General features: G+C 36.1%; 2 protein-coding genes and 1 non-coding gene across 3 annotated transcripts; all 3 read left to right on the top strand.

Annotated features, from left to right (window-relative positions):
• The first annotated feature begins 30,316 nt into the window (after positions 1-30,316).
• LOC127135980 (uncharacterized) lies at positions 30,317-31,888 on the top strand. Its single transcript, XM_051062594.1, has one exon. The coding sequence runs from the start codon at positions 30,317-30,319 to the stop codon at positions 31,886-31,888; it is 1,572 nt and encodes a 523-aa protein (XP_050918551.1).
• Positions 31,889-34,701: 2,813 nt separating this feature from the next.
• LOC127073247 (ABA-responsive protein ABR18-like) lies at positions 34,702-71,046 on the top strand. Its single transcript, XM_051014389.1, has 2 exons — positions 34,702-34,877; positions 70,484-71,046. Exons 1-2 carry the CDS (start codon positions 34,710-34,712, stop codon positions 70,859-70,861), a joined length of 546 nt encoding a protein of 181 aa, XP_050870346.1. The 5' UTR covers positions 34,702-34,709; the 3' UTR covers positions 70,862-71,046.
• Positions 49,719-49,825, top strand: LOC127077779 (small nucleolar RNA R71). The gene has a single exon (XR_007787552.1). It is a non-coding gene; the product is annotated as a small nucleolar RNA R71 (small nucleolar RNA).
• Positions 71,047-72,089: the final 1,043 nt, after the last annotated feature.

The raw sequence follows: 72,089 nt of genomic DNA, 5'->3' as shown, positions 1-72,089 counted from the left end.
AGACACATTGACCTTTGTTTCCATGTAGAGTTTATACATTTCTCATTTGTGGTTTGCTAGTTGTGATTTTTTGAAGTAGGGTGTGACAATTTGTGTCACACCAATGATATGCAAATGTATGATTTTTGTTCACCTGTCTCCTTACATCCAAACGACCCCAAATTTTGCATGAATCATCTATTACATGTCTAGTTTGTGTATGAATTTTCTTGGAATTAATCATGCTGTTTTCCATTTGATTGTGAATTTTCTTCCATGCTTAGTCATTTGTGGACTTTATGTGCTACACATTGCCATTTCATTTGTGAAATTCTCAAATCTTATTGTATGACCATGAAATTTCATATGTGATAACTAGACATCTTGACCTTTGCATTGGTGTTAATCTCATTCATTTCTCTTCTGTTTTCAATTTGATATGATTTTTTTGAAGTTGACCCATGCTTGTTGACCTTCATTGTGCTTACTTGAAATTATGTTGACTTCATGATTTTAATTGACTGCCTTCCTCTCATCCAAATGCCATGAAATTTGACATGCTTGCCATGCTAGGTGTTAGGATTGAATGTGATTTATTTGATAATTTTTGAGATTGTTTGGGTTGACTTTTGAATGAAGTCTTGCTGTTGACCTTTTTGTATGCTTCTCTTGCCATGCTTTGCATTCCTTGGTGTATGAAATGACATTGGTGCATGATTTGATTATGAATCCAATTGAGATTGCTTCTTAAATGTTTGAACATGAATTGGGTTGACTTTCCTTTGCTGTTTGACTTTTTTTCTTTCATCTTTGACCCTAGGCTAGCCCTAGTGGTCTTTTGAGCTTACAATTGAGCTATTGTTTCAGGTTAAGCACCAATGCCTCAAAGATCATTCAAATTTGATTGAGTTGGATTGTATATATCATGTGCTAACCCTTGTTTTGTAGGTGTGACTCATATACTTGAGTCTTGTGCTATGCACATTGGTCCCTCTGTGGTTGACTGTTGTTTCATTTTCCTTTGATTTGAAATTTTAACTTGTCTACTAATAAGTTTGACTTTTTCAGGTACTTTAGTTGCTTAAGTTCCTTGAACTTGCTTTGCTTTGCTATTTAGCAATTGCTTTTGAGGTATAAACCTTTCTTCTTCATGTAGTCTGGAGACCCGGTCTGTTATTTGACCGGGCAAACTGTCTGAAGTCCTCCTTAAGAGGCAATGCCTGTGTGTGTTTAAATTTGTCCTAAGCAGGAAAAGTCCTCATTTGAGGCAATTGGTGGAAGGTAGGGATAAGCAATCTATCCCCCACTATTCAGTGTGTCCTCTCTTTGCTCCCATTATATGGTTGAAGCATTGAGATAAAAACCCAAGATCTAATCGAGTCAATAAAGGGGAAAGAGTTCCATCTTTCTGAACTCCCCCACTTTCTATTATTTGATGCTCTCTCTGATCTGAGATAGAAGCAATGAGGCACACCCCTCATCTCCTATTCATCTGCTTCACCTTAGCCTCTCAATGGCAAGGTTAAGAGCGACCTTCACCTATTACAGTGGACTTTCAAAGTCAAACCCTCTTGTGTGAGCCCCCCATTGTTTGGCTATAGAGTGTGCTGTTTGTTATTCATTGATTGATTGATTGCTTCATATGCACTTGTTTGCCTGTATGCTATGCATTTATCATCATCAATTGCCATTAATGCATGATCATCTCATTTGCTTTTGTGATGCTATCATTGTTGTTTGCCCATTGAGGACAATTGTAAGTCCATCTCTTTTGGCCATTTGCTCCTATGATATGGAAGGATAGAGTGTAAGACCTCACTGGTCACTCATAGCTTCTGTTTTGTTTGTTTGATTGTGAGGAAGCAATTGTAAGTCCCTGCAAGTTGGCATTTGCTCTCCTGTGATCATGTTGCATTGTTTGATTGTATGTGAGGATACAACTGTAAGTCCCTGCAAGTTGGCATTTGTTTCCTAGGATCATACTGTGTATGTGAGAGTAAGCCCAGACAGATTGGCATCTAACATCCATGTTTTGCTTTCGTTTGTTTATGTGAGGATGCAATTGTAAGTCCCTGCAAGTTGGCATTTGCTTTACTATGATCATATGTTGGATATTGGTATAAGTCCAGACAGATTGGCATCCGGTATCCAAGTTTCATTTTGTTTTAGGAGATTAGTATAAGTCCATTGAGTGGCCTCTGATATCCAGTTTTGTTTTAGGAGATTGGTGTAAATCCATCTAGTGGTATCCGGTATCCGCTTTTGTTTGTGAGATTGGAGTAAGACCATTGAGTGGCATCCGGTATCACCTGTTTGCTTACATTATTATTACCTATTGCTTATTCCAAAGGACACACTTGAATCATCTCCCATATGATTTCAAGAAGTGAACCTTCTAAGAAGTTTTACAATCCATATCCATCCATTCATCCTCATTATGTCCTAAACCTTTTCACACTTCAATTTTCAAACTTGACATAGATATTGTGCAAACTTCTTCATGTTTTCCAAACTAAAAACCTGGACCCAAGTCCTTGACTTTTTCAAACTCCATTTTCATAATACTTCTTTCAAATCAATCTTAATCATACTTTGACTTCACTTTCATAATCACAATCAATTAACTTCACTCATTCACTTGTTTTGGCTTTGTCCATTGTTAATCTTTTCATGCATTAGCCATAGGTTTCAATTATCATTGCGGTTGATGTAAATCTTGCCTATCCTTAGTGAGTCGACAGTAAGACTTCCGTACTAAAAACAGGGTTAACCCCTCCAGTACGTCGAAGCTATCCTCGCATGGTGGATGTTGGTCTTGGTCGAGTTTTCTCCCATTGATAATGAAAAGCCTCAGTGCTATTGTTTAAAATTGAATCCACCAACCTTTTGGAAATCTTTTAGCCGAACTACGGCGTTTTGATCCTTACCTTTGATGGAAGGTACGTAGGCAGCGGGTTCATCCGTTCAAACCCAATAATAAAATTGTATATTCTTTTCTCATCATCCCAATCATGTTTGCACAATACTTATGTCATAACAAATAACAATTTAGTACAACAAGTGTGAAAAGGGCTCCCTAGGAGTACCTAGGACGTAGTGGGTGCCTAACACCTTCCCATTGCGTAATTTACCCCTTACCCAGACTCTCTGATCTTTTTATTAGTTTTCTACGTGTAAAACTTCTTAGGCTTTTGTTCGCTTTTTAGCCAGTCCTTTGGATAAATAAAAGTGCGGTGGCGACTCGAAAATCATTGTATGCTTTGCTTATGGTTTAATCGATAAATCATATAGCGACGAATACACCGCTACAGGATGTGCATCCCATATGCCAATATTACACAACATCCCATTCTAAACTTACTTTTTTTTCAAGCTCGGGTATAGAGCTTCTCTCAAGCAATAGTCTCAAACCAACAAATGAACCATATACAGAGATATATAAAACGTCAACATAAACCAAGAGAATAAGAGAACATCAGAATACAAAAAAGAGTGCAAAAAGAACTAAACCGTCAACCTACAACTAACTAGAATAGGCTTGACTCGCTAGATTTATCCCCAACAGAGTCGCGACGTAAAAAATACTCGAGCGTACGAATGCTCAAAATCAACAGAGGCGCCACCGAAGTTTTATTTTAAAAAGGGAAACATCGATAAAACCCTTAAATAACAAAATATGGTCATCACAATCAAATTTGAGTTTTAGAGTCAGTTATGCGAGGGGAATGTATTAGCACCCCTACACATCTGTTGTACTCAACATGAATCTTCCAGTTAGTTTTGTGGAAGTGTTTAGTGTTAAAGATATTTGAAGTTCTTTTGTTTATTAAAAGACATATTACAAAAATAAATAAAAATAGAAAATTAGTTTTTTATTAGGGTGCTTGACAAGATGTTGAATATTGCTCCTATGTATTCCCAAGTGCGATGAAAATCTCAAAAGCTACATAGTTTTTTGCAGAAAATGTTTGTTTGTTGGTTGATTTTATAGAATAGTGTTTAGGTCGCATTCAAGCGGTTAAATACTGCTTGTTGCTTGCGCATTTCAGAGACCGAATATTTTTTGTATTTCACATCAAAATGAATAAAACATTATCCGTTTTATGAAAAAGTTCATTTCACAAAGGCAAAAATGAGTTTGATTGGTTGAGATTGATTTTACGTGGAAGACGAGTAACAGGTTCCAGCAAAATCTACACTAAGCCTCCGATACTCGAGAAAAAAACGAATATACATTTACCCACTCCCTTTTTATTCCAAAATTACTTATAAAAATGTTTTTGTGGAAGACGAATAATCGATTAGAGCAAAGTATACACTAAGACTCCGATACTCGAGAAACAAATGAATATATATTCGTCCACTCCCGTTATAATCCAAATTTACTTATAAAAATGTATTTTTTTTGCAGAATACGAAAAATCGGTTCGAGCAAAGTATACACCAAGCCTCTGATACTCGAGAAACAAACGAATATATGATCACCCACTCCCTTTTTAAATCCAAATTTACTTATAAAATGATTTATACACCGAGCCTTTTTAAATCCAAATATGGCGTATGCGAATCACTCATTTATTCGAGGAGCAGATAGATGTGCATCCCCCATTCCCTTTTCAACCTGTTTTTATATAGAAAATATTTGATTCAATTAATTTGAAAGTGATTTTATTTTATATTGAAAATATTTTTTTTTGTTTTTATATTAAAATATAATGGATTTTATTAGGAATTATTGATTTTAAAATTACTTATTTAATAACAAAATAGTAAAATTCAAAATGCAATTAAAAGGGGTGTCGTGCATCAAAGTGGGGGTGAATAAATGAGAATGCATCTAAAGTTCCATAAGAGATAAACCCTAGCTCCCAAAATAGTAAATGTGATACATTAAAAAAATAGCATATTGGAGATGTATGCAAGAAAGAGAGGCGGACTGACAAAACAAATGGCCCTAACCTCCATTAAAAATCCCAAGTGTTACTCTTTTAAAACCTAAACATATTATTCCAAATATCAATAAAATAATAAAGATTTAAATGCACTTTTGTTTTCCCTAGTTTGGGCATTTTAAATAATTGGTCCCCTATTACAAAACCTGTTATTTTGGTCCCTTAAATTTGATTATGTTTGGATCTGCATGGTCCCCAATCCAATTTTGATTATGTGTCAATTCATTAATTACGTGGCTGGTACTATTTGGATTCATGTCAGCATTTCCTAATATTTTAATTTCCACCTGGATATTTTAATGTAGAAAATATTAAAAAAAACCTTTTGGAAATTAAAAAACAATTTATAAATTGCTGAAATTGAAATTCTTCCATGCACTTTGTTCGTTCTTCAGAAATTGAAACCCTAATCCCCTTTTGGAAACCCCTAATCTCCCAATCACCTTTATCGTTTCAAGTGTATATTTTTTACTTGCCGAAATTCGTGAACTTGTGTGCGTTTTAGAGATGAGTTTTTATGAAGATGAAGAAATTTAGAAGTCAAAAGGAAAGGGTCAAATAATGTGTAAGGTATGTATTGTTGTCCTTGTGGTTCAGTTAGTTTAATATTGCTAAATTATTGTTATGGTCCTTGTGGTCCCTGGTGTTAGTTTATGTGTGTTTGATTCAACTTTTGTCAATTTTTTTCAGGTCTGCTATGACTAATAAGATTAGGCTGAGAATACATCATAGGGGTAAATTAGTTGAGACACCTGTAAAGTGGTATGTAAATGGGGAAATTACTGAGATGAACTGGAGTTGGGATGTTGATTATATGTCTTACATGGAGTTAGAGGATATGATTAAGAGTGAGGGTTATGTAAATATAAAGTATTTGTGGCATTGGAACCCTGCATATAGCTTTTCTCGTGGTCTTAGACCCTTGAACAATGATCAGGATGTACTGTAATTTTCAAAAGATGTTGTAGGTTATGATGTAATAGATGTGTATGTGGAGCATAGTATGGGGACTCCTGAGATTATTGATGATAGTGAACTAGATGTTGAACTAGATGTTGAAGATGATGTACAATGCATTGGGTTTAAAAGTGCATATGTTACTGAGGAAGTCACTATTGATCCTGATGTTGTTGTTGAAGAAGTCACTATTGATCCTAATGGTGTTGCTGAAGAAGTTACTACTGATCCTAATGTTGTTGCTGAATAATTTACTACTGATCCTAATGGTGTTGCTGAAGAAGCCACTATTGATCCTTGCTGAAGAAGGAACTACTAATCCTAATGGTGTTGCTGAAGATGATGTCACTACTCATCCTAATGTTGTTGCTGAAGAATTTACTACTGGTATTGATGAGGATTATGTTGCAAGTGAGGGTAGTTTTGGGGATAGTGAATTTCAATTTAGTGAAGAATGAGAGGAGAGTGGGATGGATTGGACTAAGGTACTTCCCCAAGAGACTTTAGGTGAGGGTTCTAGCTTCCAAAACAAGAAAGACCAGGCTGAGATGGTTCATGATGAGAGTGAGGATTCAGACCATTTATATACACCTCTAAGGAGTGATGATGAGAATGATAGAATGAGGTACCCTACCTGCAAGTCTGGTCAGGGAATGGAGTTTCAGATAGGGATGATGTTTACTAACAAAGAAATGATACGAGATGTTGTCAAGGACCATGCCATGGAAAATTAGAAGAATGTATTCATTAAGAAGAATGATTCCAAAAGGATTATGGTTAAATGAGCTGATGGTTGTAAGTTCTACATGAGATTTAGCAAGAGGATTGGAAACCAGTTTTGGAAAGTTGTGACTTTAATTGAAGATCATACATGCCATAGGACTGTTGACAACAGGAGTGCAAAGACAAAGTGGCTTGCCAACAAGTTTGCAAGCATACTTAAACATAGTCCTTACATGAAACCAGCAGGCCTCAAAGTTGAAGCTGTTGAGAGATGAGGAATGAAACTATCACATGATCTGGCATACAGGGAAAAGAGGAAAGCAGTGGAGTTAGTTAAAGGGGATTGTATTGACCAATTCACTCATTTGAGAAGTTATGGACAAGAGTTATTGGAGAATATCACACTTCAAAACATATTCAAAGTGTGACTTACAAGTGAACAACATGTGTGAAGCATTTGATAGGGAAATATTGGAGCATATGGAGAATCCTATCATCACTCTATTAGAAGGAATCAAGCATTACATCACTAAGAGGATGACAAGTCAGAAGAAGTTTCTACGTGGCTACACTGGATCCATATGTTCTATAATTCAGTTGGTTATTGAGAAGAATAAGAAGCAAGCACAAGGGTGGAGTCTCACATGGCATGGTGATGATGACCTATCAATATTTGGTGTCACCAATGGCATTGAAAGTTATTGTGTTGACCTAAAAAAGGAAGTTTGCTCATGCAGAAAGTAGGACTTGTCTGGTATACCTTGCTGCCATGTAATTGCCTGCATATGGAACATCAAGAAACTTCCTGAGGATTATGTTGATGCATGCTATAGGTCTGTTTTGTTTATGTATACTTGTTCTATTTTGTTTTTGTATACTTGGTCTATTTTATTTATGGGCATTTGCTCTGTTTTGATTAGGAAGTCTACATTTATGGACACTTACTCAAACATTGTGTATCCAACCAATGGACCACAATTGTAGTCTATAGATGATCTGAATACAATGGCATCACCAATGATGAGGAGAGTCATAGGCAGACCAAAAAACAGAGGAACAAGATGAATGATGAACCTAGAAATCTCTACACACTACCAAGGAGATTTTCAACTGTCACATGTGTAAAATGTGGTGCTATGGGACATTATAAGAGGAGTTATAAAGCCAAAAGGGAAGTTGACAGAGAAATTCCAAAGGGTGGTAATAAGTCAAAGAAGACTAAGAAAGTGAAAGGTCGAAAAGGAACAAAAAAGTCCAAAGAAATGCAAATGGAAATTGCTCAAAGTTCACAAGCTCCTCAACCTACTCAAGAATAGTTTCATTATGACTTAAGTAGTTTATAACTTATTTTGGTTGTATTGTATGACTTAAGTAGTTTATGACTTAAGTAGTTTATGACTTAAGTAGTTTCATTTTTACTCAAGTACTGTCTTGGGTTTTATTTTGGATGTTCATATATTAATGTTCAAACAAGGTCAATGTTAAGTATATTGGCTGTATTTTGAGTTCAAATTATATCAGCTAATATATCAGAGTGACAATATTTTCAATATATCATACAACATATCCTTATAACATAAACATTATCCTCATAACATTATAACATTATCAGTACTTTCATGACAACATATCCTCATAACATTATAACATTATCATGACAATATAAGAACATAACCAGTACTTTCATACAAATTGTATTACAACATATCCTCATAACAACATAACCATTGTATCATACAACATTAAAATATAACCAGTACTTTCATTCAAATTGTATTACAATATATCCTCATAGCCACATAACAACATAACCATTGTATCAGACAACATTAAAACATAACCAGTACTTTCATTCAAATTGTATTACAATACTATATCAAACAACATAAGAACATAACCTAAAACCTAATTAACCTACAACATATTTCATTAATGTTATCCCAACAAATACAAACAACATAACAAACAATAACATCCAATTAATCTTCAACTTTTTCTTCAACATCTTCACTTTCATCTTCAATTCTTCCTATTTTTATTTGTAAGATTTAATCGTCGTCTTCTCTTCATTTATGTTCTTTAATAATGCAGAGATTAACTCTTTTACTCTAGGATTCATCTCCTCATCCAACCAAACAAAGTGATTGCATTTCTCGAAACCTTGAATCTGTAAGCATCATTGGAGATGAAGTTGTAAACATCAACATGCCAGACGATTAACATTGAATCTGTAAACATAAATGGAGATCCTTATTCATATCTTATACATCCCACATCCATAGAAACAGCAACCTGGGTTAGCATCTGTCCATGCTGTCATCAATGGAGCATTCAAACCACACTTGCATACGTGCCTAGAACAATTTAAAGATCTACTTCCATGGTTGAAACTGGATTGTTGCGACATTATTAACAAAAACGAAGAACTAGGCTTTTAACAATTTGGTTTTAGATCTGGAATGAAGAGAAACGTTTTTGCAGGCACACAATGAAGGAAATCTGAGGTTGCAGAAAAACAATGAAGGAAATCTGAGGTTGCAGAAAAACAATGAAGGAGACAAACAAAAGAATTAAAATATTTGGAAATGTTGACATGGATCCAAATAGTATCTTCCACGTCATTAATGAATTGACACATAATCAAAATTGGATAGGGGACCATGCAAATCCAAACGCAGTCAAATTTAAGGGACCAAAATCATAAATAGGGGACAAATTATTTAAAACGCCCAAATAAGGGGACCAAAATTGCATTTAAACAATAATAAAATTAAATAAATAATAAAATAGAATACAAATAAAATAAACATTAAAAAAAACTAAAAAAACAAGATCACAAAACGCAAAAGCCTTATTTCATCTTCTTCCTCAACTCTTGTTCTCTCTCCAAGACAAACATAAAAAATTATCAAAATCACAAACACCAAAATTGCTTTTCCATTCCAAATTAAAAATAAACAATGAAAGTCACATGGAAGCATAACAATCAGTGTCACGAAGGAGATGAAGTCAAAGGTTCACGGTGAGAAGGAATGACACGTGTAGAGGCAGATCGTGAGTTCGTGGCGTCCGTGTGGTGCAGGCAAACTGATGGCGAGGAGTGGCGGTGTAACCGTAGGTGACCGAACTCGTGACTTCGAGTGAAGGGGATGGTGGTCGAAGTCACGCATGGAAGCAATAACGTTTTCCGGAAACAAACACAGGTTACGTGGATTTGCGATCGGATTCAGTTTTGGATATGTGATTTTCCGGCCAAAATACAATTTCCAGCGGGAATGAGGTGTTGTCGAATTCGATTATGTTGTTTTCATTTCGTGTGGTGTGTTGGACTTGCTATTTCATATGTTTGTTATTGATTATTTGTTGAATGTTATTCTTTGATGTTGATGTTTGATTTTTTAATGATGGAAGTTTTTTATTATTGTTAAACGAAAATAGAGATGATGAAGTTATGGTGATGGTGATTATGTTGTGAGTGTTAAGTGGTGGTGTTGAAGATGAATTTGGTTATGGAAGTTTGAAGGAGAGTGATAATGAAGGAAGCTATTTGTTATGGTGGTTTAGTTGAATATGATGACGAGAAGTTGAAGGTTAGTGGTGAGTATGAGGAGGAAGAAGATTATGTGGAGGGTAATGAGGAATGAATTTTCGTGTGGCCTTTGTGTTGTTTTGTGGCTGAATTTTTTCTATGATTTTTTCTAAATTATTTTTATCCGTTTGTGTGGAAATTTTGGGCTCTATTTATAGATGAAATTAGGTCAAAATAAAAGTGGAAACAAAATCGAATATTCACAATTATAATTAGAATGAAATCAAACATTATTTGTATAAAAAATCATACAAAATAATTCCTGATTTTTTCTTAATCACTAAGATTACCAATAAAAATAAAATATATTAATTTAAACATTCCTCCTTTTTTGTATTTTGCTTATAAAAAAAATAAAATATGCAAGAATTGAAATAAAAACTAATGCCAATATTTTTTATTTTTTGTATTTTAAGGAAATTAAATAAATTAAACAAAATACTGCTAAAACAATTATTTATTTTAGAAGAAAAAAAGATTTCAAATAAAAAATAAATAAAAAGTCACAAATATCTACCTAAAAATTTAAAAATAAATCAGACAATATTGTGTCACTACGCCAAATATGGGAAAAGAGGGCGCTTATTTTGGCCTATAACAGCGCTTTTAAGTGCCCTCTAAAGTGGCGCTGGCATAGGTAAAGACAGCGCTTTGTTTTCCTGGAGAAAGCGCTCTCTAAAGTGGCCATTTAAGGGCCACATTATAGTGCGCTTTCAGAAAAAAGCGCCATCTGGAGTGGTCCATAAAGGGCCACCTTAGAGGGCGCTTTCTGGACAAAGTGCCCTCTAAAGTTGTCAATGTAAAGTGTTTAGAGGGCGCTTCCTACAGAAAGCGCCCTCTAAAGTGTTAGTTATTTTAAAAAAGTTTGTTTGAAAAACAGTGGGTATTTAATTGGGAACCTGTTCGCATTCTGCAAAAGTATAAAATTCATATTGATTTCATCCTTTAATCCAATGTTATACACCATTAATCCATTGATATATACAACATGAATCCATTTATATACAACATTAATCCTCCATATATATAACATTAATATATTGATATTCATGCATGTACAACAACATTCCATACATATATGTACAACAACTACAACCTATATGATTCTTTGATCAATAATGAATTGACACAATTCATCCTTCATTTCATCTAAATGAGCTCTTGAGTAAGATTTGTATTCGTCAAAGTACTACAATTAAGAGAATAAAACATATTCATGATTTAGTAACAAATTAGATGAAATATCCGATAATATTAAAATAAACCCGAATTGTTATTATTCCATACCATTTTTGGGATGTCTATACGATTCAACGCAATGATATCTCTCATAAATCTCAATACAAAAAATCCGCAATCGATCGAATTGTTTTGCTGAGGACACTACACAGAAAAATAAACAAACAATATATATATATATATATATATATATATATATATATATATATATATATATATATATATATATATATATATATATATATATATATATATATATATATATATATATATATATATATATATATATATATATATATATATATATATATATATATATATATATATATATATATATATATATATATATATATAGTTAATTTCTTACAAACACTATTATAAGCAAAAATAAGAAACTTAATATATACCTGAACTCTGACCCAGGTAATGTCCTTCCTATTACGATAATTCTTTTTCGATCTAAATTTTAGTATTGCCCTAACAAAATAAAAACGTATATTGAGATCAATCTGACAGACATAATTAAATATACAAATACACACGAATATTTAGGGGAATTTCACTTACGCGTCAACCGTCTTCTTCATACTCGGATATTTACTCCAATCACCCGATAACGAATCGAGATAATACACCATTAGTCTCGAAAGATCCATAGCAACCAACACCCAGTGACCACTGTAAAATAAAACAAAAATTTAGATGCATGAAAATTTTCTACGTAAAAGATATACATAGATTAGAATGAAATTATTAGAAAGAAAATCTAACCCGTTGCCAGAATTAAATGGTAAAAAGTACAAACTGGGTGTAGTATTATCGCCGGCCACCATGAATCTATCGACTAGTTCATTCTTTACGGATGTTGGATTTTTCGTTATAAACATTGTGTTGATACGGGAAGCAACAATAAAATTGAATCGGTTACACAATTCAGTTCCCCGCATCAATGTGTCATACATATACCTTAAATAGAAACATAATAAACATTATACTACTAATTGAAATGTGTAAATAAATTGTTCAACTAAGTAAATAATAGATTGATCGGAGTACCATATGTATGTATGAATGACAGCGATGCCCAATTCTTCGTGTTCAAAAAGTTGTTGCATGTCCTCCTTTGCAATTATTTCGAAATAAGCAATTCCGAAAACACCTTCATCAATATCTACACTACGGATGGCGCCGTGCATAATATCGGACTCTTCCACCATTTTCTCAAGACGCATCATAATTTGAGATTTTGTCCCGGACGTCGTTGGAATTTCCTTACTAGCTTTGTCCAACATTTGACCGGGAACCTAAAAATATAAATTAAATCATGACTTTTTGTGATGCAACGGAATCGTTGTGTATATAATTCAATGGGTATATATATTTGTACCTCTTTTTGAGATTTAGGATTTGTTTTTGTCCCGGACTTCGTTGGAATATCCTTACCAGCTTTTTTCAACTTTCGACCGGGAACCTAAAAATTCATATAAATTAAATCATGACTTTTTGTGATGCAACAGAATCGTTGCGTATATAATTCAATGGGTATATATATTTGTACCTCTTTTTGAGATGCAACCGACTCGATGCGTCTTGAAATCCCTTTACCAGCTTTATGTGTGGGTCTTGTAGGAGTCTAACATTACCATGTAATAAGGATTGATTAAATATCATAATTGTAGCTGAATTGAAATGTGAATACTAAATATTCATAATCATTTAGAACATATATACCTCGGCATCTGGGAAAATTAGATCTGACGGCCATCCAACAAAGGATCCGACTGCATCTCGCATCAACGTTGTCTCTGAAACAACGTCAGGTAATGGTAGAAGCGCGTCCGTATGTAATACAAGGTCAACCAAAACTTTCATATATCCCACCGGGAGGGGATTATGGTGAAGTAATTCACCCGAAGTGTTGTGCACTTTTCCCTTGCCAACTATGCGATAAGTTGGTGACGATAGATACAGCTAACAAGTTGTAATGCCCTAAACCAATAATAAATGTTATTGTTAACGTGTATATGTGTCAAGTAAAAAAGTGCTATTTTAATTTCATAATAACATATATAATTACCTCGGGAAATTTCGGTTGACAATTGATACTAGCTCGGTCACTAGTATCTTTTGCCTCGGAACCACACCTTTCCTCTCTATACCTTGCATTCTCCTTTTGCAGGTCGAGTACTTGTGCCCTTAACTCCGCCAAGGTCTCCATCACCTCTTTGTTGGTAGGATTTTTTGTTTTTGGTTTTTTATAAAATGACGACGGAGTCACACCAAAACCCTTACCCCTCACACGACCGGAATACTCAGGAACATTTAGTACTCGACTAAGTACGCTCCTGCAATCCTGGACCTCGGTTGAAGGTAAGGTTTGGGATAAAGTCTCCTGAAATATTATTAGAGGAGATTAAAAATGAATTATATGTCTAACAAAATTTTCGGTATAATTAAAGAAATAATGTTATATATACTTACACATTCGTCATAAACATTTTGAACCGCTTCAACGACAGCCTCATCCTTCCCAACCCGAGCAGCCTTCCACAATACGTGCTCCGGAAGAGATGTTGCGTCACTTTTCTCCTCGGCTAGCTACACATTGAATCAGATTATAAGATCATCAATTATAACATATTGTGACAATGTATAAGCTCATAGCATTTGAATATACTCACAATTCTTTGTTGTAACCGTGCATATCCCGTACGCCCTTTTTTGTACGGATACGCGGGTTTTGATGCCCTTTTCCGATTTTTGTCGCTTACTTCCTGGATAAAAAAGTTTAAGGCATATCAGAACCAAGTAACTTAACAATTGTATAATACCATAATTAATAGACATTACATGGAATTCTTCGTTTCTTCGTTTGGCGACAAAGTTATCCCATTCTTCGGCTGAAATAATCTCCGCATACTTCATTGGCCGTTCTGCTTCAACAAATTTTCCTTCCTCATCCTTGAGAAATTTGTTGGATAAAAAGGATTGAAATCCTCGGAGTCTTTTTCCAGCCAATTGAATACAATATTTTTGCCGGCTTTCATCGATGTGAAAGGATCTCTAAAAAACATACACATGGAGTGTGTTATTATAAGTAATATTATAACAATATATGGTCAACAAATAGTCAACAAAAAAAAACATATAACAATATATGGTAAGTACCTGTATCTCGGACCATATTTTTTCTTTGCCAACCTTCAATTCCGGACTTCTCCAATTATCACATGTAATCGGAATATGTTGTCGAACAAGGAAACCAATGTAACTTGCCAACATTGAACCGTTAGGCTCAATTAGTTGGTCTTCAGCACTCCAATGTACTTCGAATTTTTCACCCTTGTCTCTTGCACGAATGATTGACTTCATAACAGTCAATCCTCGTTTGATTTCATTTTCAACATTGTTACGTGATCCACTCGCGTCATGGGTATCGTCTTGGTTACTAGCCATTTTATCTGTAATATAGAAATGATTCAATAAGACCCAAGTAAGACAATGACCATATTCGTGAAGCTACACAAAAAACACATTCATATACCTTCCATTTCTCTCATGTTACAACAATCTAAACTCTCTTTTTTTTTCATCATTATTGAATACAAACTCACACACACCTACTGCATACAAAAGACCAATGCAAACTTATGGTGTTTGGAACATGAACAAACTTGCATCCATAATCATCAAACTTCCAAGCACAAGCTCAAACACACTCCAAATGACATCAGTTTTCAATCAGAAATAAAAAACCTTACATAACCATACAACATACAACATTCAGTGATCAAAACCATACACAAAAAAATAACAAAAAATGATTTTCAACAAGGTGCTCATGAACACCATATAGTGCTCGTTTGCCCTAAACAACATTAATCAACATAATGCACAAAATGTAAAACTCAGTTTAGAAAATGCCCTAATCAAACACCTGAAAATATAAACTATTGAGAGAAATACCTTCAAGGTGACGGTAACGATGGAGAAGAAAGTGAACAGCGACGGTGGACGCGGATAACTCAGTGAACGTGAACGCAGCAGCAGAAAAAGGCGACGGCGACGACGACGGTGAGGGAGGGAGAACGAACGGAGGACGAGAGTAATCGCAGTAGAGAGAAAACCCAGTTACTTAAACGAAATAGCATATAGAGAGGGAAAATAAAGAGACATGCAGTATATGTTATAATTTTAATGTTTACTAAAGGGGACCTTAGAGGGCGCTTATGTAAAAAAAGCGCCCTCTAAAGGGGGCCTAAGAGGGCGCTTCTAAAAGCGCTCTCTAAGGCTTTCCAAAAAGGCTTTCCAAAAGCGCCTTATAAACTGGAAATGTACATGGACTTAGAGAGCGCTTTTTTAAAAGTGCCCTCTAAGGGTACCCTTAGAGGGCGCTTTCATAAACGCGCCCTCTATTGGTGTCCCTCCATTTCCTCATTATTTTTTCGCTTCACTTTAGAGGGCGCTTTGTTACAAAAGCGCCCTCTAAAGTGCGTTGTCTATTCCAGTTGTTCGCTCCTTATTTTTTCTCTTCACTTTAGAGTGCGCTTTTGTAATAAAGCGCCCTCTAAGGTGCGCTGTCTATTCCAGTTTTTGGCGTAGTGTGTTATGACAGTTGGATGCGGAAAAAAATTAAATGAGCATACCAAACTGGCCTACGCGTAATATCGTTCAGTAAAACAGACAGTTGCAAATCGTTAATCGCGGTTAGAAATACCAGGATGAAAAGATTCAAATCGAATAAAATACAAATGCATGCGAATGCGAAAAAATTGAACGAGCGTACCAAACTAACATACGCATAATGTAGTCCAGTAAAACATACATTCACATGCCTAAACCTGACAACATTGCTCTATAATTTTACGCGCGGTCAAAAAATGATTCAATCGACTTGTTTGAAAAATTGCACTGCTATTATGAGCAAAAAAACCAAAATTGACTGTCTAAGATGCAATGCGATGCAAATGTCTTAATGAAATGGATAAAAACTTGGGGCAAATTTTAGGGTATGACATGTCCTCGTCTCCCATTTGTTTTTTTCATTAATCAATAATTCCTCAAGTTTTTATAACCCCCCACGAGACAATCTATGAGGCTATTTGTATTTTTCCTTGTTTAGCTTTGGTGATTCACTTTTAGCATTTATAAACATAGTGAAAACTTTAATTTCATTGGTTGTTTCTGATTAGTGTATTTTAATACACCATATTTTACTTTGGTAAGGGATTTTTATGACTTGTTGTTTTTATTTTATTGCTTTTAGTTTGTTTCCTAAGTTTAACTTATTTCTTCTTTTATTTTAATTTGATTATTTATTTTCTGAATAAGCAGTAATTTGACACCTTCTTATTATGCAGGTCATAACTTGAGTTACGAGAATCATATTGACGCATTTTAATATGTGCTGGAAATCTGAGAGAATAAGTTACAAGTTTTGTGTTGAAGTCAGAAGTTAAATCGGAAGGATGAAGAGACGAATAATTTGTTTTATCTCCATACTTAATAAAACAATTAATTTTGGCCAAGTTTTTATGTTTTTCAAGTCAGATGCTATTAGGGTCTGATTTCTCTTGTAATATTTAAACTAAAATGCAGTGTTACTACTAGGTCATTTAGTTTTCACAAAATAAAAGTATACGGCTACAATTCCTATAGAGAGCTAATTTTGAAAGGTTGATATGCTGTATTCAGATTCAACAACTTTGAGGTTATTATAATTTCCAATGCAATTTCACTTCCTTTTCAATTTCTATCTATGAATCTCGTTTGCTTAATTCGATTTCTTTTAAAATAGAAGTAATCTATTTCGATTGGTGTATGTTCCTTACCAGAATTTCAATAACGTAGCTTTTTTCGATTGGTGTATGTTCCTTACTGTAATTTCGAATGGTGTATGTTCCTTATCGTAATTTCGATCAGAAAATAGGAATGTGAATCATATAGTTTCAATTGCACTTGTTATTGATATTGTAATTGAAAATGAAATAGAATTTGCTTAGGGCGTTGGAATTATATTAATCAATGATAAGCCAGAAATTGAATCAGTAGATCAACTCGTTAATTTTATCCGTAACCAAATTTTATTAATCATAATCCTAATCGAAAACCTAAACCCCCCCCCCCATTATTTCAATCGGTTTTTTAAAATAATCAAGAGCCCTTGTGATACGACTCAAATTTCGCTTCCTTATAAGCTCATTTTTTACTCCAGTGCGGCAACAAATTAAATTGACGTAGTGGCTGGGGACTCTTTGATAATGTTAACTAACTTTAGAATCCTATATAGAGTCTTATTAGCTTTTTTTGTTTGTTGATTTTCAGGGTTGCAGTATAGTAATAAGTATTCCAATGTATTAGGCGACTCTATAAGCTATTGTTTTGAATTGCTCTTTTTTCCAGAAAATCGAAAACAAAATCAACATACACTGCTAAAAAAATTTCTCATAAGAGATTTTGATGCTAAAAATCACAAAATTCTCATTTTTCTATTCTATTTGATTTATTTTCTATTTTCATGATCTCAAAACGACCCCCCAAAAATTGTAGGTTTGTTATTTTATTTTATTTTATTTTTAGTCATATTTTCATAATTTTTAGATTTCATTTTAATCGTTTTTCTATTTTTCCATTCTCTTTTTCAATAGGGACATTGCTGGCATTTTCGTAATTGTTGTATTGCCGTGCTTTCTAATTTTATTTGATTTTGTGTTGATTCTATTTTGATTTTATTAGTGATTTTATCAGTCATATTTGATAGTGATTTTATTGGATTTTGTGGTAATTTGATAATTTTATCATGGATGATCAAATTAGAACATTAAGAGATTTTGCTTCACATGATTCACTTTTTGCTGATTTACCTTCTTTGTCTGATTTTGATGGCACTTATACTTGTGATATTTGTACTGCTACTCACTTATGTTCAGTTTGTCTGAAATTGAAGTTGCTTTATAAGTTGATATTTCTTATGAGATTTTTATTGACAGAGTTGATGTTACATATGTAAATGTAGTTCCTGTTGCTAAAATTTTACCATCCATTTGGCAACCATCTTTTTTAGAGCTTAAGCCACTCCCAACAAATTTAAAATATGAATTTTTAGAATTGGAAGAAAAGTTGATTGTAATAATTTCATCTAGATTTGAATCTGAACAAAAACAAAAGTTGCTACAGATATTAAAGAAACATAAGAATGCAATTGGATGGACTTTGGCTGACATTCCTGATATTAGCTCGTCTATGTTTATGCATAGAATCTTACTTGAAGATAGAGCAAAAGCAGTGAGGCATCCTCTTAACCCGTTGATCCTTGATGTTGAGAAAAATGAGAACACATTCACGTGCCCATTCGACATTTTTACTTATAGAAAATCATTATTTGACCTTGGAATAAAAATCAAAGACACTGATAACAATTTCAAAGTCAATGGATACTGCCTTAAGTTACTCAATGAGGTTCCCACATTGGAAAAAGAATATGTAGAAGAGCTATTATTGGGAACAGGGTTGGTCCTGACTTTTTAGAGGCACAAGACAAATAATAAAAATGGATACCTAATAAAAAATACAAACTTTTTACAAAAATCAGCATATATTTAAATTGTATATATCATCAACAACGTCAAAAGTAGTCATTTATCCATGTAAATAACATAAAAAAAGACATATTCTATTCAATATTATCAAAATATCTTCTAACTACTTAAAAAAAGTCTACCTTCTAGAATTTTTTGAAGCAAATTCTTCAATCAAGTCTTCATACTATAAATTCTCCAACAAATCATTCTCAATTGCTATTTAACCCATTAAGTCTTTCTTGCAACATGGAAGACCGCAAGTAGGACTTCAACAGCTTCAATTTTGAAAAACTTCTTTTTGCTGAGACAACTTTCATAAGAATATTCAATAAAATTCTATATGCATTGAGTGTATTAGGAAAAAAATCCATGTCTTTCAAAAATCATAATATATCAATAGGTCCAATATTTACTTTATCCGAGGGGCTTAATCAATTTTATTGCTACATAAATTTGTTTTGATTCTCATTTTATTGCCAGACCTTTATCATTTTATACACATGTAAAAACTATAAAATTGTTACATAATACCAAATTAACACAAAATACAAAATCAGAAATAGATAACTAAATTGGTATTCATTTTTTATACAAAACTAGTAAAGGACCAGTGCGTTCGCACGGGTCGCGCAAGTGCAATAATTTATTTTTAAAAAATTAAAATATAATATATTTTTTTGTTATTATATATATATATATATATATATATATATATATATATATATATATATATATATATATATATATATATATATATATATATGGTTGGATCAACGTACACAAATTTATTGCATAAGAGTTTTTTTTTAATGTAATGGATGTTAAATGATCAATAAATGAGTTCAAAAAATTTTCACAAATAACTTTTTCCAGTTTGGGACATAATAAAGTAAAACATTATTAATTTATAGTAATATAATTTGCTTAATTTTTTTATATACTATATTAAGGAAATAATCAAAAAATATAATACAAAAATATTTTTACAATTTATTGATATATTGATATATAATAAATATTCCATTGTTAATGTTATGAATAAACATTCCATTTATCATTGAGATTTTGGACATAAGAAATAAAAATATATTTATTTAGTAATTGATGAAATTTTCCAATCTGTTACTAATTTGAGGTATAAAAGCGCAAATATTAACCTTCATAATAAATGATTATTTAACCAAAATACATAAACCATGTAAAAGAAATACCAGAACCTCATTTGTTTTAAAATATAGTAATGAATACTACCAAATGTTGAAATTAATTGCAATTGATACAGTAAGGTTTAATGCAACAAAAGATATTGAAACAAAAAGTTCACAATTTTAGTTAAAATTGTGAGAAATAAGTCCAGCAACAAAAATGATTTAACTTCGTACAATTCGTTGGTCCTTAAAAAACTGGGTTTATACAAAACCTGCCCGCAACCTTTTAGGAAGTGATGATTCAAAATCTGCCCGCAACCTTAAAAAACTACAATAATAACTAATTTGATTTCAGGATATTGATTTCATTTTGGAATGATAAGATTGCAACAACAATAAAATAACGGTAATATTTTTTAGTAGTATAAATAGGTAATTTATTTTATCACATTTTTCACTCACATCTAGTCTAAATTTGACCAATTTATTTTATTTAATTTTAATTTTTGTGTGTACACATTTCATTTGAAAATGAACCTCAATCAACATAACACATGCTCCAATTTTATGTAAAATGATGGAAGTCCTCTTTGTATCCCAAATCAACAAAACACCCCATATTTTGGAAATCCACCTCTTATTCCAAATCTACACCATAATTCAAGATTTCAAAATTCTCTTTTTATCCCAAATCCATAAAATAATTCACCAATTGGAAATTACTCATATCATACATCACCTTACCCAATGAAAAACTCTCTTTTAATGTATTTTAATATATTTGAATCAATTTTTTAATTATATTTTATATAATATATAGTGGGCTTTAGTGGGGCCCATTTTCTTAGCCCACTTTAATTATTTATAATCATTTTCTTGTACAACTAAATGTATAAAGAATTGATATTCTTATTGATTTATTACAAATCATGCATAACATTAATTATCTTACGGCTGAATTATTTTAATACTCCACTGACCTAGCCAATAGAAAGGAGGCAGTGAACATAATTATTCATTTCAACCCCCAACTATATTTTGGAAAATAAATAATTTAAATATGTTGAGTTATAATACTATATATGATGACGTGAGATTGGTAAAAAGTATAGTTGCATGCTTAACTTAATCATTTCAAACAAACAATGTAGATTTTCCATTACCAAACAAAAGACAATTCACTGTATATGATAATTATACCTTGTTTTTTTTATAAATCCTTAATTCAGTTGAATGCAAGATTCAAACATTGCTCCAACATTTCTGAACTACCTGCAATTTTAACATATGTATTAGACTTTGAAAAAAATTGTAAAAAAATGTGTTTCTATGTGTTTTCTATAATTAGTTTTGAAGGATTTCATAATAAATTTTTATGTAATTGTTTTTTTAATTTCTAACACCATTAGGCATGCTGAAACCAAACATGACATGCAATAATCTATTTGTAATTTAGTCGTATACACATATTTCATAAGATGACAACGTATTTTGTTATCAATCTAAAATACTTATTAACATTTGAAGATATGATACTCATATAAATTTTGTAGTTGAAAGAACACACAAAACACAACGTTCAACATAACAACATAGGATTTTGAATAATTTCACACACATGAATTAAATACTCATTATCATCCTTTAAACCATACATGAAATATAAATGTCAATTGTAATCCCACAAAATAAACACTTCAAAAAAGTAAGAACCCATCCTACAACCAAAACATATCATGTTTTTAACAACTTCATACTTAAACTCATTCTGGTGCTAAACAGTTCATAAAATATATTTCAATATCAAATTTCCGAAAATTCTAATTAAGAAGATGATTCTATCTTTAATTTCTTAGACATAAAATCTTGAATTTCAGGGATGTCTTCATTTATCAACAATTTGGAACCACTCCATGCATTTGACACTGTAAATTGTATAATTAATATAAAAATTATTGAACGTATAATGAAAAATACAAATCAGCTATGTATTTATAAAGTCTGATAGTGTAATACCTTGACCATCTTTTACCATTGCATGAGTGAGCAGAATTACAATAGCTCCATTGTTTTTAGGATCATTGTAGTAAGCCAAAAATTTTGATCCATAGATTTCCCATAAATTGCAATTTATGCAATTACCCCTATTTTGCAATATAAATAAACAATATTATATGATGGGATTCAGTGATGCAAAATATATAAATTTATCAAACACATAAGTTATGAAAATAATGCGCATTACTTCAAATCTTTCAGCACAACAGAAACAACAACTTTCTTCCCCGGAATGTTGGATTGGATATGGTTTATCTCACTAACAGCACCAATAATATCTACATTAAAGTAAGGTTCATTATTGAATGTGTTTGCAAATATATAAGTTATATAAGTTATAATAGAATTTAAATTACCTTCCAGTCTATCGGTTTTGCATTTGCCTTGAAGTATCTCACCAAAATCTTTAAAGAAATATCCTTTAGGTGGAATATTTTGAAGTTCGATTGCCTTCATTGTGGTACCACCAAGAAACACAATTTTTTTTGAATGATCACATACCTTCCATTGAAAATCATTGTTATAGACACTGCCATTGTTTATAATGCATGTCATATTCTCCTTAATGACCTCTTTCCATTTCAGTAAATGTCATGACGAATAAGGACCTGAATCCGATCACCCTAACAAAATGAAAATAATCTTCTTTTTATATGTTATACAAAAAAGCATTTTGTTGTAATTACTAACTATCATACAAAAATCTATACTTAAAAAAAGAAAAGCAATTTACCAAGGAATCCATAACAATCATCTCCAAATGTTCAATACCCTTATTATTCACAACACTCCAAACATCCATTATTCGAACAGTAAGACGCCAAGTTTCTTTTGAGTCATTGATGTCTTTCACAGAATCAACCTTTCTACTCATTTTCACTGAAAAAAATTCAAAAATTAATGTAACTGCAAATTTAGATGACTATAAAATTACAAACCTAATAACCTGGAAAAAAAAAGAGTATATAAATTTGATAGAGGTGTGTGGCAAAATGCTGAAAAGGATCCAACCTTTGATGTTACACATATATAACATCGTTTTGATTGTATAATTATATGTTATTAAATTATAACTTTAAATTAAAAATAACTATTTAATATAGTTGATTAATATTAATTGAGTAATTTAATATTATTGTTAATTTATCTACCAATTAATTATTATTATTGTTATTATTATTATTGATATTTACCCGCCATATATGATAAGAATATTTTTAAAATTTAAATAGTATATTTATTATTTGATTTGATTTGATTTAATTGAGATCCAAACTCTATAAATTAAAATCGGTTACTTATTATGAACAATAATATAGGGTCATTCCAATGTCAATCTATTATTAATTGAATTTTACATAGATGTAATTTTGCAATAACATGCTGGCATATTGAATCTTATACCGCTGTTATCTTTGCACTAACATATTTTATCCTTTCAACAGAATAATTATAGTAAATACGTACATTCTGTATACCTATTATGTATGCCAAGGTTGCTCCTAGGTTCCAACCGCTTCAACCAAGATGTCATGACGATCTTCTGGAATGAAAAGGTCAGCTTTAGACTATTCAACCAATACACCATCAACATAATTAAAATTTCATCTTTACCAAGACGATTTAACCAAAATAAATTGTTAAAAAAAGAATGTACTTACAATCTTTTCAGCCACTTCGGGTGTAGCTTTTGATGTGAACTCATTGCCTTTTCTTTGACGTGCCCACTTCCAGTTCTCATGGCATGATGATGGAGATGGAGTGCTATAAAGGCTTATAGAATCACCCAACTCTTGTTCCCTTTGTGTTTTTTTCTTCAATCATCGTCTTTTCAAGTTTGTCATATCCTCCAGGAGACAATCTATATGGATAGACATTTCTAGATCTATTAAGCTCTCCTTTTTTGCTCTTAGCCAAGAAGCTAGGAGTGGTGCGAGACTTTACAAATTTCTTCACACAATCCTGATCAATAAATGAATACATCACATATGGATTCTTTTCTTTACGTTTAGGTGTTGGCTAAGTAATATAATCGTGGGTGAGTTGTGTCTTAAAGCCCATCCAACGCTCACCAGCATATGTAAGCACCTTCTTTTTCACCTTACTATCAATCAGACTAACATTAAACCATTCCCATGTTTACAGAATAAAGTTGTTATGAGTATTAAACAAAAAATTAAATGATCAAACATACTTGTAAAACAAAACATAAAATTCTTTATAAATATTGTAATATCGGTCCATAAGTTGTCTTTCAAAGCATCATCAACGTCGTGCCAACTATCCAACAAAATACTCATTTTACTTCTACCTTGTAACGCAACGTAACCCATAAAATCCTCAGTATGTTCACCATAAGCCTTTTTGTTTGCAACACCAACTCTAACCGGCTAGTGAATGCTGCTTTTGTGGCCTTCTCTCACCTTGGTATATATCGTAGCACCTCTAGTTTTTTTTTACATTTTGTATTTGTAAAGTTAGTTATATGAGTCGTGGAGGTTGAATTCATCGAGACACCAACATCTTTCTGGTGAGTCGTTGATGTTGTATGGGAGTTGTTTGTCGTATCGACCATGACAATCTAAATAAAGAATAATACCATAGATACTATTTCAGTGATACTAACACTAATGCAAGTGAAAAACTAATGCAAGGGTAACAAATAAAGAGACACCATTTCCGTGAAAAACAAATGCAGTTAGGCCATGACTGATGAAATATAAACAAAATGAAAAAATAATGATCAAGAGAAACCATTTCAGTGGTGTTGTATGGGAATATAGATGATTTTCATGTTGATATAAACTAAAACTATTTCAGTGATATGAACTAAAACCATTTCAGTAATATAAACAAAAACGTGATAAGAAGTACCTCAAACGTGATGACGAAGATTCAGTTAAGGTTGGAAATAAAGGTGATGGTCGTGTTTTGATGAGAGTGACGATAAAAATCTCTAATAGTTGGAAGTGTTTTGATGAGAAAGTGACGATGAAAATCTCTAATAGTTGGAAGTGTTTTGATGAGAAAGTGACGATGAAAATCTCTAATAGTTGGAAGTGTTTTGATGAGAAAGTGACGATGAAAATCACCTAGGGTTTCTGCATAGAAAATGACGATGAAGTTAGAGCATTGATAGGAAAATAAAAAGTTAGAGACTAGTTCTTTGAAGTATTTCATGCAAAACAATCTCATGTCGGATTTTCTCTAAAAACCAAAGTGTATTTACTAATTAAAAATAAAATAAAAAGTAAAAGCATTATAGCGCCATATTCTGGGAACTTAATTAAAAGACCTTTCACGTCGGTTTTCAAGTAAAATCGAGGTATATGAGTTCATAAAAAAAGTAATTAATAAATATTTACACAATATATTATCTCTCAGTTGGTACATGTAACCAAGGTTAATAGAAATTAAAAAAAAAGATTAATAAAAAAAAGGTAGTTGAAAATGCGCAAAGTGAGAAATACTAAATAAATAGTAGAATATAAAAATAACATAAAATGCAGTACCTGAGATTCGAAACGAGGTCTTTATAAATAATAGAACATAAAAATAATTATGCATTCTAAGTATGGAAGAGTCAACCTTGGAAAGAAAGACGCCATAAATAACTGAGACCTCGAAGACATAACATCCTTCAATAGTGTACCATCTTTGAAGCAAGGGAAATCAAAATCCTGAAACATCAGGAAACAATTATTTAGAGCATGTATGACAGTATTTCCTTATTGAATTCAAATAAAGTGATGAGCAATCACAACAAGCATCTAAATTCCCGAGTGTAAGTGTCATTCGGAAAGCTTCTATAATCAGATCAATCAACTGAACATGACTAAAATTTCAAATTATTCTTAATAAATGTAACTTTGTTCATACTTATAATAGAGATGATAGTAATTGTCAAAAGTCTGTAAAAATCTTGAATCAGTCAATACTAGTCCTCAACAAGCATAAAAGTCAATTCAATCATTTAAATTGCATAAGTCCTATAAAAATGATTAAATAGCAGCTATCTCGCTATATGCTATCCTACTATCTCATTTTTCACATACTCTAGAAAATATTCTAAGTCCTCAGCTTCAGTTTCCACATGGATATTTCGACGTCCCTAGTCAAATATCCTATATGTCAAAACGTTATCAACCATCACAATTTTCCCAAATATTTTCTAAATCCTTTCTCCTCACGTAAAGTCCATCATATCGAAATTCCATGCCATTTGTAGGCTGGATCATAGGTTACATTTTGGTAAACCCTAATTACGACCTATAAATGTATTTTTGTCCATCGTTTTCGGCAAGAACTTGAACTTAGTAAAAAATAAAAACATATATTAAATCTTGATTATTTTCCTGCCTTGCCCCCATTTTCATTTTTTTTTCCCACTATACCCCATTTTGAAAAAATATTCCCAGAGTACCCCCTTTTTTAGTTTGGCCTCGTCACTCCAAGTGACGAGGGGGTGCTAAAAGCTTTTCTGCAGTTTGGGCTCGTCAAATGGAATGACGAGTGGGTTAACGAATTTTTTTTGGTTTCATTGGCTCGTCACTTCAAGTGACGAGCATGTGCAGAATTCATTTTTTTTTTAATTCTGTAATTATTTAGTTTATTTCTTTAATGTAATAGTTTATTTTAATTCTTTAATTTTTTAATTCTTTAATTGAAAAATAATAATTAATATTTTTTTTTGATTCTTTAATTCTTTAATATTTTAAATAGTTTATTAAATACTAACAATAATTAATAAAATTTTTTATAATTCTTTAATTCTTTAATATTGAATAGTTTTTAATTGAATATATTTTTTTAATTCTTTAAATCTTTAATTGAATAATAATAATTAATATAATTTTTTTAATTTTTTAATTCTTTAATATTGAATAGTTTATTAAATAGTTTATTAAATAGTTTATTAAATAGTTTATTATTTAATTCTTTAATATTGATTTAATTGAGTTAATTTTTAATTGATTTAAATAAATTGAAATTAATTATATTTTTTATTGATAATTTAAAAATTGTGATATTATTAATTTTGAAATATTATTAATAAAAATGATTAATTGTTATAATGAAAGCAAATACATTTTATTGATATAATGGAAGAAATACATTTTATTGATACAATGGAAGCAATACATTTTATCTATAATGACCGCCTGTTCCACATCTTGTGCCAACTTTTGTTCGTTTTCCCTTGCCCAAGTCTTCTTGTCTTTGTCTTGCAGGAGACGGAGATGAGTCGGAAGACAGTTCATCAAGGGCGTTTTCTTGTTGTTGTTGACTTTGACGTTGTTGTGATGTGTTAGGAGGCATATCCATAACGTCGAGTTCTTGAACGCCAAAAGAAGGCATACTCATTAAATGGTCATCGGTGAGCTCAAAGTTGGGTAGTGAATGTGTGGTTTGTGTGTAGGTTTGGGGTGGGTTGTTTTGGATAGGAGGATAATACACATCATCAGGGTTGTATGTGGGAGTGGGACGTGCGTATGTGGTGTTAGAAGGTTGGGGTTGAGAATGAGGGTTTGAGTATTCGAAGTTGGGTTGAGGAATTGGAGTGTATTGTATGGGTGGGCGTAGGTTGGGTTGTTGTTGATATTGTTGGTTGTAAAAGTAGTGTGTTGGAGGGATTGGAGTTTGGGGATTATGGTGTTGGGTTGAGGTGGAATAAAAGGTGTGTTGTTGGGTGGTCTGGATGTGTTGGTATGTTGGTTGAGCTGAGGAGGATGGTTGGTTATGTTGTTGGTATGTTGGTTGAGCTGAGGAGGATGGTTGGTTATGTTGTTGTGGGGGTGATGTTGTGTGTTGGGTTGTGTGTTGGGTTGCGGAAGCTACACGTTGACGGGGATCATCCAAAAATTGTGTCGGAGCAACGTGCATAAAAGGAATTGATAAAAACCAATTCATGTATTGTCTATCCGGCTTAGACTCACCATTGACCGAGTTTCCTTGTAACACCAAATGCCTTCTTCTTTTCCATTCTTTCAGCTCTTCTTTATTTAAATCTTGCCAATGCGTGTCCCAAGCTTTGACCATAGTCATGTTATGGTGTTCACTTAGACATCTTGGCGGAGACGGTATTTGTTGTTCAAATCCAAATTGGAGTTTGACTCGATCCGTCTGATGCATCTCAACGGTATAGAAACATACGATGTATGTTGTTGCACTCCAGACTCGGCTGTCATTATAATCAGGCATTGGATATTGTATGTACGGCCTCCAAATAAACTGTTAAAAGAAATATAACTATTAGAATGTAAAAAATAAATAACTTTAATATTATAATTAATATTAGAATGTATACAATAAATTTAAATAAGTTTAATATTATAATAAATATTAGAATGTATATAATAAATTTAAATAAGTTAAATATTATAAATAATCATTCTTACATCTTTTTCTTCCATGTGTTCTATTGCAACACGGTACCCTTGTAAATGATGTCGAGGATTAGTTCGATAATTCATACCTCGTTTGCACCATCTTGCATATTAAAAAAAAATACAAAAATACGTTAAAGTGATGTATAAATAATTTGAATAAATTTAAATTGGATTTAAAAGTAAATCGTTACCTTATTGCATAAGGAAATGATGGAACCTCGTTACTAACTGGGGCTATCAAGGGTATGCGTGTGAATGCCCATACAGATAGTAATACCACACATCCTCCTATGCTCTTTACTCCTCTATGGGCCGCCTTGCACATATGTCTATATAATGTAGCCAAACAAGCAGAACCCCAACTGTATGAATTACATTTTTCAAGGTCCCCTACTAAAGGTATCCAAGAAGAATGCAACAAATTATGACTTTTATCTGGCATTAAAAAAGTAGCAATTAAAAGTAAAATATAAATTTTTGCATGTAAAATATTTTCTGCCTCGGACGGGTTAGGGTTATTTTTTAGTTGCGTTAATACTGCTTCTAGCCAAACAATTTTGATAGAAGCCCCATTTTTATCCGAGGCGGTTGGTTGGATTCCCAAATATTCCATGTAAACGTCATTTGTTACGTTTGTTGGCCCATTGACAGCTTTTCCATGGATTCGGAGACCGAATAACATGCTCACATCCTCTAATGTGATGGTACATTCACCGGTTGGTAAATGAAATGTATGTGTCTCCGGTCTCCATCTCTCTAACAACGCCACAATGAGTTTAGAGTCTACTTTTAGACTTGTAATTTTTGCCACATTCGCAAAACCAGCTAGCTCCAAGTACGGTATAATAACCGCACTTGGTTGAATATGTGAATGCGAATGAACCCGAAAATTTCCATCTTGCTGAAATTAAAATAAATAACAGTAATGAATATTTGGTCTATTAAAGAACGAAAATAAAAAACGATAGTAAAAATGAATATTTCAATGAGACTTACGTATTCGGCAATGTTTGCCGCCGTTCCACGGTGTGATTCGCCCATCCATAGGAAAGACATCTTGAAAGGAAGTGTAGTAATTGAAGAGAGTAATAGAAATTGGTGAAAATGTGTGTAATAGAAAATGTAGTATTGGATATTGGTGAGTAAGAAATGTAGAAGTATTGGATATTTATATGGGTTAAATAATAATAAAAAAATGTAGTAATAAATATAGTAAATGTATGATTAGACTATTGAATGGAGAAAATGTAGTAAAAGTAGGGATTAGACCCTTGCATGTAAATATATGGCATGCATGCAAAAAATGGAATCGGATTCCCCTATGAGATTCCCATGCAGAAGGAAAAAATTTTGAAAAATTTGTGTACCTAGTCCTCGTCACTTTGATTGACGAGTTCTGACTACTTCTTCATCAACTCGCCAAATGGAATGGCGAGTGCATGCGTGGTCTTCATCAACTCGCCAAATGGAATGGTGAGTGCATGCAGTGGTCTTCATTGACTCGGTAAATGGAATGGCGAGGTATCACATGCAATTCAAAGCCACGCCTATACCCTCTCTCAGCATGTGAGTTGGTTTTTGTTTTATTATGTATACCAAATCAAATTGAGGTTTCCTATAAATACTACTACTAACTCATTTACATTCATCAACTCAAATCCTCAACTTACAATTACACAAAATCAAAGAAATTTACACATCCATGGCTCAAAGAAACTTAGTTGTTTCTATCCATTCCGAAGGATCACTTTTCACATGTTCAAATGAGGGATTCTCATTTTGCAATACGAATGTAACTAGGTTCAAGATCCACATCAACTCCGACTATTTCCATTTAAAAGACCGTATTGAAAAGAAGTTGCAACGTCATGTTGAAGACATCATTTATCGTCAACCATTATTTAATGGAGATGGTAATACCGTCTTTCACATAATGACACCGATTAAGACCGACGAAGATGTCAGGTCGATGTTTCAATGTCATGTAACATTATCTCAATTACCCAGCATTGACATATATGTTCGTCTAGTTGATATTCCCGAAGAACAACCGATTGGCAATGTTGAGGAACAACCGTCTCACTTCTATCCAACGCAATCTGTACAGTCACACGACTATGGAATGAGTCAAGCCATTGACGAAGAGCCGACTCAAAATAATGAACCTTTCATACCAAATGAAGAGGTGGGCGAGAATAGTGAGGATGATCTTGAGGAGGTTCGATTTGAAGATCTTTTCGGTGTTAGCGATGACGATGGCAATGAGGAAATATTAGACACACCGGCTGTTGCACTAAGAGTGCAACCAATTAGTTTGTACAATCCACCTGCGCACATGCAAAATATAAGTTTGGATGATGCCGAACCAAGCTCCGTTTTCGGCAGTTCCATACCAACTCACAACTCTGACGAAATTGAGGAGGGCATAGAGTATGAAGATAAGGAAGAGTGTCTTCTGGCGTTGCGACAATGGCATATAAAACGTAGTCTAGATTTCTCTGTGGTTAAATCTGACAGTGTACGTTTTGTCATCAAATGTAGAAATGCAACATGCAATTTCAAATGCAGGGTCTCTTTGCGCAAGGGCAACTCAAGGTGGAGAGTTGGTAAGTCTAATGGGCCTCATACGTGCACAACAACTTCCATGTCACAAGACCATACAAAACTCAGTTCAGAGATGATTAGCAAGAGCATAATAGAGCTTGTAAATCGGGACGCTTCTCTTAAGGTGAAGGTTATCATTGCTCATGTTGTTGAGAAATACCGGTATATCATATCATACAAAAAGGCATGGATTGCAAAGTGTAAGGCGATTGAGTCGCTCTATGGAAATTGGGAGACATCTTACAACGATCTTCCGCAGTGGATACTGGTAATGAAAACATATCTTCCAGGTACCATTATAGAATTACAAACCCTACCTGTGATTTCAAATGATGGTTCATACTTGGGTGACCAAAGGATATTTCATCGTCTGTTTTGGGCGTTTAGACCATGTATACGTGGCTTCGCGTATTGTAAACCAATTGTGCAGGTTGATGGAACTTGGTTGTATGGCAAGTACAGAGGGACTCTGCTGATGGCTGTGGCACAGGATGGGAACGGAAACATATTTCCGATAGCGTTCGCATTGGTTGAAAGTGAAACAAAGGAAGCCTGGAGTTTCTTTCTTAAGAATTTGAGAATGCATGTTACCCCCCAAGCAAACCTATGCCTAATATCAGACAGGCATGAATCAATAAAGAGTGCATACAACAACCCGGAAAATGGATGACAGTTTCCTCCTTCATCACACGTCTATTGCATCAGACATATCGCGCAAAACTTCATGCGGGAGATTAAAGACAAGGATCTGCGGAAAATGGTTGTTAACATGGGTTATGCATTAACAGAGGCAACGTTTAACTACTACCGGGGGGAAATCCGAAGAACAAACAACAACGCTTTATCATGGATAGACAACATCCCTCGCGAGAAGTGGGCAAGGGCATTTGACGGAGGGCAACGCTGGGGTCACATGACAACTAACCTAGCAGAAGCAATGAACGCCGTGTTGAAAGAAACCCGGAACCTTCCAATCACTGCGTTGGTCAAATCTACGTACTATCGTTTAGGATCACTATTTGGTAGAAGAGGCCATCAGTGGACAAAAATGTTAGCCTCTGGGCAGGTTTTCACTGATAACTGCAACAAGGGGATGGCTGAGGAAGTCATCAAAGCTAACACGCATAACGTCATGCAGTTCGACCGAGAGAGATTTTATTTCATGGTCCAAGAGAAGATTAATCATAACGACGGTCGACCAACCGGAACGTTCAGCGTTGATCTAAGGAAACAACACTGTGACTGTGGGAAATTTCAGGCATTTCACTTACCTTGCTCTCATGTAATCGCGGCATGTTCGAGCATACGCCAGGACTATTCCATTCACATTCCAGACGTCTTCAAAATTCGTAACGTCTTCAAGGTCTATCAGGAGAGTTTCCTAGGACTTCCCCATGAGGAGAATTGGCCACAATATGAAGGATATACTCTTTGCCACAACGACTCTATGAGAAGGAGGAAGAAAGGGCGCCCAAACAGCACCAGGATTAGAACCGAGATGGACGACGTTGAGAAGGAGAAGAGAAGGTGTGGAATTTGTCGCGAAATAGGACACATGCGTAGGAAATGTCCTAATGTTGCAGGATCATCCCAACGACCTTCCAGATGATTATCTTGTTGTTTTAAATATTCGTTCAGATGACTATGTTTATTTATTTATTTATTAACTACTATGCACATAATATATATAAACCATTTTGTATTTCTAATGTCTTTTGGGAACAAACATTTATGAAATACATTTGATAATCAAAGCCTTCTGGTTACAAAGTACGACCACATTAACTAAACAACAACAACAATCAACACAAGTGGTAATTAAAAAACTAATCAACAACAACAACCAACACAAGTGGACCTTCAACTCCTCTATTAACTTCACCACTATGTGCCGAAAACATACATTGGACATCTTCATCATTTTCTATACGATCCAGGTAATACATGTACGTACCATCGGGGCTTGCATCAGTCAACGTTATGTATGGACAACGATACTCTACTTTCCTCACCTTCATACGACGCCCGCCCAACTGTCGGAAGCCAGTGTGGATGGCAGAAATCAGTGTTCTGAAATTCCATTGCGGATCAAGGCAAACACTCATTTTTTCACCGTGTCCATAAAATACAAGACCACAAACAGACATTATGAACTAAAGAAAGGATTTGGTGGTGTGAGTTTCATTTCTACCAGTTCTGCTACTTATACAAAAATTAATAAGTGAATACTCGGCAAATCATTGGCCGAGACAGTAAAAACACAAAAACTTTTTGGCGGGAAAAATATCATTCCCAAAAAAAGATTTACAATATGGAGGGAAAAATAACAATTTTATTATTAATATATAAAACACCTACTATTTCTATTATTAATATTCTAAAAATTATTCATTTTTATTAATAATATTTCAAAAATAACAATATCACAAATTATTATTATAATTTTAATAATTATTATTTACTATTTAATATTTATTAAAAATTATTTATTATTTATTTTAAATATTTTTTTATAAATAAATTATTATTATTTTTAATTAAAACAATTATATTAATTAAATATAGAATTAATATTTAAAAAACAATTATATTAATTATAATTACAATTTAATATACTATTTAAAATAAAAACAAAAAAAAAAAGAATTTCCTTTAGCAGCTCGTCACTTCAAGTGACGAGCCCATGTGGCAAAAATATTTTATGCACCCCCTCGTCAAACCAAATGACGAGCACATGACGCAAAATAACTTTCAGCACCCCCTCGTCACTTGAAGTGACGAGGCCCAAGAGAAAAAGGGGGCAATCTGGGAATTTTTTTTCAAAACAGGGCATATCAGGAATTTTTTTTCACATAAGGGGTATTTGGAGCAAAAACTCTTAAATCTTACTCTCTCCGTTTCTTTTAAAATGTTATTTTTTGATTTTTTACACATACCAAGACAACTAATAATTATTGTTACTTTTTAAATAATGATTACGTTTTTTTTTCTATAATACCTTTAACATTTTAGTAATTTATTTAATCTTTTTCTATTTATATAATAAATGATTAGGAACGGAGGGAGTAAAATTTAAAAAAAAAATAAAAAAAAATGATACTTATAAAAAAATGTAGAGAGTAAAATTAAAAACAAAATAAAAAAAGAAAAAGTCTTTTTCTAGAAAGGAATCGTTAGTCTTAGTCTACAAAATCGTTTTTCTAGAAGGGCATCATTAGTTTTAGTCCACAATAAACAGCATGAATTTATAAGTTTGTTTCATCATTTAATTCGCAACATTCGATGTAAACAAACAGTACACAATTTTTGAAAATGATCCATAATAAAATTGATTATAATCTACTAGTACGAATGCAGTATATAATGGTTGTTTGTGAATAGTATTATAAAAACAACGGGCCGGTGAGTCAACAAAGTCACACCAGCAGCAGCAGGGGAATAAATTGAGGTCAGCAAAGAAGGCAGTGTGGCTATAAATAGAAACCTTTCATATGCCAACATACATATTTTCTTCTCAAACTCCTCTTTACAACTTCATCATCACCATATTATCAATAATCATGGGTGTTTTCACATACGAGAATGATACCACCTCTACCGTCCCTCCTGCCAAGCTCTTCAAAGCTGTCGTGCATGACGCTGATCTCATCGTTCCAAAGGTTCTTGATTCAATCAAAACTGTTGAGATCGTTGAAGGAAATGGTGGCCCTGGCACTGTCAAGAAGCTCACTTTCGTTGAAGGAGGACAGACCTTGTACGTGTTGCACAAAGTTGAAGCCATTGATGATGCAAAGTTGGAATATAATTACAGTATAGTTGGAGGAGTCGGTATATCAGACATTGTTGAGAAGATATCATTTGAGGCTAAATTGTTTGAAGGTCCAAATGGAGGATCTGTTGGGAAGATGACAGTTAAATATCACACCAAAGGAGATGCTAAGCCCATTGAAAAGGAGGTTGAAGAAGGCAAAGCTAAGGGTGATGCTCTTTTCAAAGCCATTGAGGGTTACGTTCTGGCCAATCCTAATTACAACTGATGATCATGATACTATATCATCTCATCACTGTCCTTGCTAGCTTTCTTGATGTCTTCTTAATACTACATGTTAGCTTCCAATGCAATAAAGTGTTTGTTCCTTTTCACTATGTACTTTGAGGTTTGGTATCTTTTTGTATCTCACTATCAATAATCAGCAATTTAATATGAAGCATATCCATATAATATTTTTGTTGTTATTAAGTTTAGTAACTGTTATAATTTTATGATCATTAGTATGAGTTTAAAATTTATAAAAAGAGTTATTTTGTGGGTTATAAGGCGAAAATACACCGACACTTTTATTTTGGTTTGATGGATATAAATCGACTATTTTATTGGTGTCTATTAGTATGTGTGAGAATAATCTAAACCGATCAAGAGATACATATAATTTAGCATACTTCAAAAATTGACCTTAGAAATTTGATTTCTATTTTATATTCGTAAATATATACAGTCAAACTAATAGCGAATAGCGAATGATATAAAAAGTATTCATTTCATAAAAATTGTATTAAGCACTTTAAAAATTTCATACATAAATTTATAAAATAAATATGATCAATTATGAAATAAATTTATTCTTAGTGACACTTTTAGTCTTAGCGAGTCAATTGACTATTTTATTGGTGTTTATAATTATGGATGAGCCTCTTATCTAGCATATAAGTTACAATGCAAACACCATGCCTAAAACAATCGAATGGTATGGTGTCCTAAAAATCACAAGGAAAATGATGATTAATAGGAAAGTAATTTGGACCCAACTTGAGGTCACAATGATCATGTAAACACCCAGGCAAGTGGGGTTAGTATGAATTAAAACAAATAAGAACAATGCATTAAAATAAGCACATTCAATTATTATCCATGCATAAAAGAATTATTTAAGAAAAAAACAAACCATTCATGCAACAATAATTCATGCATGTCATCAAGAGTGAGAGAATAAATTTCTAATGGTCTTTTAATTTAAAATTTAAAGTCTCAAGTAAAAATCTATCCTAATCATTTTTCATCTGTATTTGTCATGAGTTAACATGAAAATGAATGAAGTTAATGGTGAATTAATTCAATTAAATGTCAAAAGAGAAAATATGTTAATTAACCACAAAACATGAATTTATTATGAATTTACATGAATTAAATAATTGACAAAGAAATGATAAAAAAAAAATCAACAATAGAGTAAAAACAATTGAATTTGTAGGGGTGCATAACTCAGGGGGTGTGCAGCCTGGAAAAAGAGGCTTTGCGTCTAATAGAAAAGGTCCAAATACAAAGAGTTACTATTGGATTCAGCATGGATATCATCCAGCAAAACACAGGTGTGGAAAGCAAAATTGTGGGCTTAATGGCCTAAGCCCAACAAATTTGGCAAGGGAATGAGGCAAAAATTCAACAACACTAACTTCATCAACATCTTGTTTACTGTGAAAATTGGTAAACAACCGCTGGTCCTCCCTGGTCTTAAAACGAAAGGTTACTTGCAAGATCGACCAGTTGATCCTAGGACATGTGCTAGTGCAAGTGAGACTTGTTCAAACTTTCGACGAAATGACTTTGTGAGGAACGACTCCCAACAAAGTGTCAAACAAGTGTAGGGTTTTTCCACACGAACGGTTTTAGACAATGTTATCGCCTGTAGGTGACTCGTGACCGACAGCGCTATAACATTCAAAAGATGTATACTACGAACACGCTTTTGATAAACTCTATGATCGTGATAGAGTCAGTGTCGACAGCGTAAACGACAACGTAAAATGATAACTCAAAAGCAAAAGAAATTAAGATAAAATGTTCAACGGGAACAATTGAAAAGTAGGGAAGTTGCATTGAAATAAATGTGGTGATTCACGTACATAACACTCTCAGAGAAACTCTTGCTTCCTCGCGCTGGAAATGGGAAGTTTTCTTACAAGTGATTTCGTAGTACAAAGTGAACACCTCTAGCCCCTTGTGGGATACTCCTATTTATACTAAACTAGAGGAACTACTCCTAAACTAACTTCCTAGAAGCTAGCAGATGTTATGACCCACGATTTGCATAACCGCTGCGCCCATGTCTTGCTAACTGCTCCACGTTATGGCGCTCTTATTTCTTTTGGAACTGCTATTTTATTTTAAATTTCAAATTTCTCCCGCCCAGACGTTAGGGCGAAGCTGTCTTCTGCACTTTTGATTAGAATTCTTTTAAGTCCCAAATCTCTCGTTGGTCGACATAATGGCCTGTCGACGGAGCCGGCTTTCCCTGTCGGCCTCGTCCTTTGGTTTGCTTTTCTCTCTTGCTTGCGTTCAACATCTTTTTACCTTTTGGTAGGGTATGATCCCCACATTCATAGGGCTCTTTCATCACTTGTGCTTTCAACTTTCCTTAGGAATATTTCGTGGTAACAAAATGCCCCCCAAAGATGCCATTTTTGACTGTTGATGAGATGATGGCATCTCTGAAACTGTCGACTTACCCTTTACTGTTCCCGCTTCTACTTAGTGGGACCTCTGTGTATCCCACGTGGGTGACGTCAGGAAATCATGGCGAGTGTTTCTACTTCTCCTCGAGACGCACAAAATCACGTCCACGTCACTTCACGTCTCCAAAACTGGACGTGTTTGCCTTTTCGTTTACCTTTTCTCCTCCACGTGTCTGTAGGCGTGGGAACGTGAGCATACGTGTCGGCCATGGAAGTGTAACCGCTCCATCTTCTTTGCTCAGGGTTTAAGGGCTATAAAACCCTCATTCCTCTTTCTTCTTCTCTTTTTTGGCATTCTTGATTCAACATTCACTTGTCTTCTGCTTTTTCTGTGAAAAAAACTCTTCCACTCCACACGAAGAAACCCTCTGTTCTTTCCATGACCACCTCTAACAAACCTTCAGCTGCTGAACTCACGCGCCCCATCAACATTGACGGCAGGGAGTATGTCCCTGAGCCTCCAATGGTAGAAGAAAAGGAGAAAATCTGGCGTTCTCAGGTATTGATTCCTTTCTCTCTGGCTAATGAACCCTTAGCGTTTCTAGGTCCTCGCCCAAAAAACCGACACCCAGAGATCACCAAAAATGACGCTTCCCTTTTTCCCGCCAGTCACATTTCTGAACCTGTGATATCTGCTCAACAACCCTTCTCCCTTCGATACGTCGATAGGAACTTCAGAACCGCTCCCCCCAGGAATTGTCCTAAGTTTTGTGCTTGGATGGACCGGTTGGAAACGGAGAAAACCGACCACTGGAAAAGGACAGGCATTTATACCCTCTTACAAATTGCCCGCTGTGGCCCTCCCCAGTCTTATGGCATGTTATTATCCGCTCTTCAATTCTGGGAGAGTTCGACCAATGATCGCGACTTTATGAGTCTATCGGGGCACTAACTGCAAGTGCACAGTCTAATCGCGTAGTTTTAAAAGATATCGATCCCACAGGGACTTAATGAATTGATATACCGTTTTTCTAGGGTTACTGCGTAAAGCTAAGGCGAATGATACTTTGATGATTAGGGGGAAAAGTAAAACTAAAATTGGATCTAGATTAAATATCAAATAACACGGATATCGGTATGTAGTTCGTCATAATTAGGGAATTAAATCTTCGTTGGTCTTTTTCTTAGTTTTAAAATAAGTCTTTTCAGTAGACACTATTAATTAAAAGTCTTTTCCTCAAACTCTCGCTCTGTTGAATCAGACTATGATTTTATATTAACGTACGCTCTCACTATTTCGTTAAATCTAAAATCACTTTTTGAAAACAATAGAATCTATAGAAACTCCTTTTGAGAAAATGCTAACCGTTTAAATACCCTCGTCTCAAACTCTCGCTTTGTTGACTTAGATTATATGATTAAACTTAAATGCTTAACTCTCGTCCTCACATTTAACTTTTAAAAATAATTTTTGAAAATGATTAGAATTCAATTAACCTTAAAAATTGCTTTCGCCCTGATTTAAAGTCAATGTTCAATTTACACTGTCCAGTTAAAAGCTCAAACCGTCGTTCTATTGATTTTAACTTCTTTATGTTTTTTACTCTCGTACAAAAACCTTGATATTAACTCTGTAAATTGAGACCAGAAAAAGAGTGACTATATCTTGAAATAAATTTAAACCAACTCAGTTTTGAATCCTTTATTCCGCTTACTTTACATACCGATATCTAAATTAATTAACCGGACATGCTAAACACGCATAAACAATAATCATGCATAAATACAGCCATATCAAACAAACAATAAATATAAACAGCAGCACAGAGCATATGTAAATTAAAACAATAACTCAATTAATTAATGAACTTGGAAAATTACTAGAAATCTTGGTTTTATCTCCTAGCTTCGATGCTCGAACACCCCACCACAAGTCGGTTGGATTTGTTCTTCGTAATTCTCGATCAGACAGGAAAGTAAAAACAAGGAAATAAAATACTATGATCTGACGTAAGGTTAGATCCAGTAAAAATTACACAATAGTTTCCGGTGTAGAAACTATCGTGAGAAAATAAATTGAATGCTTCGGAAATTCAACTAGAAAAGAAAAGAAAATAAAATGCTTGGAAATTAGAATGCTGGAAAATTTGAAAGCTGGAAAAATATTGCACGGAGTAGAGATCGTTCAATTGGATCTTTTGAGGTCTATTTATATTTATCCATAAAATAACCGTTTTCTCCAAAGTATCTTCAGTAGGGTTCCAAAGTGTCAACGAGTCAAGAGGAAAAATAGGGGAGAACGTCCTTCTGTTACGCACGTCAATGCCAAAATATAGGAGTGGGGTGTGTGACGTCCGTCACACCATGTGTTATGGTCGTAACACTAGGTAAAGGGGCGTGACGCTTGGCACGTGAGTGTGGCGGTCGTCACAGCCATTTTCCTTGTTCCAAATGTGGGCTGGGCTTTGGTGAGATGCTTTTCCTAGAAAATCCTCTTTTTGCACCCCTTTTCTTTCTTTTTCACCCATGCTTTAAATAGTGATACCTGAAATAAATAATAAGAAAATACCAAGTAATATCGAATAATATAAAATAAATTGAATCAAATAACGATATAATTTAATTAAATCAAGTCCAAAAATGTGATATAGTTTCATGTTATCAAACTCCCCCACACTTAGACTTTTGCTTGTCCTCAAGCAAGATACAATGTAGAAATCGATTTAAAATATTAGACGGATGAAATTTCCAAACACACATCAATTCGTAATAGGTTGCACGTAAATCTCGTTTAGAAATAACTTGAGCTTAATCTTGACATTAAAAATTACTGTAACAACACTAGATAACCTCACATTATGCAAACCAGTTCGAGTCATACTATTATAGCTCAGCCTAGTTCTTTTACTCTTATTTCACCCGTTTTCATTCTAGCGAAATCACATTAAGCCCTTTATCTTTTTGCGCACGTAGTGGAGTAACCGGTTAGCGATTCTGATCCCCTTTTAGCTAGAAGTTCTGGTACATAAGTTGGATAACTTCTTTATTTAGTCTATTGCAAATTGCGGGGGATCGGACCGTAGTCCGCCCTACCAAGTTCAGCACCAGAGACCGCTGAACCAACTCACAATGGATCGTTCATACCATGTTTTTGTAGGGTCCGCAACCTTTGGATTAAATGATCGGGTAAGGATCACCTAACTTAATTAGTGCATTTCCTGATTTTTAATATGTTGTTTTGGGAATCATTCACTTGTATTCATCGGCTCTCCACGTAGTTTGCTATTAAGATGGTGCCGACTTCTCGTATAAACTACTCGGGGTTACTATAAAACTAAAAGTTCAAGGAATTGGTATAATAGGTACTTAGCCTGATCTAACATGCTGAGGTTTTTAGAGCGTTGGGGCGGTAATAATTTTGTCTTAATTTCGCTCAAGTTTTATAAAATAGGCAACCTTTATGCTTATTGAGTGTGTTGAATTTTGTTATGGCTCTAGAAAATTGAGGGGAGTAGATAATAAAAATTTTCACACTAGGGACTTGACTTAAAATAGATTTTTTTTTTTATTAATGAAAGGGAAATAACATACTTGAAAGGGAAATATTGAAAGGGAAATAGACATAACTGAAACAAAGTTTTCCCCCCTACACTTAAATGAAACATTATCCCCAATGTTTAAAGAAAAGCGAAAAAAGGGAAAAATAAATAGAACCCAAACTCAATTCTGCCTGCTTCCTCTTGTTCTCGGACCCGGTGATCGTTGACGTACTTCCAAGTCATCAAACCTGTTAAACAAGTCAGTGAACCTCTGGTCGGTTATTGCATTCCTCTCTTCTTGTTGTTGTTGCATCTGGCGCATCAGTTGCATTACTTCGTTATTCTGCGCATACATGGCATCAAGCCGTTGGGCTTGATGTTCAATAGCATCCATGATGTCATCATTTGTTGCAGGCCTTCTTCTTCGACGACGTCGGGAGGATGGGCCAGCCACATTATCGGAAGGATTATACGGGACCGAATGTTGTTCAGGACCTTGATCACCTTGCTCCATTTCATTAAACTCGTCTGGGGGCGGGTTTGCTTGTGTAGGCTCGGTAGGTTCGGGAGCATTCAAATCGTAGATGAATTGGTTGGGGTTGGTGACATCGGTGAGGGCAATGTTGGGCAAAACGATGCTTGGGACTTCTTGGTTATTCACCATAAGATAATACTTCCCTCCTACCCTATTTTTGATTAAGCGGCTGGAGCGACAATAACTTATATCCATAAACAGGGGTGGCAAAGATTGCAAATTCTGAAGTCGGTCCCCTAGATTTAAGCCGAGTGCGATGGTGGTTATTAATCCTCCAATCACAAAAGGTTGACGGCCTCGAGCACAAACGGTACGGATATGGTGAAGTAAGAAAGACGCGGCGTTTACCTTTGTATCTGTTGAAAAGATGAAGTGTAGGAAGAATAATTCTTTCGCGTTGACTTTGCTGTTGTTGGGTCTTCCAAAGATGGTGTTTTGCAAAATACGGATAAAATACCGGATAGTGGGGTTGTGTATGTGTGAAGCAAGTAAGGCATCCCAATTGGTGGTTTCCACACCGGATATTTTTCCAAAAAGGTCGAATGCGTTCGTGTTCCACTCTGAGTTTGGAGGGATTCTTGGGTGGACGTGGTCTCCTACAGGAAAGTGTAGCATGGCACTCAATTGTTCTTGAGATAGTGAGTACTCAGTGTTGAACATGCGGAAATTTGCGGTACCAGTTAAGTATTCGTCCTCACCTGATGGAGTGGTGTAGGAATAAGAACTTAAAAACTCCAAGGTGAGTGATGGGTATGTTGGGTGATTTTGTGTGCAAAGAAAAGTTAAATCGGATAGCCTAAGCAGCCAGTGCACACCTTGAAGTAATCCTAATTCTTGTAAGCAATTGAAATCTGGGTACCTGGTAGATATGACACCGTGTTGTTGGAACCGAACGAACTGCTCCCGTTGATAGTTACTATCTTCAGATCGGAAAATAATATTTCCGAATTGGACTTCTTGATGTTGGTTCTCCGCCATATTGATCGGTAGGTAGAAAGAAGGAAAAAAGGATGAAATATATTTGTATAGAATGGTTTGTTGGAATGATGTGGTGTAGGAAGAAATGTATTGTAGGTATTTATAGGAAGAGTTTTGAGATTGGGAAGAGGAGTGGTTGAGAAAAAAATTAATGGGGATGAATGTGAGTGGAATGGAGTAAAGAGGTGAGTTGAATGAGGAGATGAAGGGAGTAACGGTCATGACCATAACGGTCAACAACGTTTACAAGGAACCACGCTGTCACGCTCGTGACAGAGTGTGTTACGGGCATCATGGGTTGCATGGCGACCGTGACAGTATGTGTGACGCTCGTCACACTTCTGAGCATGCAACGGTCACTACGCTCGTGACAGCATGCGTGGGTGCTTTAATAAATTATTTTTTTTTATTTTTTTTTTAGTTTTGTTTATTATATTTGCTATTGTTTTATTTTTGAATTGCCATGAATGCTACTTTACTACACCATAGTGTATATATGTATTTTTTTTCTAATAAGTCATGTAAGTAGTAGCATACAATATATATCATCATTGGGAATTTTAGACAGTGCATAAATCAAAATAAAATTTAATTTAACCAATAATGCCAATAGCTTCATAAAAATAAACATAATGTAATATTTGACTGAAAAATAAAACATGCGAAAAATAAATACTAAGATAAAAATAATGTAAAACGAAACTATAAATTTCCTAAGACTAAAACTAGTTAACTGCAATTCTTCTAGCCACTTGTAGAATCTCTCGTCGGAGGAGCAAAGGAATTGACACGGTGTAGCAACTCGTGAAATTGATTTGTCATTCTACTCATGTATTCCAAAAATTCATGTCCCATCTTAGTTAACTCTTCTCTAATGGCATCTTGTTCTGACATCAAGGCTTGAATAGCGGTATTGTAATCAATTTCGGGCATATGATGTCTAAGATCAGGTATTTCCGATTCTGCGGACGGGATAGGATGAGGTGGAGAGGCAGCATCATGGTAACCAGTTGGTGTCTGCAGATCAGACTCAGCATAAGGAATCTGATTGTCAAGAATCTCATAATCTTGGATGGTTTCAACATATCTAACAGGAGAAGGTATTCCATCCAGGTTGTAGAGCCAATTATTTCGGTTATGGACACTAGTCATCGGACTAGGCATGGTGAATAGGTAAAAAGCTTGGTTGTTAATTAATAGTTCAAACTCTTCAGGTCCAAGGTTTCCTATAAACATAGTGTTGAAAAGGAAAAGTATATTCATAGGTTGAATACCACAAAAAGGGTTCAAATCAAGCATGGGTTGGCGCAATCCAATAGCATTAGCAATCATAGTTATCAATCCTCCTATTTGAATCGGTGCACGGTCATCTTGAATAAGGAGGTCAAAACTCGCCAACATATACGTGGCACCATTCACTGGACGGTTCTGGGAAGCACAAAATATTATGAAAAGTTCATCATGTGATACCGTGGTGATGTTTGATCTTTTCCCAAAAAGAGTGTGTGCTAGGATCTTGTGGAAATAACGAAAAGCTGGGTTATGTATGTTTCCAGAAAGAAACTCATGTTCCTCAGGGTCGTCATTTCCCGTCAAACTTCCCCAAAAATGCTCAAGCTCTCGATATTCAAAGAGGTCTTCTTGGCTCATGGTGAATGTGTCAAAAGAAGTAGGGAACCCTAAGAGGTTAGTAAATTCTTGAATGTTATACTGATACTCCATATTGAACATCCTGAATTGAATGAAACCTCGGTTTATTCCTTTTCCATGGTTTGGTAAATAAATCAGGGAGCTAAGGAATTCTAGAGTTAGCCTCCGGTAAGCAACAAATTGTCTCCGAATAGGAGTGGTTTCCCACCCTATTTGACTCAGCAGATATAGGACACTATCTCTTAGCCCAAGAACGGTCATTGCACAATCATCAGCATAAAAACTTGGGTGCATCTCTCTCTCAGCAAGCTCTTCAAATTTTTGTCTCTGAGCTCTCCCTCGGAATATGATACCCATGCGATCAATATGTCCCATCAGGTTAGTGTTAACTAAAGAAAAGAAAGACAAGAATTTAGTCAGGATTTGGCCAGATGCCGAAAGAAGAAAAGAAGAAAAATTTAATAAATAAAGAAAAGGAAGAATGAAAACTGAATAAAATCAAAAGAATAATCAAAGAAAAAAAATGAAAATTTGTGGGTTGTCTCCCACGAAGCGCTTTGTTTAATGTCGCAAGCTCGACATAAAACTATTAAATGTTAATCTATTAATTTTGGAGACAATACGTCTAAGTGCAGGACTTGCGAGTCTTCATTGTCTTCAGCATAATGATAATGTTTTAGACGCTGCCCATTTACGATAAATGATTCAATAGATTTTCCTTTAATTTCTACAGCTCCACTGGGAAAGACATTAGTGACTTGGAAAGGGCCTGACCACCTAGAGCGTAGTTTTCCTGGGAATAACTTAAGTCTAGAGTTAAACAATAGGACTACATCGCCTTGTTTGAAAGTTTTCCTTGATATACGTTTATCATGCCATTTTTTCGTTCTTTCCTTGTAGATTCTGGCATTTTCGTATGCATCTTGTCTAAGTTCCTCTAATTCGTTTATATCTAGAATTCGCTTTTCACCGGCGGCCTTATAGTTTAAATTTAAATTTTTAATAGCCTAATAGGCCTTATGTTCTAACTCCACCGGGAGGTGACACGATTTACCATAAATAAGCTTAAATGGGGTTGTTCCTATGGGAGTTTTGTAAGCGGTTCGATATGCCCATAAAGCTTCGGGTAATTTTGATGACCAGTCTTTCCTCGATGTAGCGACAGTTTTTTCCAATATCTGTTTAATTTCTCTATTAGACACTTCCACTTGTCCACTAGTTTGAGGATGGTAGGGTGTTGCTACTCGATGTTTTACACCATACTTAAACAATAATTTTTCGAGTATCTTAGATATGAAATGAGATCCACCGTCACTAACGACTATTCTTGGGACACCAAATCTTGGAAAGATTATATTCTTAAAGAGTTTAATTACTACTCGTGTGTCGTTTGTTGGAGAAGCTATAGCCTCAATCCATTTTGATACGTAGTCAACCGCTACGAGTATGTACTTGTTACCAAAAGAAGGTGGAAAAGGTCCCATGAAATCTATTCCCCACACATCGAAAATTTCTACTTCCAAAATTCCTTTTTGTGGCATTTCGTCACGTCTATATATGTTTCCTGTGCGTTGACACCTATCGCATTTCTTGACAGCGGCATGCACATCCTTCCATATGTTTGGCCAATAAAGATCGGCTTGTAGGATTTTAGAGCAGGTTTTGGATGTACTTCCGTGTCCACCATAAGGGGCGGAATGACAATGTTGGATTATACTTTCTACCTCTTATTCAGGTATACAGCGACGGAAAATACCATCGGGGCCTCTTTTGAAAAGTAAAGGGTCGTCCCAGTAATAATATTTTATGTCATGGAAGAATCGTTTCTTTTGTTGATAGGATAAATCAAGTGGAGCCACTCCGGCGGCTAAATAATTGACAAAATCAGCGTACCATGGTGTAACGCATACAGCCAAGGTGGTCTCTACCTGTTCATCAACTCTATTTTCTTCCAAATTAGCTATAAGTTTATCGTACGAGAAATCATCGTTGATCGATGTTCTTTCCGGTTCTAGGTTTTCAAGTCTAGAGAGGTGATCTGCTACTATGTTTTCAGTTCCTTTTTTATCTTTGATTTCCAAATCAAATTCTTGTAGCAACAAGATCCACCTTAGGAGTCTAGGTTTAGCGTCCTTTTTCGTTAAGAGGTACTTAATGGCAGCGTGATCAGTGTAAACGATTATTTTAGCTCCGACCAAGTAGGAACGAAATTTATCTAGTGCAAATACTACTGCTAAAAGTTCTTTCTCGGTCGTGGCGTAATTCATTTGCGCTTCATCTAGAGTTCGACTCGCATAATATATGACGTGAAGTTTTTTATCCTTTCGTTATCCTAAAACAGCGCCTACGGCGTAGTCACTTGCGTCACACATTATTTCGAAGGGTTCATTCCAATCCGGGGTCTGCATTATGGACGCGGAGATCAATGCTTATTTAAGTGTTTGAAATGCTTCTAAACATTTATTGTCGAAGATGAAGTCAGCATCTTTCATTAATAATCCGGTTAAAGGTTTAGTTATTTTAGAGAAATCTTTAATGAATCGTCGGTAAAAACCGGCATGTCCTAAGAAGCTTCGTATTTCCCTCACAGTTTTCGGAGGTTGAAGGTTTTCGATTACCTCTATTTTGGCTTTGTCTACTTCAATTCCTCTATTTGATATGATGTGTCCTAAAACAATTCCTTCTTGTACCATAAAGTGACATTTTTCCCAATTAAGTACTAGGTTTACTTTTACACATCGTTCTAGAACTCTTTCTAGGTTTTCAAGACATTCTTTGAAACTTTTCCCGCATACGGAAAAGTCATCCATAAAGACTTCCATGATGTTTTCGAGAAAATCGGCGAATATTGCCATCATGCACCTTTGGAAGGTTGCAGGAGCATCGCATAAGCCAAACGGCATTCGTCGATAAGCGAAGGTACCAAAAGGACATGTGAACGTTGTCTTTTCTTAGTCATCAGGATGAATTGGTATTTGAAAGAAACCTGAGTAACCGTCCAGATAGCAGAAATGAGAATGCTTGGCTAATCGTTCTAACATCTGGTCTATGAATGGTAAAGGAAAATGATCTTTTCGGGTTGCTTTGTTTAGCTTTCTGTAGTCAATGCACATTCTCCATCCCAATTCAATTCGTTTGGTTAGAGTTTCTCCTTTTTCATTTTCGATCACTGTTATACCTCCTTTCTTTGGTACTACGTGTACAGGACTAACCCATTTGCTATCAGATATAGGATATATGATACCTGCCTCTAATAACTTCGTTACTTCCTTCTTCACTACCTCACTCAGGATCGGGTTTAGTCTCCTCTGATGTTCCCTAGAAGTTTTACAGTCTTCTTCTAGCATGATGCGGTGCATACAAATAGAAGGACTTATCCCTTTAAGATCGGTGATGTTATATCCTAATGCGGTTGGATATTTTCTTAAGATATGTAGGAGTTTTTCGGTTTCAAGTTTTCCTAGGTCTGCATTGACTATCACTGGTCGTTCAAGTTCTAGGTCTAGGAATTCATATCTCAGATTTTTGGGAAGTGTTTTCAGGTCGAGGATTGGTTTCTTAAGGCATTGCGTAGGATCCGATGTTATTGTTAAACATTGGTTCAGTCTGTTTTCTACATGATAGTCAGACAAATCGTCATTTTCTAATTCTGTTTCTTTTATGCATTCATCGATGATATCCATGAAGTAACATGTGTCTTCTATTGCAGGTGCTTTCAAAAATTTGGAAAGAATAAACTCAATTTTCTCTTCTCCTACTTCGAAAGTGAGTCGTCCTCGTTTTACGTCTATGATAGCACCGGCGGTTGCTAAGAAGGGTCTTCCCAATATAATGGGGGTAACTTCATCTTCTCTTATGTCCATAATTATAAAATCGGTGGGAATGTAGAATTGACCTATGCGCACGGGAACGTTTTCAAGAATTCCTACGGGATATCTAACGGAACGATCTGCTAATTGCACAGACATTTTAGTTGGTCTTAATTCTCCCATTTCAAGTTTCTTGCATATGGACAAGGGCATAACACTGATACCGACTTCTAAATCGCATAAAGCTTTGTCTATGACAAATTTTCCTATATGACAGGGTATAGAGAAACTACCAGGATCTTTAAGTTTAGGAGGCATATTCTGGACTATTGCGCTACACTCAGCAGTGAGTGTAACAGTTTCGCTATCTTCAAGTTTCCTTTTATTAGATAAAATTTCTTTTAAGAACTTAGCATATGAGGGCATTTGTGTGATAGCTTCTGTAAAAGGAATTGTGACGTTTAATTGTTTCAGTAGGTCAACAATTTTTTTAAATTGGCCCGCGTCTTTGGTTTTAATTAGCCTTTGAGGGTAAGGGATAGGTGGTTTTTAAGGCGGTGGAGGTACATAAGGTTCTTTTTTTCTACGGTTTCTTTATTACACTCTTCCTTTTCCTTAGGTTTACCTTCTTCCTCGGTTGACTTTTTAGAGTTTTGGTTCTTAATCCTTGGGTCAGATGGTCCTTCTACCTCTGTTCCACTTCGTAATATAATTGCATGAGCGTGGCCTTTCGGATTAGGTTGGGGCTGTCCAGGGAATGTACCAGTTGGGGCAGCAGTATGCGCTTGTTGTTGAGCTACTTGCGAGATTTGTGTTTCCAACATTTTGTTATGGGTAGCCAGGGCATCCACTTTACTTGCTAGTTGTTTAATCTGTTCGCTAGTGTGTACATTTTGGTTTAAGAACTCTTTATTGGTTTGCTGTTGAGAAGCTATGAAGTTCTCCATCATGATTTCCAAATTGGATTTCCTAGGAACGTTATTGTTAGGTGTAGATGGGGTCGGCTTTTGATATCCAGGAGGTATAGCTGGAGCTTGACTGGGAGCTTGACCTGGTGCGTATAAAGCGTTGTTACTTTTATATGAGAAATTAGGATGGTTCTTCCAGTTTGAGTTATAGGTATGCGAGTAAGGATTTCCTTGAGCATAGTTCACCTGCTCTGCTTGGATTCCTGTTAGGAGTTGACAATCTGTAGGAGTGTGACCTTGAATTCCACAGACTTCGTAATTTTGAGTTACGGCAACCACGGTGGCTGGAGGTGATACATTTAAACTTTCAATTTTCTGGGCAAGAGCATCCACTTTTGCATTAACATGATCGAGGCTACTTATCTCGTACATGCCACCTTTCGTTTGAGGTTTTTCTACCATTGTTCGGTCGCTTCCCCACTGATAATGATTTTGGGCCATGCTCTCGATAAGTTGATAAGCGTCGGCATAAGGTTTATCCATAAGCGCACCACCGGCGGCGGCGTCTATTGTTAACCTTGTGTTGTACAAGAGACCATTATAGAAGGTGTGAATTACTAACCAGTCTTCTAAACCATGGTGTGGACAAAGTCTCATCATGTCCTTGTATCTTTCCCATGCTTCGAAAAAAGACTCGTTATCTTTCTGCTTAAATCCATTTATCTGGGCTCTTAACATAGCTGTTTTGCTTGGAGGAAAATATCGGGCAAGAAAGACTTTCTTCAACTCATTCCATGTGGTGACTGAGTTGGAAGGAAGAGACCGAAGCCATCTTCTAGCTTTATCTCTTAACGAGAAAGGAAAGAGACGAAGTCGAATTGCCTCTGAAGTGACACCATTAGCTTTAACAGTGTCAGCGTATTGGACAAATACGGATAAATGAAGGTTTGGATCCTCGGTAGGATTTCCAGAGAATTGATTATGTTGCACTGCCTGCAACAGCGAAGGTTTAAGTTCGAAATTATTCGCTTCGATTGCGGGTGGAGCAATACTCGAATGCGGCTCATCTTGCGATGGAGCAGCGTAATCTCGAAGAGCACGAGCTGGTTCGGCCATCGCTAGTATCGTCGAAGGAAGAAGATTTTTGAGATCAGGAATTTCGATTGGAGGAAGATTGTTTCTAGCACGATACTCCCGAATTCGTCGTAATAATCGGAGATATCGTTCAACGTCGTTGATTTGTAAGTAGTATGGTTCGCCTTGTGAGCGAGTGTGTGGCATACAAATCAACGAAAAAGAAGGGAAAAATAAAAATTGCCTTAGTCTCTACAGCGTAACAGAAGAGTTACGATATCGACTAAATAGAGGTCCCCGGCAATGGCGCCAAAAACTTGATCGCGACTTTATGAGTCTATCGGGGTACTAACTGCAAGTGCACAGTCTAATCGCGTAGTTTTAAAAGATATCGATCCCACAGGGACTTAATGAATCGATATACCGTTTTTCTAGGGTTACTGCGTAAAGCTAAGGCGGATGATACTTTGATGATTAGGGGGAAAAGTAAAACTAAAATTGGATCTAGATTAAATATCAAATAACACGGATATCGGTATGTAGTTCGTCATAATTAGGGAATTAAATCTTCGTTGGTCTTTTTCTTAGTTTTAAAATAAGTCTTTTCAGTAGACACTATTAATTAAAAGTCTTTTCCTCAAACTCTCGCTCTGTTGAATCAGACTATGATTTTATATTAATGTACGCTCTCACTATTTTGTTAAATCTAAAATCACTTTTTGAAAACAATAGAATCTATAGAAACTCTTTTTGAGAAACTGCTAACCGTTTAAACACCCTCGTCTCAAACTCTCGCTCTGTTGACTTAGATTATATGATTAAACTTAAATGCTTAACTCTCGTCCTCACATTTAACTTTTAAAAATAATTTTTGAAAATGATTAGAATTCAATTAACCTTAAAAATTGCTTTCGCCCTGATTTAAAGTTAATGTTCAATTTACACTGTCCAGTTAAAAGCTCAAACCGTCGTTCTATTGATTTTAACTTCTTTATGTCTTTTACTCTCGTACAAAAACCTTAGTATTAACTCTGTAAATTGAGACCAGAAAAAGAGTGACTATATCTTGAAATAAATTTAAACCAACTCAATTTTGATTCCTTTATTCCGCTTACTTTACATACCGATATCTAAATTAATTAGCCGGACATGCTAAACACCCATGAACAATAATCATGCATAAATACGGCCATATCAAACAAACAATAAATATAAACAGCAGCACAGAGCATATGTAAATTAAAACAATAACTTAATTAATTAATGAACCTGGAAAATTACTAGAAATCTTGGTTTTATCTCCTAGCTTCGATCCTCGAACACCCCACCACAAGTCGGTTGGATTTGTTCTTCGCAATTCTCGATCAGACAGGAAAGTAAAAACAAGGAAATAAAATACTATGATCTGACGTAAGGTTAGATCCAGTAAAAATTACACAATAGTTTCCGATGTAGAAACTATCGTGAGAAAATAAATTGAATGCTTCGGAAATTCAACTAGAAAAGAAAATAAAATAAAATGCTTGGAAATTAGAATGCTGGAAAATTTGAAAGCTGGAAAAATATTGCACGGAGTAGAGATCGTTCAATTGGATCTTTTAAGGTCTATTTATATCCATCCATAAAATAATCGTTTTCTCCAAAGTATCTTCAGTAGGGTTCCAAAGTGTCAACGAGTCAAGAGGAAAAATAGGGGAGAACGTCCTTCTGTTACGCACGTCAATGCCAAAATATAGGAGTGGGGTGTGTGACGTCCGTCACACCATGTGTTACGGTCGTAACACTAGGTAAAGGGGCGTGACGCTCGGCACGTGAGTGTGGCGGTCGTCACAACCATTTTCCTTGTTCCAAACGTGGGCTGGGCTTTGGTGAGATGCTTTTCCTAGAAAATCCTCTTTTTGCACCCCTTTTCTTTCTTTTTCACCCATGCTTTAAATAGTGATACCTGAAATAAATAATAAGAAAATACCAAGTAATATCGAATAATATAAAATAAACTGAATCAAATAACGATATAATTTAATTAAATCAAGTCCAAAAATGTGATATAGTTTCATGTTATCAACCAACTCCTTCCATACTAGATGTGGCATGATCACGCCGACACTCCTAGATGTTGCTGCGATCACTGGGTTGAGACCGACTGGCAAAGTTTTTGACTGCGAGGCCGTAGCCCCAGTCTCCTTGCGGTTCGACGTTGGTGACTCTCGCAAACCAACATACAACAATTTTATTGATCATCACACCACTTCTGCAAGCCCCGTGACCGACGAGGAACATGTGGCATTCTTGACTCTTTGGCTGTCACGTTTTGTCCTCTGCTCCAGGTCTATGCAGGTAGCCAAACACTTTGCTCTCCTGGCAACCCAATTGCATCAAGAGCGTGACGTTGCCTTGGGCCAGCTGCTACTAGCCTCTCTCTATGAGTCTCTATCTGAGGTTGTCTGCCAGATTAGGCTCTTCGACCCTGAGAACTCCAGGAAGAAGAATGTATTGGTTCATGGCCCTTTCTGGTTCCTGCAATTGTGGCTCAATGCCACCTTCTCCAAAGATGTAGCCCCCTATGGGATGAGGAGGGTTGCGTGTCCCCCAGAGGAACGACATGTCATCTGGAAACGGTTGATTCCCTTGACACCCATTGACAAGAACTTTCCAGACCTTCGAGTGTTTCGACTTATCTTCGAAATTATGTTGACTCGTGTCGACTTCCTACCCTCTATGGCCCCTTTTAGCAGTCTAACTGAGGGTCCTGAGTGGCTCACCAGACCTTTTCCTCCCGTCGACGGGTAACATAGGACTGAAACCTTCCTCATTTGAAGGCGTTTATTAGTCCCCCGCTTATTGTCGGCCGAGACAGCCAGCAATAATCCAGGTCTAGTAGCTTACCAACCTAATCTTGTGGCCAGGCAGTCTAGTCTTTGCCAATTTATCCCCAAACCTCTCTTTTCTTCTCAAGAGTTACTTGCCAATATCCTCTGCAGCCAACCTTGGAGTGAGGTCGAAGAAGAACTTGAGAATATTTGGAAAAACCGACTACGTCTTCCTTCCCTTTCTTTTCGACCAGCCTATTACTGCACCAAAGAATTTCATGATTGGTGGCAGTCCTATTTTTTCCTTTATGTTGGCGATCCTGATGCCAAACTTACTGAATTGACTGAGGCTTTTGTTTGTCTGCAGGCGAAGTCAACCAAATGTAAGGCTCTTCATGTCAAACAGATTCGTGCTTTCCAGAACTACTTCCAAGTTGTGTATCGACCAGATAATCTTCGTGGGACCATCCGAGAGGCTGATGTCGAACTAAAAGCGAAAATAATCGATCAACTTCCAAAACTCAAAATCCCTGATCACGTGAAAGACAAATATTTTTATGCCTTTCATTTTGGAAAACTAAAGTTCCCTCCTCTGCCATCTAGTCCTTTGGCTTTGGCCTTTGGTCATTTGGTTCCGGTGTGGTTCTACTATCCTATTTCATACGTACAAAACGCCTCTAAGAGAAAGAAGGCCGACAGAGTGGTCCCCACGAAGTATTATATGCCTGACTACTCAGGGTCGCTCCATATCGATCCTCGATATGTTAGCGTGTTCGAAACCACGCAACTTGGTAACGCTTTCTTGGAAATTTGAACACTCATTTCCAACTGGCCCTCATCGCTCACTTGTGTTTCTTTCATTTATTTGCAGCGCTCCCTCTCAAAGCTGCAGGCTCTACATCTGCTGACCAACCTACTCCTTCGACACAGAAGGCTCAGGTTCGACTCTGGCTGAAGTACTATTTCTTTTGACCTTGACTTTATCCTTAGCCATCTTTCTCTTCTTGCAGGCTACTCCTGAGCAATCTTCTGACGATGATAGACGCCCCATTTCCCAAGTCTTGAGAAAAACCAGTTCTTCTGTATACTCCTCTAAAGCATTTCTATTTGCCTTTGCCTTCTAAAGAGGGAACATTACGTGGTTGCTAATATTTTACTTATGTGCAGGGTCAACCCCGTTCGACAGAACCTACTGTCTCCCCCTCCTCCAAAAAATCCAAAAAACATAGGCGTTCTGCTCCCGCGGGCTCTGAGGTATTTCTTGTCGGAACATCTGCTCTTTTGGCTAGACTATTTGCTTATAACCTCTCTTCATGTCTTCAGCACACCTTGCAACATAAATCCAAAAGTCATCATGGCCATAAGAGGAAGAAACATGATTCTCCTTCCAAGAGTGGTGACCATAAAAAGAAGAGGCATCATGCAACGCCTCCTTCAGAGGTTCCTGTCAAAGATTCCGACATTCCTGTAGTCTACGCTTCTGCCCTAGGTGCGGCCCCTGCTCCAGTCGTGGGAACTTCATCGTCGATTAGTCATTCCCCCGCCACTGCCTTGGGGGACCCAAATCAGGATGCAGTCTCCCCTGCATCGACACAGGTATTACCCGTATTCCTATTTATTCCTTTGGATTCTTTGTTGCATTTTTCTTACTCAATTTTTCTTTCTGTAGGCTGATGCTTCTACTGAGCCGACTCAGCCTGTTGCTGATTATACCCCTGCGTCACCGGTTTCCTCTCCAGATCGTCCCTTTCAATCTGTCGACACCGCTGGTGAGTCCATCGAATTTCCTCTCCAAATTAGTGACAGTGACTCTGACTCAATCACTAGTCCTGCAACACATCTGGACCCCAGTTCGACTAGTTCTAACTCGAGTCTCTCCTCAACTTCCTTGCAGGATTTACAGGAGCCAGTCGGTGTCGACACCAACAAACAACAATCCTCCTAGGCTACTCCATTGTCGACTGATTCTCCTCAAGTCAATTCTCCGTCGGCAGCTTCTCCTTCGACCTTCCCAGGGCTGGTGATTAAACCTTCTGCTTTAGAGGCCATTTCCAGACTCCGCAACCTGGTGAAGTCGCGTGATGTTTCGTCCAACTCTAAGCCACTCCATTCTGGCAAAATGGGCCCTGAGGCGACGAAAACTAAGGCTCTCATGGACAAAATTCGCGTGCACGCCTTGAACTCTGACCTTCCTTTCGTGCTCATGCATGAACCTACTGTCGGTCTAGAGCTTCTGAGCGCAATTGCCCAGCTGAAGGATCCCCAACTCTCTGATTACGCCAAACGTGCGATGGCGGCTTTAAAACAGCTTTTGGTGCCTATGTTGCGTCATATTGACAGCGTTCGAGACACTGAGCATCAAATTTCTGAGACTGAGGCGTCTGTGAAAGAGAAATGGGAGTTGGTGACGCATGCCGACGCAGAAGTCGTCAGTATGTTGAAGGCTATAGAGGAGCGGAAGACAAAATTGACCTCCAAACAAACACGGGCCGTTGAGATACGTCAACAAATTGATGCCCTTCGGCGTCAACTTGCCATTTTGGACGGTGAATTAGAGTCCATTACACAGAAGGAGGAGCGTTTCGTCGATGAGGTGTTAAAACCTACCCAGGCAACTATGGAGCAGACCACCAGTGATGCTTTGGAGGTTGCTGACGAGCTTATGAACGTCGAAGGAACGCTTGAAAAACTCAAAGCCCATGCCGACACTTTGGAGCCAATGTCTTTGCACTATAATTTTGAACTTAAATCTTTCCAATCCAAATTCGGCCAGCTTTGACCGTTTCTATCGATTGTATTAGTTCATTTTTTGTAATATTTAAACAATGGCTTCTTGCCACATTAATGTTATCTTGACTTTAGCACTGTATACTTCATTTCTGTGCCTTTGCCGTTGGTATCTAACATAATTATCTCCAACTTTATTTTTCGACATTTTATTTTAATCTGCCAAAATTCTGACCTCTTGAAGGAGAGGCCTATATTTTTTCAAGTATTTTCCATTCACTCTTAAAGTTCGCCTGTCTGGTGCCAACTCTTCGACCTCGTAGGCATTATTAGAAAAAGCCTGCACAACCTTAAATGGTCCTTCCCAATTTGGGGACCACTTACCCAAAACTCTATCATTTCTGTCCATAGGTAGGATCACCCTCCAAACCAAATCGTCGACAACAAACATTTTCCCTTTCACCCTTTTGTTGTAGGCTCGGGCGACTTTCTCTTTTTGCCTTTGTAGAGAGTCTAATGCTAGCATTCTTTCTTCGTCTACGTCGGCTAATTCGTCTGTCATCATGCTCCAATAATCTTCCGAAGGTATTTCACACTACCTTTGGGTCCTGACCGCTTGGACCTGAATTTCTACTGGCAATACTGCGTCATGCCCATAAGTCAGTCGAAATGGGGTTGTTCCAGTTGCTTCTTTTGGTGATGTTCGACATGCCCACAAGGCTTGGTCTAACGTCTTGTGCCAATTCCTTGGCTTTTGTCCTATGTGTTTCTTTATTAGGCTAATGATTACCTTATTAGCAGCTTCGACTTGGCCATTTGCCTGTGCGTAATAGGGAGTAGATGTCAGTAACTTAATTCCCATTCCTTTTGCAAATTCTTGCACTTTTTGACCAGTGAAACCGACCCCTGGTCGGTTGTAATAGTTTCTGGGATGCCAAATCTGCAAATGATGTGACTATGGACAAAGTCTATCACAGTTTCTTGGTTTACATTAGTTAATGCTATGGCTTCGACCCATTTTGTGAAATAGTCAATACCAACTAACACATACTTTTGTTGTTTCGACGAGGCTGGCTTTATTTCTCCTATAACGTCCAACGCCCATCCTCGAAAAGGCCAGGGTTTCACAATTGTGTGTAGCTCGCTTGCAGGCACATGCTGTATGCCCCCATGCAATTGGCACTCTTGACAACCTTTAGCAAATTCAATGCAATCCTTCAGCATTGAAGGCCAATAAACTCCTGAACACATCAGAAGCCATTTCATCTTCAAACCTGCTTGATGTGCCCCACACGCCCCGCTGTGTGTGCTCGACACGGCCACATACGCCTCACTTTCTCCTAAGCATTTTAATAACACTCCTTCGACTGTCTTTTTGAATAATTCATCATTTACCAAGACGTAGCTAAGGGCCCTATACTTTATCTTTCGATCTATCGAGCCCACGGGATTACGTAAGTAATCGACTAGCGATTTACGCCAATCGCTTCGACTTTCGTCGTTGACAGCCAAAATTTCAAAATGATTTTTATCTACTGCCCCCAGCTTCATGATCGCCAGATCTGACGGTGACAACACTATCGCTCGTACTTTCTCTCTTACTTGGATCTCTTCGTCCTGGTCTTTCGACGTTTTATACCCTGAGGCCTCCTATGCCAAATTATTTGCTCTTTGGTTTTCTTGCCGTGGTATGTGTTGGAGATTGACTTGCTCAAACCTCTTGAGCAGTCTGATGGTAACCACGAAGTACATGATCAGATTTTCTTTGACACACCTATACTTTTTTTATACTTGTTTAATCACTAACTCCGAATCTCCCATAATTTCGACATTCCTTGCCCCCATTTCCAGCAGTGGTTCAAGTCCGGTGATCAATGACTTGTATTCTGCTTCATTATTGGTGCAAATCCCTTCGATTTTGTATTTGAACTCTGCTGGAATTCCATTTGGAGAAATTATGACTCCTCCCATCCCAGCTCCATGCTTATGCCTTGATCCATCGAAGTATAGCCTTCATGGTGCTAAATCTACGTAATTCTGCACCATTTCGACCATTGAATGGTCGACCAGAAAGTCTGCTACTACCTACCCTTTCATCGCTTTCAAGGGTACGTATGTCAGGGAGTATTCTGTTAACGCTAAAGCCCATTTCCCAATTCGACTATGCAAAATTGGTTTAGATAGCATATGTTTAATAATATCAAAATAAGAAGATACGTAAACATCATCAGGCTTAATATATTGCTTTAATTTTGTACAAGAGAAATACAGGCATAAACATAGTTTTTCAATGTCACTATACCTAGTTTCAGGATCATTAAGCATTCGACTAAGGTAATACACAGGTCTTTCGACACAATTTTCATCCTCTTGGACTAACATACTTCCTATAGTCGACTGTGAGGCTGCAATATACAATCTCATTGGCCTATGCCTAACATGAGGGGCCAATACTGGAGGCTTAGTCAAATATTCTTTGATTTTGTCGAAAGCCTCTTGGTATGTATCCTGCCATTTGAACTCTTCGTTCTTCAGTCGAAGTAGTGGGGAGAACGCTTTTGTTTTTCCACTTAGATTTGATATGAATCTTCTAAGAAAATTTATTTTTCCCAAAAAAGATTGCAGCTCCTTTTTGGTCGACGGAGGCTTGACGTCCATAATGGCTTTTGTTTTGCTTTGTTTTACTTCAATGTCTTTTTTGTGCACCACGAAACCAAGGAAGTCGTCTGCCTGCACATAAAAAGCGCATTTTAATGGATTCATTTTCAATCCACATTTCCTCATCCTCGGGAAAGCTTTTCGGAGATGGTCGACATGGGTATGTTGTCCATTTGATTTTATCACAATGTCATCAATGTAGACTTGCATGAAATCCTCAATGAAGTCATGGAACATTGAGTTCATTACCCTCTGATATGTTGCTCCGGCATTTTTCAGGCCGAATGGCATAACCACCCACTTATATGTCCCTAAGGCTCCTGGACATCGAAACGCCGTCTTCGGCATGTCTTCTTCTGCAATAAAAATTTGGTTATATCCAGCATAACCATCTAACATGCTTAAATATTCAAAACCAGCGGCCGAATCGACCAGCATCTCAGCCACGGGCATGGCATATTCATCTTTTGGTGTGGCAGCATTCAGATCTCTAAAATCAATGCACACTCTTAAAGACCCATTTTTCTTTATGACTGGCACAATATTGGCCAACCATTCGACGTACCTTGCAGTTTGGATGAACTTGCTTTTCAAGAGTCTTTCTACTTCTGTTTTTATCTTTGCCATAATCTCTGGGGCGAAACGCCTGGGCGTTTGTTTCACTGGCTTTCTTCCAACTTTTATGGGCAGCCTTAACTCGACCAAATCTCTACTCAAACCAGGCATTTCATTATAATCCTAAGCAAAACAATCTCTAAATTCTTTGAGTATGGATATTACCTCAGACTTTAGTTTGTTGTCGATGTTGGCGCTTATATATGTTGGCCTTCTTTCGCCATTTTCTCCAAGGTCGACTTCTTCTAAGGGGTCTTTTGGTTGGATTCTCTCTGGTGCCTTTGGGTCTTTTTCGAACCCTAAAGGTTCACTGTCGTAAATGCAATCCAGACGCTGCATGTCAAAGTCCCCTTTCGCCAAGGTTGGTTTGTTTGAGGGTTCTGGCCCCATAGCCATATGTCCTCCCTTATTCAACGCATAGGCCTCAACAACCATGTTTTCTTCAGCCTCTATGGTCGACTTTATTTTATTTTCGGCAACGTATGCCGAAATATTTCTTAAAGCTTCTAACTCAGACATCATCACTGGCATCCCCCCAGCCTGTCGGCCGGATACCCATGTATGGTGGATCATCTAGGCGTTCCACATCCCAAATGAAGTCGTGAGTCTCATGTAGAGTTAGAGAGACGAAAGCTTCACTTAGATTAGCATAAACATCCTCAGCTGGGAAGCAAGGAGAGATGTTGGCCAGCTTTCTTTCAAACTCCTTCTTGCCGACATTATTCACATCGGCCATAAAATATCCTTGGTCGGCCTCGATGTTTTCGGCCACCCCATCCTCTCTCCAAATCACCAGTCTTTGGTGTGCTGAAGAGGGCACAGCTCCGACGCCATGTAGCCACTCTCTGCCAAGTAGCAAGTTGTAACTTGGCCTTGCGTCTATCACCATGAATAATGTCGGTCTGGTCACGGAACCTACTGTAACATTCCCCATTATTACTCTCATGGTGCTTTTCGTCTTCCCTCCATAGTCCGACAAAACCACGTTATTCGACCTGATGTCGGTGTCGTACCTGCCAATCTTCCTCAGAATATGGTGTGGCATAATGTTGACCGTGGCACCACAGTCGACCAAAATTTTGTTGACGGTTACGCCTTCCACCTTTGCCCTGATCAGCAGTGGTTTCAAATGGTTTTTCATGTTCATCGTTGGTCTTTCGAACACTGCCTCTTGGCTTTCAGCAGCACCATCATTCAGTACAAAACATCATCTTGGTTGATGCAAATCCATTTCTTCAGCTTCATCATTGTCCACTGACCCTTCGACTTCAGTCACACACTTGTATTCTTGTGGTAAGATTGATACCACGTTGACCAGGATGTCCAGGCTTGCTTCAGATTCTGAATTGAAGTCATCAGTCACTTCATCAGAACATTTTTTAGCTGTTCGACGGACATACTTTCTTATCCGTTCTTTCGCCGCTGTGTCGACCTTCACGATTTTCTTCTCAATACTCGCCTTGCTGGTCATGCCTCTTGCAGCATCTCTTTCAGCCTGTTTACGCCTCTGAAATCGTCTCCATTGTGTCCTTGTCATGGGGTTCTTTCCCAAATAGTTTTCAGACTTAAGAGTCCTCTTTTCAGACTTAAATTCACGCCTATAGTTTACTGCTAGACCTCCTCTAGTATCAGCAGCAACCCCTTATGGTGCGTCTTGTCTTTCCTGAGGCTTAATCCAATTACCTCTAGAAGCACTGGCCGACGACACATAGCTCTTAGGCCTTGTTGGGTGATTTCCCACAACCCCCTTTGAGCCTCTTTCATTCTGGTAACCCCGGGTTGGCACATTCCTTTTTCTCTTACCCAGCTGCAGCCTTTGGAAATTCTCTGCTGCTATTTTGTCAGTGACAACTCCACACCTTGGGCACAGGCATACCTGTGAACCCTTGTTCTTGCAGCGGTACAAAAAATCTACCAAGTCTTCATCAGCCCTTGGGTAAACTTTAGCTATATCGACATCTGGGCTTTCCTTAGTTTGTTCCAGCATGTTGGCCTCATCATATTCGCTGATCTCGACCATGTTGATCTCGACTGGTTCCACGAACAGGGCTTCCTCCCGGTGAAGAGGATCAGTGTCGATCTTCATCCTGCAGCCAACAAATTTTAGCCTGCCTTCTTGAATCGCTTTTTGAACCAAATCCCTGAAAAGGTAACAATTAGAGGTGTTATGACCAAGATAGTTGTGATATTTACAAAACCCTCTTTTCTGTCTTTGTTCCAACGGTGGTATTTTAGTACCAGGTGGCACCACCATCTGTCCATCTTTGACTAGTAAGTCAAAAATTTCCTCACACTTCGACACGTCGAAAGTGTAAGTTTTCGAAGGGAGTTTTGGGTTGTTTTCGACTGGATTCTTGCCTTGCGCAGGCAGCAATGAGCGACACTCATAGGCGGACCCTGGATTTAGTTCAACCACGTCGATTTCTAATTCGGTCGATGAAGCATAATCTGCCTCACGTATTGGGTCTGTCGCGTCGTATTCGACAAACGCTACCTTTTCTTTCTTAGACTTATTGTGCCTAACTTTTTCTAGCCTCAATCGTTCTAGGTGTCGAACTCTGTTAGCCAGTTGTGATATACTTTTCACAAAAGTTGGATCCATTTTCTTCCTAATGGAATAATCTAATCCTTCTGCGCCCATTTGAACTAGCTCATGTTCTGGCACTTGTGTGAAACACCTAGCCTTTAAAGACCTAAAACGATTCAGATAATCATCTATGCTCTCTGCGAACCTTCTGTTAATACTAGACAATTCCGCCAAACTAATTTTGGAGTGTCCTTCGTAAAACTGTTCATGGAACTTCTTTTCTAGTTTGGCCCATGAGTCGATTGAACTAGGGGCCAACGAAGTAAACCATGTGAAGGCGGCCTTGGTTAGAAAGGAGGGGAAGTTTTTTACTCTTAAACATTCGTTATGAGCTAAATCCCCTGACTCTGTTAGGTATCTGGCGACGTGCTCTATGGTCGATTCACCAGATTCTCCCCCAAATTTTGTGTACTTTGGCACTTTCATCCCCATAGGCGCCTCAACTTGGAGAATGAGTTCAGCTAACGGGGACACGTATAATGGCCTTTGTAATGTAGCACTCATGCCATTTCTAGCCATAATCCTTTCGACAATAGTTGTCAAATTATTTTCCACCGCCAAGTATTCTTGTCGGTGTTGATCGAAGATTTGATCAGCATCTTGCTGTCGGTTGACCATTACCACCTGGTTTCGTTCCACAACTCCTGATTCGACGCCTTGATGTTGGAGGGGTCTAATGACTTATCCTTCGTGGACTGTCTCCTCCTCTGCTACCCCTATCTCTATCTGCACAGGAACAGTCGGTCTAATCATTGGCGTTATCTGTCAGGCCGGTGCCCCTAGAAAATTGCATAGACGCGTCAATTGGTTCGCCACCTGTTTGTTTGTTTCAACAGATTCTTGGATTAGTGGATTGAAGACTGTGCCCATCTGGTTAGTCAACATGTTAACCAATTCATGGTTACTATCGTCCATTTGTTGTCTCAACACCGCTACTAAAGTGTTCGGCAGCGGCATGGTTCTGTTTTGAGTAATGTTCCTTATGTTGCCCCCTTGCGTTGATCCTTGCAAGGGAGGGTTTATTTCTGAAAACAGTGTTGCACTGGATGTCGAATGATATCCGGGCATTAAGGAATACGACATTCCATAAAGCGGATCTGTAGTGCCAAAGCGAGGCACATAAAGTCTGAACGTCGTTATCGTTGATCCTGAACCCCCCGGTGGAGGCTGAGGAATTGATGTTCCAACCGCACCCGCAATCGACATGGTTAGGGCTGCATTTGTCATCGGCGGAAAAGTGACAACCTGCGAAACTACTGTTTCCGTATTGGATAAAGTCCCTCGTGGAACTTCATCAGTGTTAGTTTCTGACATCTTCACATTACTTCGTGGCTTATTATATAACTTGCCACTTCTAAGTTTCATGCAATTTCGCAACTGCTCTAGCACCGTCCCACTGGGCGTGCCATTTTGTTTACTGTGGAGATTGGTAAACAACCGTTGGTCCTCCCTGGTCTTAAAACGAAGGGTTACTTGCAGGATCGACCAGTTGATCCTAGGACATGTGCTAGTGCAAGTGAGACTTGTTCAAACTTTCGACGAAATGACTTTGTGAGGAACGACTCCCAACAAAGTGTCGAACAAGTGTAGGGTTTTTCCACACGAACGGTTTTAGACAATGTTATCGCCTGTAGGTGACTCGTGACCGACAGCGCTATAACATTCAAAAGATGTATACTACGAACACGCTTTTGGTAAACTCTATGATCGTGATAGAGTCAGTGTCGACAGCGTAAACGACAACGTAAAATGATAACTCAAAAGTAAAAGAAATTAAGATAAAATGTTCAACGGGAACAATTGAAAAGTAGGGAAGTTGCATTGAAATAAATGTGGTGATTCACGTACATAACACTCTCAGAGAAACTCTTACTTCCTCGCGCTGGGAATAAGAAGTTTTCTTACAAGTGATTTCGTAGTACAAAGTGAACACCTCTAGCCCCTTGTGGGATACTCCTATTTATACTAAACTAGAGGAAATACTCCTAAACTAACTTCCTAGAAGCTAGCAGATGTTATGACCCACGATTTGCATAACCGCTGCGCCCATGTCTTGCTAACTGCTCCGCGTTATGGCACTCTTATTTCTTTTGGAACTGCTATTTTATTTTAAATTTCAAATTTCTCCCGCCCAGACGTTAGGGCGAAGCTGTCTTCTGCACTTTTGATTAGAATTCTTTTAAGTCCCAAATCTCTCGTTGGTCGACATGATGGCCTGTTGACGGAGTCGGCTTTCCCTGTCGGCCTCGTCCTTTGGTTTGCTTTTCTCTCTTGCTTGCGTTCAACATCTTTTTACCTTTTGATAGGGTATGATCCCCACATTCATAGGGCTCTTTCATCACTTGTGCTTTCAACTTGCCTTAGGAATATTTCGTGGTAACACATCTCTACACATCATGTTCAATTTTCATGTCAAAAAGGAACCACGACCGGAGCTCCAACACCACCGCGCGGGAGGCGACGGAGTTCCCCAGAATAAAGAAAAAACACCACTTTTCTACTCCTCTCAACTCCCTCTATTCTAATCTCTCATCTATTCTAACCAAGAGTTAACCAATTTTGAAAATTGGAGCATTACAATCAAGAATTCTACGCACAAAAACTGAAATTAAACGGAGATGGAGGAGAATCAAGGCACCAAACCTTGGGATTTTGATTTTCTAATGCACAAGCTACATTGTAGTATAAATAATTCAGCAAACAAAGAAGGATAAAAAATCGGAGACCTACAAGACAAAGGTTTGTCTTGAAACTTGCTGAAATTTGAAGATGATAAAGATGAAGAAGATAGAGGTATGTGTCATACGGTGAACTGACTTGGGGTATTTTGCTTTTTATCGCAATGTCGCGGATAGCAAGAGTCGCCACCGACTTTTCTTTTATCCAATAAGGAAAGGTGGAAAAGAACAGGAAAGACCTCAATAGATTTTGGGTTCGGGAGGTACATTATACAAAGGGAAGGTATTAGCACCCTTTGTATCCATGGTTATCCATGGGCTCTTAATTGCTGGATCACTTATATTTTTGTCTGAAAAATGTTGGTGAATTGTTTAAAAATGTTTCGAAAAGAGAGTTTAACTTTGTAATGATTCTCGTATGAATGTATACAAAGTATTTATCTCGTTTGATTTTGAAAAACAGTTTAGAAAAATATAACTTGGTAATGATTCTAGTATGAATGTATACCAAGTGGTGATTTTCTAGGACTTGCAAAGTGTGAGGGGTGGCAAATGTTTTAGGTTATGATCCAGTAATTGAGAGTTATACCTTCCTAAGGTCGTTATGGGCATTTCCTATCCTTATGAGGGTAAAACTGTCCTTACTATTGAGAAGTAAGTAGTTTTATCCTTTGGATGTAAAAGGGTCATTGTAGGGTCATCGATAGGTCATTGAAGGCAACAGTTGTAAGGATACCTTAGCATTCGAAGGGACGATCATCATTTAACCGTAGGCTACACCGAAGGGTCATCGAGGGACAAAATCGTATTTTCGAAGGCAACATCCGAGGGACCACGATTTATTTTATGATGATTTAACCGAAGGGTCTTTGCTAAGTGTATCCCTACATTTGCGGGACACGACCGTTATACCGTAATACCGTAGGGCAGCAAAGAGAGGTCCAAGATCACATATTTAAAGGCCGTATTTTACAATCAATTAGGCAATTAGGATGAATCTCCACATTAAAATCAATACATTAAAATCAGCTAAGTAATTGAGGGTGAATCTCCACATTAAAATTAATACATTAAAATTAATTAGGTAATTTAGGGTGAAACTCCACAAAGGGCATCCCACAAATAAAGTGGAATACCTATCTAGCTAGCTTTCCCGGCGATGTGTGAACCTTTGCAAAACTCAGCAAACATGTCAGAATACCAAATCAGGGTGCAATCGAGAATTACACCACAAAAGAAACCAGAACAGCAGTAGGGTCAGATAAACAATGCATGGCTATGATAAAAACATGACAGGTGGGCAAAAGTCAGAACAAAAAAGTCGGCTGCTGTCGCGTTCGCTCCTGCTTCGCCTAGCGAAGTCTTAGCGAACACTCGTTGCATGCTCGCTTAGCGATGTGCTAGCGAGCGGCTGCGGATTCCGGTTTTAATAACGATATAATGGCAGCAAGCTTCACACCTTATAGCATTCATTACAGAGATTATGTGGTTAGACATTCAGATGTTCATGCATACTTAAATTCATATGTAAAACTTAAGATAGTTTCATAAATTCAATCATGATACCATGTGCAAATTAAGAACATAAGGTAGTAATAGCAATGCCAACCTGTTTGTAATCGAATTGTAACCTTGAATTGGCCGATCGGATCGAATTGAGCGGAAGTGACCTTGCTGCCGCCGGCTTTTCCTTCAGGGTTACTCGGAATTCTCAGGGTTAGCCTCCAGGGTTTTCCGTCTGTGAGCGCTAGGGTTTGCTTGCTAGGGTTCTCCTTTCGTCCTTTTTCGTCCTCTTTCGTCCTCCCTTTTTCTGACTGGAGTTGTGGTATTTATAATGCCTTTTTTTCATGACCTAATGGGCTCAGAGTGAAGCCCAGAATTTTCTGTTATCTGCCAGCTTCGCTAGGCGAGCGTGTAGCGAACGTTCGCTAGGCGAAGGATTTGCTCGCCTAGCGAGCAGGCCAGTTTGGGCCATTTTCTGGATTGGGCCACTCGTGAGCTGGGCCTTTGTTCCTTTAAGATCAGTGTCATAAAAATGAGTCGGAGTGCCCTGAAAAATGCCTTGAAATATTAATGGGCAAATTTTGGGGTATGACAGTATGTTTCTTTGATCTCCTACTTCTGCTCTTCAATGATTTGACTTTGAAATTTTTTGAATATGGTTGTTGTTCTTGATGTTGATTTTTGCAATTATGAGAGTAATGTAGAATGTAGGTGGTTTAGCTCAATTGATAACAAACTTCAGTGTGAAGTTTGATCCAATTGTGGTAGAGCTTTAGTGTAGGGAGAGGAATTGGAGAAGATGAAGTGATAGGAGAAAAGTTGAATTTGAAATGAGTGATTTGAGAGAATTAGTAGGTTCTTATTTTGGTGATAGCTAGCTTCTGGTTTCGATAAGAGTGATGAGTTCATATAGATACAAATTCCAACTGTTTTAGTCAGATTTTCCGGGCAACGACAGTTGGAACTTAGGGCAGCGGTTAGTGTTAGAGGATCCAATGAACAAGTTAGTTGTGAAGTTAATGGTGTTAGATTTTCTGTTAAAGTTAGTTTGAGTTTTTAGTGGAACTGTTATGACAGTTATGGGATGTTAGAATAACTCAATTGTTGGACTTTTTATGACTTGAAGTGTGGTTGGGAGTGAGTTAGTGTAGTGTAATGTTGCTACACAATTGAACATAAATTGTAAGGTGTATTGGACTTGGTTTGGAAGTGATTTGGGAGTGAAAACAAAATTTTGCAATGCTAAAAAATGCAGTATTTTTTGTTGTTGTCTCAGGTGTAACCGGTTACTTGATTTTTTGTAACCGGTTACACATCTAAAAACTAGTATAAAAATTCTGATTTTTGTCTGTGTAACCGGTTACCTGATTTTGCATAACTGGTTACACACACGAAAACTTGTGTTTATGGGCTGCTGAAAATATTGAAAATGCAGGTGTAATCGGTTACCTGATTTTGCGTAACCGGTTACATGCATGAAAAAAGTGTTTTTTTTTGCTTTTCACTATTTTGTGGAATGTTTGGACTGCGGGTCATCGTGTATGTTTTCTGGTATGTTTTTGAAGGTCTGACTATAATTTTAAATTTTTTTAGTGATAATTATTATTATAAAATATGAGTTTTTTAGTGAATATAATTTTAATCTTTGTATTTTATTAATTATTAATTATTTTTTTAGTTATAATTATTATTTAAAAATATTTTTTTGATTATTAATTTTTGTATTTATTAAAAATATCATGTGAAATAGAAACAATGTGGCAAAATTCTGACAAAAAAATCATTAGTGACATATTTTCCATGTCGTTTATTGACAATTTTGTGGCGTGAATTTCACGTGGCTACCTAGTCCGCAATCTGTTGCCTATATCTAGACACTGCAATGTGGTGCAGTCTATTGACAATTATCGACGTGAATATCATGCCACAATTTAGTGGCTTGTTTTTCACGTGGTAATGTGATGCAATCTATTTTTTATATAGAGACGTGAATAATATGCGACAATTTAATGACGTGTTTTTCACGTGGTAACTATTTGCCACGAGTACTCATGCGACGTGTTTTGAATACGTCACTAACTACATTTTGTGACGTAATATTTGAGTTTGTGACGTGAATTTCACGTGCGAATGACTGTTTTTTTGTGTGTGAATTTCGAGTTTGTTAAAAAGGATAAGGTTTTAATTGAGGTTTTAGGATTTTTCTTATTTTTTTTAAGGATTTGAGTTTGTTAAAGATGATGAAAAAATTGAATACATGGTTGACGACCAAGAATTTGTTCTTTTTCAATTTAATTTAGTGTGTTAGATTAGGGATGATATGCCTATTAATAATTTTATTCTTTACAAAATAATAAATGATTAATAATACTGATTTTTAATAAATAAATAAATAACATAATTAACAAATTAAAACAATATGATGTGGAATTATAAGTGGTCCATATGTAAGTGACATGCCATTACTAGTCATTAAAATTTAATCCTATATAAGAAATGGGATTAAGAAAAAACTAAAAAAAAGTAAACAATGACAGGATTAAATTTTTTTTAGCATTTGTTTCATTAAATAAAAACCCCCAAAAATATTTTAATTTTATAAGTTAGAACGCAAAAATATAAATATCTATCATTTAATTTACAACATTTGATGCAAACAAACAAAAAGAGTACACAGTTGTTGAATTTGATCCAGTATTAAAATATTAAAATTGATTATCTAGAAGCATGGATGTCGATAAAGTAAAAGAATCTTTTTATCCAAATAACAACCTTTTTTTAATAAATATCCAAATTAATCCATATTATTTTTAAAAAAAATATATATATAAAGGTGGAATCAATTGAATTGATGACAATGTATAAAAATTAAGAGGAGTCGTTAATCTAATTGACGACAGTTTACGAAGAGAGAATACACACTTTTTAACTATGATTTTAAACATTTTTAAATATTTTTTATAATATATACTTCTTAAACACAATTATATAATTTTTATTTTATATTTTTTTGATTTTGCTCGACCCATTCGAATGTACGAGTCTCTTATTAATTTTATAAGTAGTAAAAATTATACATATAATTTTTGTAGGTGCCACTAAAACTTATATAAATATAAATTTTAAATTTTAAATTTTATTTTATAAATATGAATTTTATTTCAACAATAAATTTAAATTTTATCTTTTTTAATATTATTAATATTAAAATAAAATTATTCATTAAAAATATTTTACAATACATTTTCAACGATGACAAAACTAAATAACTAAAATTAAATATCTATACAATTTTCTTTTTAATTTCAAACATTATATATACTTCATTTCATATTATATAACGTCACAAACGATTAATCAACATTTTGTTTTGCCAAATAGCAAACTCGCTAAGGAGGGTCAATTACGCATTATACAATCAAACATCATTAAAAAATATTAATAACTATGCATTGTAAGGATGGAAGAGTCAACATTGAAAAGAGAGACGCCATAATTAGTTGAGACATCGAAGACATAACATCCTTCAATATTATACCATCTTTGAAGCAAAGGAAATAAAAATCCTAAAACATCATGAAACAATAATTTAGAGCACGTATGACTGTATTCCCGAATGGAATTCAAATAAAGTAATGAGCAATCGCAACAAGCATCTAAATTTCCAAGTGTAAGTGTCATTGGAAAAGTTTTTATAATCAGATCGATCAACTGAATATGACTAAAATTTTAAATTATTCATAATAAATGTAATTTTATTCATACTTATGGTAATTGTCAAAAAGTCAATGCAATCATTCAAATTGCATAAGTCCTATAAAAATGATTAACTAGCCGTTATCCCACTATACACTATCCCACTATACACTATCCTACTATCTCATTTTTCATATACTCTGAAAAAATATTCGAAGTCATCACCTTCAGTTTTCACATGGATTTTTCGACGTCCTTAATCAAAAATCCTATATGTCAAAACGTTATCAACCATCACAATTTTCTCAAGTATTTTCTAAATCCTTTCTCCTCGCGTTAGGTCCATGATATCGAAATTCTATGCCACTTGTAGGCTGAATTATGGGTTACATTTTGGTAAATCCTAATTATAATACTATCTTAAATGTATTTTTGTCCATCGTTTTCGGCAAGAACTTGAACTTAATAAAAAATAAAAACATATATAAAATCTTAAAATTAAAAACAAAATAAAAAAATAAAAAGTCCTTTTCTAGAAAGGAATCATTAGTTTTAGTCTACAAAATCGTTTTTCTAGAAGGGCATCATTAGTTTTAGTCCACATTAAACAGCATGAATTTATAAGTCTGTTTCATCATTTAATTCGCAACATTCAATGTAAACAAACAGTACACAATTTTTGAAAATGATCCATAATAAAATTGATTATAATCTAGAAGTACGAATGCTGATAAAATAAAAGTGTGTCGTGTGTATACAGTGAGACGGTGAGTCAACAAAGTCACACCAGCAGCAGCAGGGGAATAAATTGAGGTCGGCAAAGAAGGCAGTGTGAGTGCCTATAAATAGAAAGCTTTCCTATGCTACTGATAAGTCACACACACCAACATACATATTTTCTTCTCAAACTCCTCTTTACAACTTCATCATCACCATATTATAAATAATCATGGGTGTTTTCACATACGAGAATGATACCACCTCCACCGTCCCTCCTGCCAAGCTCTTCAAAGCTGTCGTGCATGATGCTGATCTCATCGTTCCAAAGGTTGTTGATTCAATCAAAACTGTTGAGATCGTTGAAGGAAATGGTGGTCCAGGCACTGTCAAGAAGCTCACTTTTGTTGAAGGAGGACAGACCTTGTACGTGTTGCACAAAGTTGAAGCCATTGATGATGCAAAGTTGGAATATAATTACAGTATAGTTGGAGGAGTCGGTATATCGGACATAGTTGAGAAGATATCATTCGAGGCCAAATTGTTTGAAGGTCCAAATGGAGGATCTGTTGGGAAGATGATTGTTAAATATCATACAAAAGGAGATGCTAAGCCTATTGAAAAGGAAGTTGAGGAAGGCAAAGCTAAGGGTGATGCTCTTTTCAAGGCTATCGAGGGTTACGTTTTGGCCAATCCTAATTACAACTGATGATACAATCATCACTCTCCTTACTAGCTTTCTTGCTGTCTTCTTAATACTACATGTTAGCTTCCAATATAATAAAGTGTTCTGCTGTCTTGTTTGTTCCTTTTGGTTCAGAACTTTTAGGTTTGGTATATTTGTATCTCACCTTATAAATAACTTATATTACAAATGAAAGTATATCTATAATATTTTTGTTGTTATATATAGTAACTAAGAAAATTTATGATCTTCAGTTCAACTTAAAAAAAAAATTATATTTGTCTATAGCGGAGAATCTATAGATATGACAAACATATACTTATTATATTTGTCTATAGCGGAGAATCTATAGATATGACAAACATATACTTGTGAGGTATGAGACAAACGCATGTTATACTTTTAATTAAAATTATTGTGAAAAATGTTCACAAATTTGATCTCATTTGGATTTAATATGATGGATTTATACATTTTTGAAGTTGAGGAAAATCACTTGTTCAATGGCATTGGTCCAAAATGACCTATAATGTATCCTCATATCACATGAATATAAAAGTTGAATTTGCTCTTCCTCCAAACATCAAAGTTGAATTAGACATCTTGAATTTGATTTTGCAACTTGGAAAGCTTTCATCACAAGAAGTTAACCTCCAAATTAGGGTTTAGACAAAATGTTGGTGATTTTAGTATTATCAATGTATTTTAGTAGTAATGTGATTTACTACAGGCCGATGCAATTATGCGTTAAAGCTTGGAAACGAGTTAGGGGTAGTGCGGAGTGCACGCTCGTCGAGCCAACGTATAATTGAATGCGAATAATTGAAATGGGGTTCCAAGGGGCGAAGCCCCTGGCGGGGTGCAGGGCAGCGCCCCGTTCGAAATTTTCTTTTGAACAATTGAATCTTTTCCCAACCGACGTAACCGTTTCTGAACAGTTGCGTCTTTTCGGTTTATGTTATTGATCTCCTATATAAGGAGTCATTTGGCCTCAGTTTAAATATAACGAAACCAAACTTTCTCTCTACATTCCTGAACATTTCTCTTTGCCAGAAACAAATTGTTCTTCAAGAATTATCCCCACAAAGATTTCGTGAACCCAGGCAAGAATAGGGTCGAAATACTTTGTTCGGAAAGTGTACGAACACGATTCTTCGAAGTTATCCAGGATTATCATACCCGATTCTCTAACAAACGAACAAAGTAATTTCTGATAATCATGGCTGGAGGAAGCACCGTCAAGGAGATGACT

This window comes from Lathyrus oleraceus, chromosome 4 (assembly GCF_024323335.1).
Source record: "Lathyrus oleraceus cultivar Zhongwan6 chromosome 4, CAAS_Psat_ZW6_1.0, whole genome shotgun sequence".
In the NCBI taxonomy this organism is placed as follows: domain Eukaryota; kingdom Viridiplantae; phylum Streptophyta; class Magnoliopsida; order Fabales; family Fabaceae; genus Lathyrus; species Lathyrus oleraceus.
Note: the sequence above shows the minus strand (reverse complement) of the source record. Positions and strands in the feature narration are given on the sequence as shown.

Excerpts from the sequence above, each read along its gene's own strand:
- LOC127135980 (XM_051062594.1), top strand. The coding sequence starts at position 30,317 with ATGGCTCAAAGAAACTTAGTTGTTTCTATCCATTCCGAAGGATCACTT.
- LOC127073247 (XM_051014389.1), top strand. The coding sequence starts at position 34,710 with ATGCCAACATACATATTTTCTTCTCAAACTCCTCTTTACAACTTCATC. Across the intron at positions 34,878-70,483 it reads CTGATCTCATCGTTCCAAAG|GTTGTTGATTCAATCAAAAC; the intron begins GTTCTTGATTCA and ends ATCGTTCCAAAG.